The sequence below is a fragment of the Corvus hawaiiensis genome, chromosome 10 (assembly GCF_020740725.1).
Source record: "Corvus hawaiiensis isolate bCorHaw1 chromosome 10, bCorHaw1.pri.cur, whole genome shotgun sequence".
NCBI lineage: Eukaryota > Metazoa > Chordata > Aves > Passeriformes > Corvidae > Corvus > Corvus hawaiiensis.
Window position 1 is genome coordinate 21,177,529 of NC_063222.1, and position 72,089 is coordinate 21,249,617.

The 72,089-nt window shown below is 39.8% G+C and overlaps 2 protein-coding genes across 3 annotated transcripts; one reads left to right on the forward strand and one right to left on the reverse strand.

Moving 5' to 3' along the window:
* Nucleotides 1–548: 548 nt before the first annotated feature.
* DNAJC19 (DnaJ heat shock protein family (Hsp40) member C19) lies at nucleotides 549–4,754 on the forward strand. The gene is made up of 6 exons (XM_048313886.1): nucleotides 549–619; nucleotides 999–1,050; nucleotides 1,341–1,414; nucleotides 1,767–1,843; nucleotides 2,721–2,791; nucleotides 4,042–4,754. Exons 1-6 carry the CDS (start codon nucleotides 617–619, stop codon nucleotides 4,110–4,112), a joined length of 348 nt encoding a protein of 115 aa, XP_048169843.1. The 5' UTR covers nucleotides 549–616; the 3' UTR covers nucleotides 4,113–4,754.
* A 1,912-nt stretch (nucleotides 4,755–6,666) lies between these two features.
* FXR1 (FMR1 autosomal homolog 1) lies at nucleotides 6,667–39,766 on the reverse strand. Of its 2 annotated transcripts, XM_048313884.1 has the most exons (17): nucleotides 39,660–39,766; nucleotides 30,091–30,143; nucleotides 25,951–26,044; nucleotides 25,284–25,355; nucleotides 22,887–23,035; nucleotides 22,347–22,440; nucleotides 21,401–21,517; nucleotides 21,130–21,300; nucleotides 17,871–17,949; nucleotides 15,567–15,676; nucleotides 14,832–14,918; nucleotides 13,900–14,107; nucleotides 12,150–12,353; nucleotides 11,261–11,461; nucleotides 10,430–10,510; nucleotides 7,965–8,056; nucleotides 6,667–7,093 (listed from the first exon to the last, which is right to left on the reverse strand). In XM_048313884.1, exons 1-17 carry the CDS (start codon nucleotides 39,708–39,710, stop codon nucleotides 6,923–6,925), a joined length of 2,034 nt encoding a protein of 677 aa, XP_048169841.1. In that variant the 5' UTR covers nucleotides 39,711–39,766; the 3' UTR covers nucleotides 6,667–6,922. The 2 variants fall into 2 exon arrangements, with proteins under 2 accessions (XP_048169841.1, XP_048169842.1); XM_048313885.1 differs by lacking the exon at nucleotides 10,430–10,510.
* Nucleotides 39,767–72,089: the final 32,323 nt, after the last annotated feature.

The following is a 72,089-nucleotide window of genomic DNA, read 5'->3' on the forward strand; positions in this document are numbered from 1 at the left end:
CCTCAGTGTGTATAAGCTTTCCCTCCTGTTGAGGTGAAACTTTTTCTGTTTTAGTTTATGGTCATTGCTCCTCATCCTGTTGCTGGGAAACATCGAAAAGAGTCTGGCACCATCCTCTTTGCCCCCACGTTGGAGATATTTATATGAATTAATGAGATCCTGTCAGTCTTCTCCAGACTAACCAGGCCCAGCTCCCGCAGTATCTCCATCACAAGAGATGCTCCGGACCCCAAATCCCGTTTGTGCCTCCGCTGGACCTTCTCCGGTAGCTCCTTGTCTTTCTTGTACCGAGGAGCCCACAACTGGACCTCAGGAGGAACTGAAAAACTACTTTTATTTTAAAAAAGCGAATCTGGCGTGCGAGAAAGCTCTAGATCGGGGCGAAATCGCTTGATTACATTAAGAGTAATGTCTGTACTACGTTTTACAACGCCGTAACCCGGCGCACGCCGCGTCCCCGCTCCCTGTCCCGTCTCCGCCGGGCCCTGTCCCCGCGCCGCCCCCTCATGCCCCGCCCGCTCCCGGGCGCTCCCCGGCGCCGTCCCCGCCCCGCGCTTTACGGCAGCGGCCGCGGCGCGTTTGCGGCGGTGCGGGCCGGGTGGCGCTCGGGGCGGACATGGTGAGTGCGGGGGCCGCTTGTGCCTGGCCCGGCGGCTCCCGCGCTCCTCCCGAGGGGCCGCGGGCTCGGCTCGTCCTTGACGAGCCCTTTCTGAGGGCCCGCAGAGGCCGCTGGCTCCGCTCTCGGCCCCGCAGCCCCCGCGGTGAACGCGGCGCCGCCGGACCGGGTTCCCCTCGTCGGGCACAGCTCGGGGGTCCCCGCCCCGCTGCTCTCGCCGTGTCCCCGCGGTCCCCGAGAGCGCTGTGCCCGCAGTTCAGCGTGTCAAGCGCGCTGTGCCGTGTCGGGCTGGGGGCGGTGTGTCCGACCCGCTGTGCGCGCTGCCGGCGGGGCTGCTTCCCTTTCCCTTCAGTAAACAAACTCTGTGTTCGTTCCCATGCAGGCCAGCACGATGGTGGCGGTCGGCCTGGCCATAGCGGCAGCCGGATTCGCAGGTGTGTAGGGGACGGGCGGGCTCTGAACCCAGCTGTACTCACACGGCCCGGTGTACTTAGCCGTGCTTCAGGGCTGATTTCAAGGTAGTTTAATAGCTGATACAGGACACTCTTTTGGGAGAGCCAAAAGAGTAATTAATGGCTGTAATTAAACAAAAGATCAACGTTCTTACTGTTTTATGTCCCAAAAGAGTTTATTCCACATTCTAATCCACAAGTTACCAGTTGCACTGGATTGCTAAATGTTCATGGAACTATGCTTAACGTCAGTCAACGCTGGTCTCTTCAAGGTCGCTATGCAGTAAAAACTTTGAAGCAAATGGAGCCACAGGTAAAACAAGCCCTTCAAAACCTACCAAAACCTGTAAGTTTTTATTTATCAGTAGCGTCTTTTTGTTTAAAATTTTACTTGGTGAAATAACTATGGACTGTTGTCTCTTTATAGCACTGCTGTATCTTCTCCTGTATTTTGTCTGTAACAACAATTGATTGCCGTAATTCTGGTGGTGATTGGCTAATAGAGAACTTGTATGGGCAAATTTAAGTAGTCATTTAAATAATGATACTCTACTTAAACTGAATTTCCTATTTCAAGTGTAGAAGAAGTTTTGCTATTTTTACAGACAAAAGCTCAGCAGTTACTAAAGCAATAATGAGTGGGTTTAACTGATACTTGGAAATTAGTGGTTTTTAAACTAACACATTTTCTCTTTCAGGCCTTCAATGGTTATTACAGAGGTGGATTTGAACCCAAAATGACTAAACGAGAAGCAGCTTTAATACTAGGAGTGAGGTAAAGGAAATGTATCAGAAATGAAATGTGAACAGGAGGCAGTGGTGTCTCCTCACTGCTGGCTTTGTTTGGAAAGGTTGTCATCCAATGCCCAGCATCCATTGGGAGTGTCACTGCCAAGTCAGGAAATAAGAAGTGACCTTTCAGGACTTTCTGTGCTTTTTGGGGTTTCTTTGCTGCACTTTAGCTTGGTTGAAGCTAATTCTGTGTGGACTTCCAGGCATCTGCATTTCCCTCGCACATTCCAAAGCCACGTGTGATCCAAATAAGCCATTTCAGGAAGCCTTGGGGTTCACTGTGTGTGGGGGACACGAGACTGCTGTTTTCTCATGGTTCCTGTCAGTGTTGGGGAATTTCGGGTGGATGCAGTGTGAAGGTGCTGCAAACCCACTTCTTGTGTCTGGAATAAACTCATCACTTCTGGAACATGGTAGATCTGACTATGGTGGCAATCTCTGCCAAAGCACTTAAGGCCAAATACATAAATCTATCAAATAAGAACTTTGAACTGTGGCATTTTTTGGGTTTTTGTAGTTTTTTACCTTAATAAACCAAGCAAATGTTTTTTGACTTACAGCCTTTGGGAAGTTTTCCCAGTAAAAATGTTACAACATAGTTCTGTTTGTTTTTAACTGTGTGGATGACCCCCACCCTATTAGACATGCTGTAGCATGTCTTTTTCAGCATACAGTGTTTTGGAAAAACCCTAGGAAACCTCTCCAGGACTTACACACTACATATCAGTAGTAGGAAAAGAGAAACATACATATTAGCTAGAGAATTTATGGGTAAGACAGTGCTCACTTGTTCTCAGACACCTTTTGACAATCTGGGGAATTTCATGAGTCAAAAGTCAGTTTTTCTCTGTCTTTCAAAGCCCGACAGCCAACAGAAATAAAATTAGAGAAGCTCATAGACGGATCATGCTTCTGAATCATCCAGATAAAGGTAAGGAAATTAAGTCATGTTGATTAGTTAATACATGTTTTTAACACAGATGAATAGAATTGTGTAGGGAAGTGAGTGATACATAACCACCTCAGCTACTAAAAAACCCACAGAAAACTGTGTAAAAACAAATTTTAAAGTGCCTTAATCCATGTGGGTGTAGCGCATATTTTTGTGTGTGAATGTTTTAAAAGCAACCAGACAGATTCAGCAGATCAGTTTGTTACCTGCTTTATCTTCTGTGAATATCAGATTAGAATATGAATTGTTAAAATGCGACTTAAAACCTCCTTAATTTTAGATGAAAACCCAGAGTACCCTTGTGTGTTTTATGTACCACTTGTGAGTTTGAGTTCATCATAAATGGAAAGTGTTGAGCCTTCTACAGCTGCTGAAGACATTAAACTATGAAATATTCCTGTTTGTGGTACTCTGAAGGCTCAGAATCTAGTTATGCTCAGAGTAACTCAAGGCATCTATACCTGTTCTAAATTCTGTTGGGTGAGTCAGAATCATGTGTTGGTGTTCGACATTCGACTTCTCAATCGTCGCTTAAAAGGTAAAATGGCTTCCTTTGAAGTGACTGTTGAATTCCTTGCTTCTGTGCACCAAAATCTAAAATAATCCATGGGGATATGCTTTTTGTAGATAATATTGAGTGAAAGTTACCTTCAAAATTAACCGTACTGAATATATGCAGAACCTAAAAATAGCATTTTGTGTTGTATATGACCTAAAGCTTCAGGTAAATAATTAGAGTGCAATTAATGGTATATATGCCAGCAGCACAGTTGTTGTGCCTCATGGCTTTACAATTTTGGTGCATTTGCAGTGTGGATTCTGTCTCAGTCTCCCTAAGTAATTTTTTGACCTGTTTAAAAACTGAACTGGTCCCTTGGTACAGCAGCACTTTGTGCTTTGCACGGTTATCTGCAGACCTGTTACTTCAGTGCTTCTGTATTCACCACAGACTGCTAAGTCAGGAGTGACCAATTCATTTATGACTGATAAAACTGGAGCAAAAGCCACTGCAGTAAACTAAAAGCAGCCTAACAGGAACGAGTGGTCTGACACTGAGCTCCTGCAGTGTCTGTGAGTGAACTTAAATGCCTTCAGTCACAACCAGTTTGTTCTTTAACTGGCAGAACCTCAGACCATGCCATTTTTTCCCCATGTCCTGTGGCATTATTATCAGCACAGAAGAGAAATGTTGGGTTTTTTCACCTGATTTGAGGTTCTCCTTCTTCTAGGTGGGTCTCCATATGTAGCAGCCAAAATCAATGAAGCTAAGGATCTACTGGAAGACCAAGCTAAAAAATGAACGAGAAAGAAAATCACTTATTCAGAGGGTTTGTCCCTGCAAATGATTATTTTTGATAAATGGCTTAAGAGAAGTTCTAATGTAAGTCGTTGACTTAATATAAATGAAGCTGAAAATACAAACCCAGGGAGGTTCTTCCCTCACGACTTAGTCACTTTTTTTTGGAAATGCGTGAGGGAGTGAGGCTTAAAGATTTTTTCATAGCTGTTCTTTATTAAACAGCCAAATCTGCCACTCAGAAATATTTTCAGTGCTTGAGAGCAGTAACTTGGTGTGGCCAGTGTGTGTTACCAGACACAGGTAGATTCACATGCTGTTACCTAATTTCTGTTGAACTGGCCCTGTTTAAAGTTCACACTGCTGCTCTTCTATCTGCTAAAATTAGCACGGTGAACCTGTTTGGGGAGGGGGGTGGAAAAACCAAGAGGATTTATTGGACAGGAGGAGCTGGGAGAGATGTGTGGTTGTCTCTGCCTGCAGAAATAAACCACAGGAAACAATGTATTCCCTTGTCCTTGCCTTGTGAAAAACAGGGTTAGTTAAGTGTTACTGATGGATCTGGAATGTTCCATATTTTTTTAGTAACTTTTAGTTTTTGACAGATTTTAATAGCATTTAATAAATTCCATATTTGTAATAGAAGTCCTGTAGTTTTATACATTATTGTACACTACAAAGCCAGAGCTCACAGACTGAGGTTTGCACTTAGAGTGATTAGGAAACAGGAACTCTACATTGATCAGAGGATACCTGAGCTGGATTTGTGCCCTGTTAAGCCTCTCACACCCAGCAGCTTGTAAGGATCTCAGCTGGGGCCAGAGAGCTGTGTCATACTCCAAGGATCTTCCCAGTGTTTCTGCCACTATGGTAAAACACTGCACAGCACCTGTGAGAGTTAATGTCCACCTGGTCATAAACACAGTGGGGTTGAGGGCTTTCACTCCCAGAATCTGGACTTGGAAGTGCTGCTGGAAGCATCTCATCTCGTGAGTGCTGCCTGCTGTGCCCCAGCAGTGCTGTGGATGAGTTCTGGGCTGTTGAGGAAACATTACAGCAGTAGGGATGAGCTTGTTCTGTGCCTTCAGGAGGATCAAATAGGGAGCATTTACAACCTCCCCCGAAGGGCAGTAATTTTGCTCAGCTACAGAATGTAAAGCAGGGTGAAGGACAGCTGGAACACCACCATGCACAGTTCTGTAGTCTGCACATTCCAAGCCAGATGCAGAATGTTTCTGTACTTAAGTATTTCCCAGCCAAATACTACTGACTTATTAAACATAGCTGGTTTTTTCCTTCCCTGTTTTTTTAATTTTCTCCACTCCTGTGCCTGCCCCATCAGCTGAGATACTTGTGCACACTTCAGCTACAACGTTTAACTCTGTGTGTTCTGCAGGAGGGAACGTTGTTGCTGAGCGTCCAACACTGAAGTCCTACGACAAAGTGCACCCACAGGTCCCTGCCTGGGACATCTCTGCTGTAGCTCTAGCAGCTAGAGCAGCTGGTTTAGAACTCTTGGTTTTGTCCTTACTTCTGACAAAATCAGGCAAGACAAATTCAAGTCAGTACAACATCAACGCTACCTTCTGCTGTGATTTCTTACACCTTCTTGCTACCCAGATGTTTTTCCACACCTGTTCTGTGCTTCCTTGCTCTGGCTCGTGGCCTGGAAAGATGGGTGTGTGTGTTGTACTTCAACTTATCAAAAACTACATCAAAAACTACATTCCTATATATGTTAGTCAGGTTATGCAATTCTCCAAGATAAGGAGTCTGGTTTTAGACTCATTAACTGATGTTTGACATCATCACCTTAACAAAAGGAAGATCAGCACATTAGAAACTCTTACGAAAAAGAGTTAAGAGGTTCAAGCTGCCTAACAAGTAAGTTTCCTTTGTTAGTTAACAGCTTGAAAACCTTGCAGTCAATAGTAATTTGAATTTCTGATAGAAACAGCCAACAGATGGAAGATCAAAGTTTATTTTCTTTTACTACCAGCATACAAAAAAAACATATTGCACATCAAACAACCAAAACAAAAATAAAAATACTCTACTAAGGACTAACATATGTAGTTTATACAGAATAAACTTTCTGGAAATTGATCTTTTCAGTAGTTCAGGTTATGTCTTAATGGACATGACTAATTCAGCTTAGTGTTAACTAAAGCTATGTTTGATTTTTAAATACTGTACAGTTTAATAAATAAACCAAACAAAGCCTCAATGTAGAACAGTCACTGCCAATGTCACCCAGTATCCCTGCAGATTATGAGAATTTAACAAATGTATTCCAGTGGTCTGCAGATTTTTCCTCTACATACAGCATTTAAAAAACATGTATTAAAACAGACCAGTTTCCAGACTAAACTAATGGAGAAATTACATTTCAGTGCAAAATATTTTAGACTGCATTTCTTTCTAGTATTCCTCAGGTGAAGAAGTGGTTGCATATTATTAAAAATGTAACAAAAGCAGCTAATGCTTTCATAAAGAGTATTATGTTAGGGATCCCCCTCACATCTTTGCCGTATTTTGAAAACAAAATAACATTTCCTATAGCCAGCAATTTTGTTTATTTAAATGTTACATATACTATCTCAAGGCACATCTGATGATATATTTATAACACAGTAGGTGTCAAAGTATGTTTAACATATGATTTCTCCAGGATCCCTCCCCTTTCTGTATTCCAAAATGGAGGAACTGAAAGTGCGGTGTCACGACTGGCGATCCATATTCTATCTTTGGCAAGCTTATACAAGCACTATTTTAAATGTAATGTAAAAGAACTGTAAACTAGGAACTTCAGTTTATGAAACACCATTCAGCACTGCTTCTTCCTGATTATTTGCATCCTCCTGAACAGTGACTTTCTTTTCATCAGGGCTGTGCTGTAGTTTAGAAGGCTCATCCCCAGAGGTGGTGGCAGGACCATTCACTGCCTTTTCAGAAGGGCTGTTTTCATCAATCGCATCTTTTGCCTTGCAAAAACAAGAACAGGAGAATATTAAAAATTCCATAACAAGACAGAGTGTAATCTCAATTTCCCTCTGGATCACACAGCAGCTTTTCAAGAGGAAACACCCCTTGTCTGTCTGTACCTGTATCCTGACATTTAGAGCATCTGATCACTTACCTTGTCGTTTATGGGGTACTTCTTTATCAGCCACTTTAAGGAAATCATGCCAGCGTAACCCCCAGGAGTGCACACCCCCAGCACACCCAGATGCTTATTTATTTCTATTTGTCTAAGCCCATGAAGAAGTTCACTGAAAAACAGCTTTACAGCCTTTCTGAAGTCTATAGCAAGATGACATTTTGTTAATGTATCTTTCTTGCTTTGCTGAACTCAGAGACAACTTGTGGCAATATATTGCCTCTACAGAAGAAATTCTGCTTTATTCAGTCCTGATTATTTTTCAGGATAATGTAATGCCACTCTGATCCTTTAAGAAGAAAGGATCAAAAACATACAATCTCTGTACAATTACTTCCTTCTAAAATAGTTTGTACAAGTCACTAAAAATACCACATAGTATCCTCTGTCTGTAACATGTTTTAAGGGTTAAGACTTAACCATGAGCAATTTTCCCATTTTATTACATAACGCAACATTACTAAGTTTAGTATTTTAAAATGTGTACAGACTTAAATTTGATTCCTAAAATCTGCAACAACAGTCACTGTCAGTTCTGTTTACTCTGGGCCCTTTTTGCTTTTAATGATTTATTCTTAAACTCAAATGCACTTGTAGTCAAATGAGGCGAGCTAATTGAAGCCTTCCCTTCATTCCTTTACTGTTCTGCTGCAAGGGAGGAGGAAAAAAGGAAATGCACATTAAAAAAATCTTACCGTTTCTTTCTTGGTTTTGGCTACTGTCTCCTTTGGAGGATTTCTCTGTCTACTTTGAGATTCAGCTCGTGATATATAATCAGCTACTGTTACTGTTCAAGGAAAAAAATCACAGTGATGCTCACATCAGCAGTCAATTCAGCATGAACCTTCATGTCTTTTCTGTACAAGTTACGCTCTAACTGGGAGACATCTCACAAAAGGCCTTCACACTTACAGGTTATCAACCGCACAGCAAGGATCAATTTGTTACTGTTGTTAAAAATAATTTTCACTAAAATCGGTGGTAACAATGATCTGAAAGTGGACTCTTAATAAAACAAATTTTGGTCCAATTGCAAATTTTATTGGAGAAGAGCTTTCTGTACTAGGTTTGAAGAGCTTTGGCTGCAGGCTCTTTGAACTATAGGCTGTGTGTGTCACTGGGGGTTTTATTAGCTTGAGTAGTGCAGAATTTCATACTAATGAAATGAAATGAAGTGAAATGAAGGCAGTGCCCAGAACTGGGGCAGGTCAGAGCCCAGTATCACTTAGGATGATGTAGCATCAAATCTTTGTTACGTCATGAAGCGACTGGCAAGGGAACTTGTCCTCCTTGAGGTACTGTGAGTGCCACCAGCACTGTGCCACCAGCACTGTGCCCTGCCTCGGGTGTGGCTGCTGTGGGGTGTGTGGACACAGCAGGGCTGCTGGAGCCAGCCCAGCTCAGGGGCAGCACGGCCGTGTCTGTGCCAGTACAGCGGCACTCACGGGGGCTGGCCAGGGCTTCTCTGACCTCTCCTTGCCACCTCAGCACATTTCTGTAGCCTGGTTTTGTGTGATCCTGCCCTCCTGTAACCACACCAAGACTCAGTTCTATCTTTAGAATACGGAGTACTGCAACTTTAAATATACACTTGTATCTCTGACAAGCAACAGCACATTAGGGTTGGCAAGCATTACCTATTGAACTGTACAGTCATTTATATTTAGTGTATCAGGTATTTAGGTGAGCTCTTTGTCTGGATTTAGCAATGACTGTGCATGAAATCCAAATCAGACTGGCAACTACAACAGATGAATTGCTCTGTTACAGTAATTGGATTTCTTACAACTGGGCCCTTCCAGAACTATGAAGGGCAAGGGAGTTTCTGTGCAAGTACTTTATCTTTAAAATGAGGTTCTGTACCCAACTCCTCTAATATTGGCAAACAGGAAGCACGTTTCATGCACACAGTGCATTCTTAGTATTCCTCTGTGTATAAGGAACCCTAATATACAGCAATGTAAATCAAATGATACAACTAAATGACTGAAGTACAGTGGTTGGCACTGGGGAGAAAGAAGGGGAGAGTTCCTTCTGTCTTAATTTCACTCACACTTAATAGGTATTGATGAAGACTTTAAATTATTACAGCATTTTAACAAAGATGCCAGAGAAATCTTGTTTGGGAAGTCTTGTTACGTTCTTAGAATACTTCAGATTTAAAAGAATTCACATGATTTTCTAAGAATTACTAACATTTCTTTATGCTGCTGACTGAAATTAGTTTCTTAGAAGCTGAAATTCTGACCCTTTACAAATCTGTATCACTGCTACAAAACTGGAATGTTGAGAAGAAACATGGGTGTTTGAGGTTTTTTAGGAGGGTGGGGTGTTTGATTTTTTCCTTCCCCCAAGTTTTAGTTAGCATAATAAAACAACTTTTTTCTTCTTAACCAAATGTTGTATGAGCACCACAGATACAAGGAAGACAAATACGGGTGAAATTTTGAACCTGTCAATCCAGAAGACCTTCTGTTACTACCCTGTGCCGTGTATGTACAAGCATTTTCTAAACAGGGCATTGTATTGATAATTAGCCAGTTCACCTTTAACATTTCAAGTGTTAGTACACACAAAAGAAATGCAACAAGCCACAACAACAAAAAATTGGAAACATGCAATTTCACTTAAATTCCTCCTTCCCACCCTCAATTTGCAGGTGACTTAAACTATTCCCAACAGCCAAGGACTGAGAGCAGCAGTGTGATGCAGGTGTGGGGCTGGCAAACCCCACGCGAGTTCCCTCACTGAGCTCTGCCAGGACCCACATCCTGCTGCTCCAACACTGCTGCTCAGCCAGTGCTGAAAAGGTTGTGTCCCAGTCAGTGCAAGCGCACAGATGCAGTGAGTGCAGACCATGAACCTTCATGTTTGTTGTGATCCTGGACCACAGAACTCAACAGCACTTTGGCCATTGACTTCAGTGAGAACTGGATCAGAAGCGTAACTCGTATGTCCAAGCAAAAAGTTAGACATCAATTAGTTTCATTAGACAGATTTTAGAAGTTTTCCTAGTAGAAGAAATATCTTTCATCTTTATCTAGTAGTCTTATTAGTTATTGAGTAACCTTTTGATATTATGCAGCTCTATGTAAAACAGCAGACACAACATTCTCTCATGCTTTTGACCTGAGATTACCCACAGCTCCACTCGAATTACCTGGCTGTCTATCTTCTGCCTGACCCCTGAAGCGACGCCTGCGGCTACGATTGCGTCGCTGGGGTTTTTTGTCACTATCATCTGCAATTGCAAAGTTTATAATGAACTATTTCTGATCATAAAATAAATAAATTCTTCAGCAGTTTCAGCATGGGGCATTTAAAATTGCTTCTGTTAAAGACAGAGACTAAAAGTAAGACAGAAAAGCTAAAAGAAAATTTTATACTGAAAGCATACACAGTAACACAAAAGCTAGATTTTACTTTTTGTTCTTGGTTCATTAAAACATTTAGGCACGTGCTTAATGACCTCAGATTTCATTTATTAAGTAACCATACGTCAAATTTTAGCAACATAACCCAGATTTTGTTTTTCTACATTAAGCAACAGAGTGTATTCTTGTCCCTGTGAGTATCGAGAGAATTTACTGAGGGAAAGTTCTTAAGTAGAAGCTCGGTAGAGACAAATTAACAGCTACTTAAGGAGCTTTCCCATACCGAGACTGAGGTTACCAAGGACAAAACAGAATGTGTATCTGACAGTACTGTTTCTATCAAAGCAGCAGTACCAATGGGAAACAACAAGTCAAGTCTTTGGTGTCTCCATCAGACAGTTTTTACAAAAAAGGCACATGAAAAGGCTAGTGGAGCTCAGTAAACAGAAGATTCCATGGCACAGCCATGGAGGGAGTCTTTCTTTAATCAGACAGCAACCTTGAACAGAACAACGATTCATCACTTACAAAAACAAACAAGGGCTTCACTACACTTACAGGGACAACACATTCTTTTCTTAGCTTGCTCTGGGACTACCATCCAACCATTTACATACCTAAACCATTCTCATTAACAGAAGCTGTATCAGACTCTGTCATTCCATCCATAAGAACAGCATCTTCATCAGTCCTTCGCCGGCGTGACCTCCTGCGGCGGTTGCTGCTGTGGTGGGACTCGCTGGCGTCGGTGTCCACGGTCTGGTCTGACTCCGTGTTATCCAGCAAGCTGTAAGGGTTGCTGTCCGGGTCTTTAAGCACTAAACAAACACAAAGTGTCCATCTAAGGTACTGTAGTGATGTGTAACTTCATTTCCAGGCTGACTTACAGCCGTGTCCCAAAGTTTCAAACTACAAAGCAACCTTAAGCCAAGGCGTAACACACAGACCTGCAGTATTTCATCTCAGACTGGATCCTCCGACCCTTAACCTAACAGTAACAATCCTGGGGCACCACAACAGGCACTTGTACTGTTTCACCACAAACATTTCCAAGATGACACTTAAGAGACCTTTTACTCAAAACTGCTAAATACATAAAACACACCTTTCACTCTGTGGTTGTGTGGTACTTCTGACACTGTTACAGTGTTAATGTTAGCACAGATTCTGATAAAACCCAACTTCCAATCAGTGATTTCTTCTTTCATTCTGGATCTAAACGTAAGCTTAACTCAGAAGGCAGCCATAGGCAACATGCCAAAGATTTATCAACTTTGCTAATAACATTGTGTGTGAGCCATAGAGGAAGGAAATTAAGATCACTGTGAACAGAAAATAAACAAAATGCTAAAACACGCTGTATGACACAACTATCACACAACTGCACTGAAATCCCAGGGTATTAAGATCCAAATGTAAGAATGGAGTATTTTAAAAAAGTAAGAGGTTATACAGAAAATTGCCAGGAAGACAATTTCAATTCAAAATCCATTTGGAACACAGTACCAGAGCTAATGGATGACTTTCCACCACGAGGTCCCCCACGCCCACGACCTCCAGACACGCTACGTCCTCGTCCCCCGGGACGTCGTCTGTTGTCTCGTTGGTGCCTGCTCTCCCTGTCATCTTCTCCTGCCAAGGACCAGTCACTAAGTTCATCTTTTCTCTCAGATTCTGTTTCAGAGGGATTAGAGAGCTCAGAGTTTGTACCTTGTATGAGAAGGAAAAGAAAATTGGAAATTAGTATCAATTTGGGGATTATATTCTGGTTTCATATCCTCACCGAAGTATTCCAGCCAGCATTGCTGGTTATGGATGTATGTTATTTAAAAAAAAAAAAGCATTAAATATATATATAAATATTAATACACATACAAGTATATAATCATAGATGTATTTTAATATTTATATATACACTCATATATAAGAATATATACATACATAAAATATAGAGCAGAAGTTACCTAAATAAGATTCTCAATCTAAGTTTGTTTGTACTAACATGTGAAATAAAGGCTGAAAGATTACCAAATCTGTAATTTCTGTACACAGATAAACCAAGGATTAAGCAGTGTTTCCTCTCTTTGTCTACACACTGCAGGCATTTGGTGCAGTTTCTAGGCAACTTCCCTAAAATTCCCAAGGACAACTTTGCCACCTTATAGCCGATGGCTGTTGCTAAGCAACCCCTTCTGGATGCTGTAATGCTGCTTGAACAATTTCACTGTTTATATTAAACAGCATCTGTAATACCCGGCCATCTCTGAGTACCCAAACCCACACAGCTTTTTATTACCTGAAAAACCAACACCTATTATTCATTTTAGGTATCCAGGAACTCCCCCTACTAAACCAGTCTGAAGTTTTAGACACATATGGCTCCATTTTGGGAGGAAAAAAAAAAAAAAAGTTTTCCAAATCAGAGTGTGGATATATATAAGCAAAGTGAACAAGTTTTCTTACAGTTAGTCAGTTCATTGGGAAATACTAAGAAGTGAAGTTATAAACATCATCATCAGAGTCAACACAACTAACACATGGCATGATCCAGGAAGCTATAGCCAGGGACAGACTGTAAAGCCCAAAAAGGGTCTGATTTTTTAACAGAAATGAGCTACAGGTAGATATCCAGAGTAATTTACTGTACTAAAAAAAACCATTGTCCTTCTTTGTGAAGGATGTTTATATTGAAATGCAGTGTCTCCATTTGGACGAGCTGGGGATGTGCACACCTGTTAGGAAATGAACTGTGCTTTTTAATTGAGAAATGCATCACAGTACCTCACTACACCTTAAAACAAATCCAATTAGTTCCTGACCAAATTAAAAAACTCATGGGACTTTGTGCTGTCTCCATGTTAAATCATTTTGGTTTACTTTTCAGAAATACGCTGCTAAGATGGCCATGATCACAGACAAGCAATTTTTCTCCTTCTCAAACAAAATAGATAATGCTAATTTCAGATTTTTTTTTTTGTGTCTCCTGAAAAGCATCTCTATTTCCCTTCCCAGCTTTTATGATGTTATCTAACAACACTGAAGGACAAGATGTTCCCAAGTTTGGTTTGTTAATTTTTTCAGTTTTAAACTTAACTTCAAGACTGCAAATCTAACGGGGTGTTTTGAGCTATGTACAAAATCAAATGGCAATTCTGAATTTCCAACCCTATCTTCACTCAAGTACGATGAACACAAAGAAATCCAGAGACAGTTTTGGGTTCAAAGGTATCCCGAGGCCTCGCTCAAGGGCGCTCACCGTAACCAGATGTGTAATTGGGGCCCCTGCGGCCTCTGCCCCGCCCGCTGTAGGACCTGGAGCCTTGCACTGAGGAGAGGGTGCTCTCATCAGTGGTGTAACCCTTCTCCTTCTCAGGAACTCGAGTAGAGGAAGGCCTGAAGCCCATCCCAATCTGGCGCAGCTGTTCATCGATTTGGAGCCTTTCCAGTCTTAGTTGTTCTACCTCCTACATAAAATGAAACAAAAAACATTGAAAAAACTGCTGACAAACGTCCCTCAAAAAACACCATCACCCACCCACTCATCTTGAAAATAATCATTCCTGTAGGAGAGTTACCACCACCTGGAAGGTGACTACAAATAACAAAATTCAAGATGAGCTATCTCTGAGTTTTGGAAGAGATCTAAAAACTTTCTCTTTCACCATTACACAGATGACTTTTCTCTAAGGCTACTTAATTACAATTCATCGAATTTTTTCCAGTAAAATTTAGGGGGAAAAAAAAAGCAAACTGACAAGGGAACACAATTCAAACTCATTATCTTCGTTAACATCACAATGCAAAACCAACCTAAACAGGTAATTGTTCTAATACTACACTGTGTTGTGTTACTATTAGAAATTCCATCCTACCCCAACAGAGCATTAACCTGAGAACAGCAGAACATGAACACAGAGAAAAAATTGTGTTAGTTTCCAAATGCCCCTTAAACCACTGTTCTTTGCAGTCTGATTCTTTCTACCCCAACAGCACTAAGTAACCCTGACAAGGTATTTACAGGCTCACGATACCCATGGGCAAGGAGTGGGCTCAAGGCACAAAGGTTTAAATTGTGATATACTGAGGAACAGTTTAACAACTGCAAATCCCACCAAAGCATTTGCTCAAAAATTCCCTTACTTCAACCCAAGTTTCCTCTACAGATTGTCCCTCTCTAAATACACTCACCTTTAGATATGCGATGTGATATTCCAACAGAACTTGGACATTCCCAATGCTTTCTTTAGTACCAACAAATACAAACGGTACCATTCCCTACAGAAACAAAGCATCAAAGCTTTTTATCAGGAAGAACATTATCATCAAAACAATGCTTTCTTTTCAAATTATATAAAGAGATCTGTTTTAAATTACAAAAGTGAGCTGAACAAAGGCAGTAACTAAGCCTTGGACTGCAAAGACATTAGAAATAGCTCAGGCTGGTGTGACAGTGGGGGCTTCAGACTGTCCAGCTTTCCCAACAATCTATTCTGGAGATGAGGTAACCTGACATCCCATGTTCACATTCCCCCATGCAACACATACTCTGTGTGTTTATCACAGCAGGTGTGTAGAAGTATCCACAGTTTACCAGGAAGTGCCCAGTGGTTCATTAAACCAACTTTACAAGACTCAGCACCTTTACAAGATTTTAGTGTTTGTTCTTATCTATTTAAAATATGTGGATACTTTTAACACTATAAATCCCAAATTAATTACGTAGCCAAAGTACGTATAGGAGAAAGAGTAAAAAAAAAAAACCCTCTTACATCAGCAGCAAAAAACCTTCCTTTAATTACCTCATATAAAATCTACTGCAAGATGCCCACTTAAAACTAATGCTCTCTATATCCACAGATTGTGAAATAAAACTGGGTTTGAGAGTAAAAACCCAGTCACAGCAGGAAAGAATAAAATACTTACATCTTCACGGGGCAGCTTATTTTCATTGTCTCCTTCAATTCTCACCCTGACGACTCCAGACTTGTCTACAATCTCCTGAATCACTTTTCCATTTTTTCCAATAACTTTTCCTTCAGAGGGCAAGAATGGTTAATTTTGCACCAGTGTGCATAGTATTTTAACATGTTTATTGATATTTTATATATAAACCCCCCAGACGATGTCAGAGAAAACTTCCAAAATTAAATTCTCTCTCTATATGCAGAATGACAAGCAGTGACGAAGATCACCACTGCACACAAGCTTCTAACAGAACCAAACCAAGAGTAAAAAGGCACAAGAGTTTTGCAAATTTTTATTTTAAATTTATGTGTCAAAATTATTTGGACCCCCTGACTCCACATGTGCCTTCATTCAATCTTTCCTGACATTTTAATAGGCTTATACATTTTTGAAGCCTCTTAAAAAATTTGGCTTTACAACAGATTTGTGTACGACCAGTGATTTTCATATTACCTTTAAAATACCTATTTTGAGATCATGCATGGGATCTAAACCAAAAGTTCCTTCAGAACTTGTATGTTTAAACCTCAAAAAAAGAAGAAGAGGTCACTCCGTGGGTCCCTTACTACAAGACTTTAGCTCTCAGGCTAAAGTTCTGTGAAAACATTTCTTCATCCCAGCTAAATATATGGCACTTAAAAACATTTATGTTTAAATTAGGAGCAAAGGAAGGCAGAACAACTTTTAAAAAGGGTAAAAGCCAGAACTGTGTAACAGAATACTCCATAAGGAATGTTCTTTTCAGCAAGTATCAACATGACACAAAGTAACACGCAAAATATATTAAAATTGTTTTCCTTCCTCAAAAGCTCTAACAGCTCAGCAGGTTTGGGTTTTTATCTTTCTGTACTGGAGTCACTGATGAGCACTGAACTTCCTTTAAGCTGGATGTCTCCATTAAGTGTAGCTAAATATCTGTCTGCTTACCTGGGTGCTCACAGGTGATGTAGGCAGGACATTTGCCTTCATCAGAAACTGGCATTGTCATTGTTTAACAGCAGCATTTTCAGTTAAACACACTGCTGTGACTTGTGCCCTGATTCTTATGTGGGATATATTTGCACTAATGCATGCTCTCCAAAAGCTCTCCAAAACTCAACTTGTAGAACATAAGGTTTAGCAAAATTCCCTGGAATAATTAGATTTACTGAACAAGACTGCAGAAAAAAAACTGTTCACATATAAACTAGTGATTAACTTGTTGCATGTTAAAATGAGCTTTCACATTACATAGGTGAGAAAACCAGTAAGTTGCATCAGATACACAATTTGCACAAGTTCTATTGAAAAAAAAAAAAAAACCCAAATGAACAAATGAAACCTCCCTGTACCTTAATCTGGTCAAGTTCTAACACCATGGAAGCCTAAGTTTTAGGAGTTTGCACATTAATTATTTAAATTATGTTATTTACAATATGCAGGCTCCAAGCACCAAACCACAGGAGGTTAAAGCTCAGGTTTTAATTTCCCCTCTGTATAATCCAAGCTGTTCAATCAGGTACAACACCTGCAACTTACTGCCTCCATGCCCACACTGCCCACAGGCTGGGCATGGGGAGCAGGGAGCTGCCAGACTTGAGTAAAAAGCAGGATAAAGGAAGTAGAATGAGGGAAGAGGAAAAATGTCCCCTGGGAAGGCCAGAGTAGAAGACGTTTGTGTCTAAGTGGAACAAAATTAACCTCACAATACAGAGTGGCTTTCAATACAGAACCTAGCAGACTATGCTACACCTTCATAAACATGGAAACCTGCAACATGGAAAAATGCCTATTTTGAGACTGAGGCTGAGACCTATGAGCACTGTTGATTTATACAGGAGCTCACCAGCATCCAACCACCACCTCTGACAAACCTCAACCCAGGAGGGAGCAGTAACAGGAGAACTGTCTTGTGTCATTCTTGCAACTCAGCTGGAGTACTTCCAGATTAATCTTTGGAACTTAGTTTCTGCACTTTTAAGCAGTCAATTTAGTAAGGTGTATTTTTTCACTACAATCTGAACTTCAAATATTACCATTAAATTAGGTGGTAGAAGTCTGTAATCGAGTCAATTTAAGTGTTAAAATCCTGACAAAGTATTATGCAGCAACAATATAGCCAATTTCATAATAATTCTCTGATACATGTAGTTTTAAAAGATTAATCACTTTCTACTTAAATAGAGAAATCAAATGTTGTACTGGCATCTATATCCTCTTTGCAAAGTTATGTTGATTAGGCTCCATTTCCCCAACTTTTCATGTTTTAGCAGTATTACATACCAACAAGATTTCTGGGAACTTGAATAAAATCCTCCACAAATTCCAAGTAACTTCTGGCCTTTTTTACTGCCTCAGCAGTCTGGAAATGAATTTAAAAAAATGGAATTTATTTGTGAATATAGCATGTTAAAAACAAAACCTTGTAGCAACAGCTGCAAGTCTTCCAAACAATCTTATTTTCAGAAAGAGAAGAATAGAGACAAGATTAATCTAGTTTTAAACTAAATCATAAAGGAATAATTGAGTGAAATGCCCAGAGACAAAATTCAAAAAAGCATCAGTAATGAATAAACTATATTTTTATGTTATTTCAAGACATTTTGAGACATCAGAATGGATGCCCCATCCCTGGAAGTGTTCGAAGGCCAGGTTGGATGGGGCTTTGAGCAAACACTGCAACTGATATTACAGCCAGGGCACTCTCTTTCCAGAATGCTGGTTTCTGGCCACAGTTCATCTACAATGCTCTCCAAAACAGGACAGTGGCTCTGGTTACGGGGGAGAACTCCTGTGAATGCTCTCTTACAGCTTTATTATTAAATGATGGAAATCAACTGAGTTAACTGGGATGCCGAAACAAGAAACAAGGCTACAAATTAGCAACAGCATAAGTATAGAATTAAAGGAGGAGTATCAGCATCTAGTCAGTAAAAACAGCTTAAGAGCACAATTTCCATTTTACACTAATGCCTCAACCCTTTCATCTGTCATTTTTAGGTAACACATGAAGTAAGAGTACCACCAGCTCCTGCACCTTTTAATCAAATCAGGCAAATCCTACAAGAAGAAGAAAATGTATAAACCTCTACTTCTGGCAGAGGTCAAAATGATAGCAAAAGAAACATGGACAAATTGGATTTCAAGATAATGAAAGCAGTGATCAAGCACAAGAAACAGATGAACAGGAAGCCACTGTGAGGAGCAGAGGTTATGCTGCATTCTCAGGGCAACTGCTCAAATGATACAAACTTAACAGAGGTTAGCAATTTTTCATCCTCAATGAATTCTACAAATGGACACAATTAAGCAAAGAGTTCCTGCCTCAGGTATGTTTAGCAGTTCTTTCCCAAATAAAGGTGAAGGAACAGTGAATGCATTTACAGAAGCAGTCAGGACAAGAAAATACACAACTGCCAGAGCTGCAGCTCTCCAGTGCACCCTTATGCCTCTCTACACTTGTCATGAGTACTCAGGATTTTTACGTGAGTACAACCTGGGTAACTCCTTCACACCCCAACATGAGTGAGCGCATAAAGCTGCCTCAGACAAGGTATTTTCAATTCCTTGTAGTGAAACATGGATTAAAGACCTCAAAGGATTCCAGTCACTACCAAGTACCTTTATTAACTCTGAATTACAGCCTACACGTCCACTGATGCTCTTGTTACTTCACACAGTAGCCCAAACAACCAAGACACCTCCATGCTACTGATGATTCTTTAATAGAAAAATTAGTGTTTTCCTGAACTCAGCATTGCACCTACCAGTGTTAAGAACTGCACAAGAATTGACTGCAATTCCACTATGACAGTAATGAAGGCCTAAGAGGAACTCTTCTATTTCTGACACAGCTCTCCCTCTCTGGGAAGCACAATGTTTCCATACGCAGTCTGAAGTTCACAGGCCTGTGATCTGTACAGGCATCACAATGAGAAGTTCAAGCAACCAGAGAAGGGTCTTGAAACCAAAATGGTCTTGACCAGACAGGGATAAAAGCATAAGCAGCATGCCATACAGTTTAAATTCCTTCTATCCACAGAGATTTCCAATATTTTTTAAAATTTATCTTCATGTGTCTTCCCTCAAAGAGTCTAGCCCTGAGCAACAGTGAACCTTTATTTGTATGCAAAACATCAGCTATGGGAAACCCTCACACTGCGACTGCTATGTCAACAACACTGGTTCACTACTCCCACACATCTCAGCCTGAAATTGTCTGCCTGTGCATTCAGGCATTAGGGCCTGGCTGGTTGCCCACTGCAGCTGAAAAGAGGCAAAAAGAATAGGCAAGTGTAGCCAGATGCTGAAACCCTTATCATGTGGAATAGTTAAGCTGCCTGGCATTTTTAGAAGCACTTATCACTTCTAGGAAGGACAAGGCCGGATGTGTCTAAAGGCATTTTTATTTAGGGGGCATCTGGTATTTGTAATCATTGCTGTGCACCTCTGTAAGAGGCTGGTGACAGTCATAACCTTTCCACGAGTTCCAGCATCACACCATTCACACGAAAGAGATCAAAACTGGAATACACTGGACATTCCACTGCATTTCAACTTGTCTGATTCTTCCTCAGGAACTGAGATGCAATTTACTGGCAGTAGGAGATCAAAGAAGGATCTGTTGTCACCCTGATACCCTAGAAGCATTTCCAAAAAAAAAGGACACAGAATTTCAGGAATACTGTAACGTACAGAAGTTTGACCTCCTCTCCACAGGATCGACTTCATCTGAACATTTGATCACAACCAGGTTCTACTCCTGACACTGATGGAACAGAACTCAAGACCTCAGATCCCTGAAACAGGACACAACCACAGCTTTCCAGAAGTTTTAACATCAGATACTCAGTGGCACCTGTAGAGTTGGTAACATGGGATAAAACCCTCAAAATATGTTCTGACAGGGCCCTAGTGAGACTGCATTTTTGTCACTAGCCTTCTGCTTCTTCAATGGATCCTTGTTTTGCCCAAGGACCAGCTACATTTCAAGGTAGTTGTGAGATTCAGAAGAGTCACACAAATGGAATTAACTTGGAGCAAATCATTATTTTGCCAAAGCCAGCATTAAATTGCCAAAATATTAGTGTTAGAAGCAATAGATACAGGCTTTAACACACCTGGCTAGGTCAAAGGAGCAGACACCACACAGCAAAACACACATGAAAAAGAGGAGGGAAGAGGAGAACCAATAAGGTTCCGAGGGAGAGAAGAAACCCAAACAAACCCATGATCAAGTCAAATAGCAGGAAATGATACTTCTCTCAGGTTGACCCAGGATATACACAGTGCAGTTACAGCATTTGTGCATCAGCAAAACAGAATGATTAGGACAGAACACACCTCATGGAAGTCACCACTGCAACAAAGGCTTGTATTTCAAATATATGCAGTAGAAGCTGCCACAATGTCAACACGCACAAAGACACTCACACAAAAACTCAGGTGCTTTGTGTTCTTAATTCTGGGTACAGCTCTCACCACTCTAAAAGCAGGTACAGAGAGAAATGCTCCAAGGATTCATACGAAGTTCCCCCCTTACCTCTCCATAGATTCTGAAAGTACCGGTATCCTCTTCAAGTTCAATGGTTGTAACTCCTGGAACCTTTCTGGCTTGTTGTATATTACTGCCATGAGTTCCTATAGCAAGTCCCATTAAATCTTCTCTGACTACAAACTCCTCATGAAATGCTGCAGCAAGCTGCTTTGTGCACTGAAGGGAAAACAAAGGAAGACTCATCCACATGCACTCACTGTAATGCACTGCTCTGAGCTCAGTTTCAAGCAACAAGAGCCACAAGCTGTGGCTTTACCTCCAAGTGTTTTGTAGCTTCCTCATTTCTTGACATCAGCATGAGTTTGGTGCGAATGCTGCGCAGGTGCATGTCACTGAGGATGTTCACTCTCTTCACTGTTGCTTCACTGGCAGACTACAGGAGAGAGGGAACCTAAGTTTTGGCTTTGTAAGCAAATACACATTTAAAGGGTAAATCAGGAACCTACTGAAACTAAGTCATAAACATGATCTCAATTTCTAGAGATTACATGAACCTTGTTCTTCCTCAAAACAAAGCACAAGAAATTCAGCAGCACCAACTACTTGTTCTCACTCACAACGCATTTTATATTAAAGACTTCGCTGCCGAATTACACAATAACCCTTTCCCCTTCATGTTGCCCCAATAAATCTTTCTACCATATACATGCTTGTCACCACACGAGTAAGAGAGTTAAGGAAATAATCAAGGACAACACAATCCTGCAGAGTGAGGTTCAAGTGGACAATATTAAGTAAATGGAGTTATGAAGAAAAACTAAAGCTGAGACAAGCCTATGCAGTAAGAACAGCACCACAGAAGCATCTAAAGTGAATAATTCCTTAATGCCTACACTGAACTGGTGCAGCTCTCCACGTGGAAACCCAGCTGTGGGTCAAACTGCACAGCGTAACACAGCACAAAGGGAAAGCCATTGCTCCAGAGTGGAGCAAGATGATTTACCTCTGAGCCACCTGCTAAAATCAGTGAAATAGAACTCAGCTGAGAATGCCAAAAGTCATACAAACAATGAGACCCAAAGCTGCTCCTAAATTTAGGTTGTATGCAAAGATTAAAAAGATCTGCTTATATTAAATCTCTCACAATTTACATAGCTTGACAAGTTAAACCATTTTCCTTACACACACAGAGCTGGCTATATACTTCCTATAAAAAATATACTGGGAATTCATGCAACATTTACATAGAAGCAATTACTTACCAGTATTATTAGTTGAGCAGTTTCAACATGATAAAAAATTCGACATGCTCCCACAGCTTTCTTGAAATCTTTATGTGCATTTTCATTAGCACACCTAAGGAGACAAAATGACTGTTATTTCAATAAGCTGCATCAAAACTGAACATGCAATAGCATAACAGACCCAAGAACATTTCAGTAGTTTATGGCAAGGACTGTTCACAAAGAGGGAAGTTCCCATTCTCTCTAACATGGTTCCAGAGCTTGTTTCCCTGTGGATTCTACAGCACTATGGTTATCTGGCAAGTCTCAGTAACAGGCCCACTGCGAAGTGAATCAACTGTACAGGCATGAAGTTCCCACCTGAGAACTTGCCTTCTGTCCTTACCCTGAAAGCTCAGCAGGGGTCCCAGGCAGCAGTTTCTAAATGAGCTACTGCAGCCATAACCACCCTTAAAGTTCTTCACGGACCTGTAAATCAGCCTCTAAAATAGAAGCCAAGTGGGTTTTTCTCCCCTTCCAATAAGTAAAAGCCTTCTTGAAGTGTGCAGAGCTACTCACGCATCTCTCAGGTCTTCAGGAACATCCACTGTGCATTTGAAGAAGGTGTTCTTTTTGACAGTTTTGTTCTGATTCACAGGTCGGAGTCGTTCGTAAGTGACAATTTCATTGTAAGTGGCATCACAAGCAGCGTATTCAATAACATAAAACTGCGAAAGAGTTTTTTTAAAAAATAGTAACTTCAGCAAGGAACAACAAAGACATAGTAACATTACTGGCATCAGCAAGGAAGCACAAAATATGAATATATAAACAAAACCCTAAAACTAAGTTGATATAATGATACATTTCTACACAAAGGAGCCTGGACATATTTCGGCACCTTTGTGCTCCCTCACTGAAGCCAAAACACTGTTATCAGCACAGTCTCAGTCCCCCACAACAGCACAACAGCAATCAATCAATTGGATCGATTTTTCTGATGCCCATCTCTCTTTCAAATACTTTCATTAGTTTAGTTCAGTTCAAGTTCCAAAACCCAAAGTGTTTACTGGAGCTCTAATTCTAGAAAATATTGAACAAAGAATAATTCTTCACAGAAATATCACTCTGCACCACTTTAAAACAAACAAACAAACAAACAAACAGACAAGGCAAATCCACTGATTCAATGGGCAAACTACCTGGGAATCATGTAATATCAAAATCAATATAAAAACTCAATCTTTTTGACACACACTGCCAAATTTAGGAAGGCAAGAGAACTAAGACTATTTAAATTACCAATAATCTACTCCTACACTTCTACCCAACACATACAAGTTTAAAGAAGCTTGTGTGCACAGTATCCCTGAAGCCTGGCTCTGTGTTAGGGATGCAACCTTCTCCTTCCCTCCCTTCCACCTGTATCCAATTTAGGGGTGCCACATTCACCTCTCCCTCCCTCAAAATTGGTATCTGTTTGTCTCAACACAATTTGCTTAAGTATCCAGAAAACACAAACCACTCTGGTCATGACACACTGTTTTCTAATTTCAAGTTTTAAGTTTAGTTTAAGTATCATCCTAATTATATAAAGCTGCTTTGAAATGTATCAATGTATCATTATTACCCCAACTAATAATAATGAACAATAAACACTAAACTACAACTAAATTTAAGAGATCTAACACTGTGTGCTATAAAAACTTAACTTCTATAGTTAAAGATAATTCTGGATATCAGAACAATCCCAAAGCAACAAATCATTAGACAAATGAGTTGTTTGTGAATTTCATATTAACTCTGAGGAAAAAATCTAAATATGGAATCATGTTAAAGACAGTACAAAGAAGCCAATACAAACTGTGAGGTTCTTTGCAGGGACAATTCCTTAAAATAACTGATTTGACAAGCTTACACTGGCCACTGAGGGTAAAAAACCATTTTTTTCCTGTAAAAACTAGAAAATTAGGAATTGGATAAAACTGAAATTAAAATCAGAATTAAAAATTTTACTTTTATGACTTTTTCAAAAAATTAGTAGCACAGCAAGGTAATGGATAGCAAAATTTCAAATTTCTGTGACATTTAAGAAAAGCATATGAGCCACAAATGACAAACTACCATTTAAATCAGTCTGTCTCCTTTTATCTTCTTTTCATAACAAGCTGCTTATTCGCAAGGGTCAAAACACAGAATCTTCCTTTGGTAGGTGTTTACTACCACCTTGTCCTTACAGAGCTCAACAGAAGTTGGTATTTGTTGAGTTTTTACACAATATTAGAAACTGGATAATTATTTTTTCTCAGTACTGTTTCCTTTAGTTTTAGGAGTCTGATACAGCAGAAGCATCAAAACACAGGACTCCTCCCACAATGAGGTTCAAATCTTTTGCTGTCTTTTCACAAAGTAAAGCTTTAATGAGACCAGGTCAAACGCTGCCACAGCTCTATACACTCAAGTGTCTGAATCTGCAATTTACTTGGCAGCTGCAAACCATTTATTTATGTAAAATAAAAACTTAACATATGTGAAAGCAAAACAAGCAGTGCCCTTCTACTACACTCAGTAAGAACACATACACAAAAACCAACCCACAGCCACACAGAGCAATAGCTACAGCAGGCTTAATTTGCAGACTATAAGCACGTTTTAACTGCAGGTGCTTTACTTCATATTTAGCACCAAATTCAATCCACAAAGCAGGTTTGTTAGAAGTCCTGTCCTTGTGCATGCCTTCAGTCCTTCACGCAATTAAACTGCTGATAATGGAAGTCACTTGCTCAGCTCTAAGGGCACAACCCTCTGCTGTGCAAGGCAGCAAAGGTCATTCCAAAGTGGTCTCAACTCAAAATTCTCTTTTCTCATGTTTTTTGTATTGGTAGTACTTTATTCAGAGTTTTTTCATGACAAAGAACTTCTATTGACTGTATTCAACATGAAAGCATGAAATCATTAAGTTTTAAAATAATTTACCTCTCCTTTCATCATTCGAACTTTTGCCAGCCACCAGCCACAAGGTTCTTGGTCATTTGCCCTAGAATAAACCTGAAAATGAAAGAATTTCTTAGAATAGTTGCCCAAAACTATGAAGTATCCTCAGGAAAGGAAACTCATTACTTTGATTTTAGGGACAAGTACAGAAAAAAACTCAGAAGTTAAACTAAATCACTGATGATACTACAATGAGCAGGGAGCAGAACATGCATATTTTGATTTCTAGATTTAGTACATCACTCCTATTAACACTCTCTCTGTAGAACATTGTAATTCACACAATTTCCTACGAGACTGTACCAGACATTTCATCTGGGTTAAAACTTGTTATCAGAGCAGCTTTATTTACATCTTCATATCAAAGATTCCAACACTTTACATTCCAGGTCAAAAAAGAAAACTGCCTAGATTTTGTGTCAGAATTAAAACCTTCTCTGCTATTTTAAGTTTTAGATTTTGAAAAATTTCCACTGGTAGTTTTGTGGGAAAACTGAAATGTCACAGCTTCACTGAAATTCTAATAAACCCATGTGTAGACACATGCTCCATTTTAAACCTTCAGCTTGGTAATGCCCTTACAACCCTCACCACTGCCTTGAGTGGACAATCAGTTACAGACCAGGACAGGTCATGAGCATTCACTCACCTCCACCTCATCTCCTTCACCGATTTCCTTCTTGATATCAGGGGGTGGTGGTAACCTGACCTCATTGAAGGGCACCTGGCGCTCTGGTTGCCAACTGGAAGTTGAAAAAGCATTACACATTAATTCTCAAACTTTCCTATCGTTTTCTGCATTTTAGTTTTGGAATTCTGAGTTTCACTAAAATTCATTCTTTCCATATAACCAGGCCTGTTTCCTTATTGCTAGAAAGCAAACCTTATAACCAAAGGAACAAAATAATCATGTCAAGACAAAATTCTCTGGGAAGATATTTAATGACAAAATTTTGAAATTAACTGAAAAATTTAACTAATGGCTTTCACAAAACCCCAGTGAAAGATATTATATGATGTACTTAACGCTCCTACTGCTCAAGTCATAGAGCCCATATACAGATATGAGCTCAGCTTTGCAGTCCACTATGGGGTTCACCCATTTCTCCTCCTCATAGTTAACATTTCAATTGCTTACCACCAAAGTTTTATGTATTCCAGGAAAATCTGACTCCGACCTTTAACAAAACTTTCCACCTGCAAACTTGCTGATGTTCCCCAGTAACATATCTTTATATCTGCCTATCAATACCAATTACTTCTAGGCATACAAAATAAAGGTTGACTTTCTTGTACAGCAAGACTATTTATTTTACTTTAGTTGGCTCTACAGAAGTATTTTATTTGTAGAACTGTATGTTTTCAGCGCATTTTATGAAGACTACTGGAGCAATTAAATCCACTGTGCTCCCCTGAAATTCCTTTTCCTTCTACTCTGTGAATGTCACAGAATGCCATCAGCTGTTCCTCGCTCTTAGTCAGAAATCCAACTAAAGACTCTACACAGCTTGACATAAAATCAGGGGAAAAAAGACCCTTCACAAAACCCCTATTAATTTAGAGTATCTGAGGGACTTTTAACGGTATCTGTCAAAGTATTGCAATGTCCACCATTTCTGCCCATCTGATTCACATTAGACACCAACAGAATCAGAACCAACCAACTTGCAACAGTAAGGATTACTGCAAGTCATTTGCTTTGCTTACTTATAACAACCTGCAGACAGAGCAGCCTAAATTAGTGGAACGAGTCTGAGCATAAGGAGCAAAGGGCACTTCTGCAACTTTCTAGGTAAGAAGATGGATACATTTACATGTTTGGTCTGAAAAGACAGCTTACACTCAAGTATCTCACTTAATAAAGATGTTACGTATCATACAGTTTTAATCTAGACATTATAATAAAATTTTTCTTTCAATTATAGTTTGAAAAAGAACAAAAACGCATGAAGATTATTACTGAGGTGCTGGAACACATTCAGAGAAGGGCTAGGATGCTGGTGAATGGTCTGGGGCATAGATCTGATGAGGAGCAGCTGAGGGAGCTGGGGGGGCTCAGCCTGGAGAAAAGGAAGCCCAGAGGGACCTGAAAAGAAATGGTGTCAAGTTGTGCCAGGGAGATTTAGGTTGATACTAGGAGAAATTTCTTCACTACAAAGGTGGTCAGACACTGGAATGGGCTACCCAAGGAGGTGGTGGAATCTCCATTCCCAGAGGTGTTCAAAGGCACACAGATGTGGCACTTGGCCACATGGTTTAGTGGTGAACATTGTGGTGCAGGACTAATAGCTGGATTTCATCTCAGAGGATCAAGCATAAGCCTTTCCAACCTTAAGGATTCTCTGACACGGATAGCTTTTGTTGAGGCTGGAAGGTATTTTGGCTACAAAATGTTAATCAAATCACATTCTATTTCTGAGAAATGGTGAAGGAGGCTGGCAAAAAAATTCAGTTGCAATTAAACTGCCCTCGTTGCAAATATAACGGTTACTAATCTCATGGTTTGGGTTTTTCCTTCCTCTCCCTGCCAGTGAAGGAAGTGCACAGTGGAAAAGGGCACAGAAGGCTCAGTTCCCAGAATATGAGTCCAAGTTTTGGTAGCAAAACTTTTTAAGTCCAGAATTGGAGCATCTCACTGGTGAGATGCAAAACAAGATGTTTTAAGAAATTACTTGTGATGGGCTACAAACTACCTACTAAGACAATCTGACAGAACTAATGCTTGAACTACAGGGTACCAATCACAATAAAGGGAGGTTCTTGCTTCTTACAACACAGAAGCCTCTCCTTCAATACAGCTGCTTCAAACTCCAATGAGCCTCTATGAAACTGCACCTCAAGATCCAATTTTCTATCTAACAGTAATAAAAGTTTCCAGTTCCTGAAGCTTCCGCATTCATTCCTTTGCCTCCTTAACCTCAGAAAATGTCTCTTAAAAGAATTAAGGCTACCTGCTCAGAGACTGCGTGTTGCTATGGCCACAAAATCATCATTAGCAGTCTGTGCTGGTACACTTAACTTTGGGAACCTTACAACAGCTGTAGATTAAGATTGGCTAACAGCAGAATGTGCAAAGTAACAGTTTAGACTGCCTATTGTGGGGTAGACAAGTGTATTTGCTAGTGATAATCACTATCACAACACTGATGCTCTCAGCGCAGGTCACTCTTGCCAACTTCGGTTCCACTAAAGCCCTGACGAATTTAACTCCATAAAAAGCATAAGAATTGATCAGATTTACGTCATAGAATAAATGGCTGTGTACACCCATCCTGATCAGATCTATTTTTAGTCAACAGAACACTCCACATATGCTGCAGCCCATCCTTTTTGAAACATGGCTGCTGCTGCCAGACTTTCTGTAAAACACATGGATGATATGGATACTAAATACTAGAAATGCGTTTGCCAACAATTCCACTCCTGCTGCAAACCCCTGGCACTTCCTTTAGCTTACGTGGTTTCTGATATGAAAGTATATACTTTGAATGCAAAGAGAAGTAATTACTTTTCTTTATAAAGTAATATGGATGTTGAAGATGAAACTGAAGATTTGTCACATCTTCTCAGACCATGGGTAAGATGAAGGGTTTAATTTTTTTTCTGTTTGTTGGGTTTTGGGGTGAGGGTATGAAAACCTAGGAGACAGATACAGCTTCCATAACCACCTCAGTGTTAGTATAAATCATGGTTGCCACCTCATCTTCTAACTGTTTTCATAAAATAAGGACTAGAAAACACAGGCTAGAAAGAAACAAACGCTGGGCTTTGCAGAGTAAACCCCAGGATTACTTATGTCCCCCCCCCAAAGGATTTACTTTTACACACATGTATATATGTACACACACATACACACCTGGGATTATAAACGCTGTTTATAAGGACACACTTGCACACTCCCTAGTATTACCTTTATTACCCAGCAATCTTTCTTGAAGAAAGGCTCAAAACTGATCTACAGGCTAGAGGTGACAAAGGTTACTAACAATTTTCACATCAAAAGCAGACACATTTTATAGGATCTCCACCTAGTAACTGGAAGGGAAACAGGAAAGAGTGCGTAGCTCACAGAGTATTTGGAATTAGCACTGGAATCTCCCAGGTAATCCACAGAGCTATCAGTCAGAATGCTGAACAACAGGTACTCATTTGTACTTTACTATCCCATGGATTATCCTTGGCTTGCCACAACGAGTTCCTAGCAGCACTGCTGTGTTTATATATTAAATGAAATGGGCCTCATGGATAATTCTTCTTCAAGATTTGCTACCAGATCTGCACTCTTTTCCACTCAACAGGTCTTTTGACTGGATATACATGTATATTTATCTTCCTAATAGTTAAAAGAAAAAAATCACCATCAGGATATTTTTACTTTTCTCTGGTTGAGAATAGTGAACAGCATTCCAGAGAGTAGACAAAGAATGGCTGATTTAAGTACTTTGGTATTTTCCACCTTTTTCTACTTTTGTGTAAGAGTATCAAGCCTGTGCCACTGATTCCTATGTTAATTAAATTTGGCTGCCACATCTATGGGCATCACTAAAGATATCAAAGAATGTACAGACTGATGTACAGGACTGTGTAACTGATGAGCTGAATCCTATACAGATTCAAGAAGGCAGTTCATGGAAGCTGAACAGAATAGTGAGCCTGTACTTCTAGAACTGTATCTAATGAAATCTGCTTCCTCTTAAAGGCAAAACAATTAAACAAAAAACATCAGCAGAAGCACAAAACTGAAATAACCTAATATTCAAATGATTATTTTAAAAAATAAAATACTTACTTGTTTTCAAATACAACTGTGAGGGAGTCCTCATGAACATCTTTGATAAACCCCTAAAACAAAAACATTTTTGTTACAAGAATGCATGTGAAATCAAAAAGGCACCAATTTCAATACAGCCTGAAACTGAGCCAAAACCACCACTAACACTGAGGTTCCAATTTAGGAAAGCTCCAAGACACACTCCCACTCTTTGCACGAGGTTGATGATATTCTTAGCTGCCTATTCCAAGACGTGCAGAGCACAGGGATTGCTCCCAATGACTGCTCAAATCTGACCAGCACATTTACAACTGAACTCCCTATCCAGAGTTTCTTACTTTACCCACAGCTGTGCACAGGTGTTTTACAGGAACAAAATGAGAGAGGTCCAGGCAAGAGCAGTTATTCAAATGGCTGTGCACAGCACTATTTGCTTCATTGGTGTTCTTCCCAACACAAACTGAATCCTAAACAACTGTCCCTCTGAGCAGTACAGCGGCCAGTTTGAATCACACTTGGCAGTAGAGGCTGCCACACAGCTAGTTATGGTATCGTCTTTCAGGTACTAAATTGGGACTGGATGAGGCCAAATGCCTGTAGGACCTCCCAGGAAAACAAAGAGAATACAGTATTTCATGGATTTTTTGTGCTTATATGTAGGGGGCATTGATTGTGCCAAAAACCTAAAGACAAAGATCAACCTCACTGAGTTATACCCATGTATCCATGCAAAAATTAGGCTGCTACATTTCTCTATTATGAAAGGTAGGCATGCTGAAAAAAATAATAGTAAAAAAAAAAAGATAAAAGGAACATTACTCCTGCCTTTGTTCCAGCCTGGTATTTCCCAAGTAGAGGTGGTCAAGGAGAACCCTGCAGTTCTTAAAGGAGTAAGAAAGCTGCATAGCTAGGTTAAGACAAGTTCCAGGAATCTGCTGAATGGATTATATCCCCTTAAGAAACTGCCAGCTGAGGAGGACGAAGAATATTTCAGCTGTGCAAGGAGCAACTAGCCCACTGAGGTATTATGTGTCAGCTCAGGGAAAGATAAATTTTGACACAGTAGATCCCTCCATGTAATGACAGACAGTAAAGGAGCCCACACTGACAGCTGGCTGCAAAGGGCCTATAAAAACAAATCTCCTTTTACCTGAGCTCATACTCGGTCAGTGCTCTGAAAGCATTTGCTCAAAACCTGCTTTTCTGCTCCCTGGGCTTCCCTCAAACCCATCTGTCAGCAACACAAAAGACTGGTTCTAGCCGAAAGCACACTGGTAACCCTCAACAAAGCAGGTCACCAGAAATCATCTTGTTGAACCACCTAGTGTGCTCCTAATAAAATAAGCCCTCTCAAAGGCCATCCTGCCACTGCAAGGGAAGGCAGGCAAATCTTCTTCTTTGAAAGGTAAGCAAGTGAAAAAGTTGACAGTAAAATACACCCAGAATCAGGGACTTTCAGTTTCAAGGAAACTGGATGGGAGTATAAAGTTATGTCTGTTTAAACATGTAAAGAGCATAAAAAATTTTACTGCCTAAAGCACGTGTAAGCCAGCAACAGAGATAAAGCAGAACTTCTCCCAAATTTATGCTACCAAGAGTTCCCTTCAAACATGCCCCAGCATGGGGACAAATTAACATGGCATACAGTGCACAAAACAGGAATTAACTCTGCTACAATTCATCCAAACTCTATACAGGGACAAAACATTGAAGTCACAGCACTGAGAATCAACTTCATGCAGTCCAGCATTCTGCTACATGACAACTTATCAAGAGACAACAGCATTTACAGGGAGAGATTAACTCCCTACCAGAGACAGCCATTTATCTGCATTCCAAGAGTCTGTGATTCCATACTAGTCTCTGCCTCATTATGCTGCTTTACTTCACTTATTTCATAGCTGAATCTGGTCTTCTGTTACTGTTGTGTTCTCACAGTACTCAACGTGTTTCTAAGGTCAGCTTATAGTAGCTAAAATTTTATTCTGCAGAACTGAATTCAGTTCTTTCCTTTGCTAAAAAGCACAACTTCAGAATCAAAAGAGATTCCAATTCAGGTACCATAAAACATCTGATTAACATTCAGAACTTAATGCTTGGTAGAGTTTAGAAAGTCATTAATCCACTGACTGCAGATTTCATTAATAAAACAAAAGAAGTGAAGAAAAGGAATCCAACTGCATTGACTTTTGAGGATTTAAGACAATTAGCCCATTACCAGGTGAAGTGTGGGATTCTGTGTAAGTTACACACAGGTTTAACAGTTGCAACCAATTTTCAAGCTAGGGTCCCACTGAAGAATGCCAAAGCTGAAGTGGAACAGTAATGCAGAGATGCGGCTCTCAGCAGCCCAACAGCTGACACTGCACAAACATCAGCTGCATAAACAGAAACCTGGGACAATTTTTAATAAAATCTAAAGTACAAATTCCAATAAAGAGTGTGTACATTTTACAACACCATGTGGGTTTCAGGAACTCCTTCACAGAAGGAAGTCTTTCAGTTCAAAGTGTGTATGCACACTGCTCTTCCCTCCCACAGGAGAATGTAATGCAGACTCACTGCTGGCAGACACGTAGGCAGCAACTGCCTTGGAATTACCTGCACAGCTTTTTCACTTGGTATTCCCAAACTCTTTCACTCCCTAGTATAATCAAGCATAACACCTATCAAGTATGCACTTCAGGTCACAATTGCACATACGTAAAGTATTAAATTATGTAATTATTACTTAATTTTATTGTTGTGAGGTCTGAAAAGTCTGATCAAAGTCTAACTGTACAATTACTTCCTACTATTATCAATTTCTCTACAGCTGTGGGGATGAAATCACATTTACAGCAACTGAAACACAGCAGTCTATGAGGTATTATGGACTGTATGGTCCATTTGTAATAGAACTAGAAATAATGATAACTCAATGTGACTTTCAAATAGTTTTCTAAGAAATTATTTCATTATTGTCAAGAAGGATGTCAAAAGTATCATTAGAACATTTTCTGAAAGCAAAACTTCCTGCATATGACTTTCCTACCTTCAACCCTGACTATACACATGATCAGCTGTATATACAACTTCCAGATAAAACCAGAAAGAGATTTCATGAGTGTCAGGATGAGATTTAGTGTAGTTTTTAAAGAAGTCATCATAGAGTCTATGATTATTAAATTAAATTTTAAAAAAAAAAAAAAAAAAAGGTTTTACCAAAAAAGTGTGACATTAAAGTATTTACTAACACAAACCAGACTTTTTACATGAAAAGTTATAGTAAATCCTATAAATTCACAAGAATTTCTCCAGAAGAGGTGTGATGAACATAAAACAGAAAACTAAATAACCTGAGTTTCAATTAGGGAGTTTTGGAGTTCTTTATTTGTGAGGTAACCTATATAAATAGATTTGCACTAATCATACCTGACACTGTATCAAAAACATTCTCTACTAAATTAAGTAATGATGCATCACCTTAACTTTTCCTCTAATGAACAAGGTCCTCCATTACTGAAATTTAATTTAGTAGTGTTGCCTAAGACAGGTAATGCCAGTATCTGAGTTTGAAGAGTACTATGTTCCTACATATCATTCCATGTACCTCCAGTGATGAGGCAGAGCTAACAGGAGACCACCAAATACATCATCAATAAACACAGTGGCAACAAAAAGAGTGAGGATTTGTAGTATCAGCAAGTAAGCTTACACATAACCTTTGTGTGTCTTTTATATGACACACAAATCTGTGGAGGGCAAGAGGGGAAGAAAAACTGACATGACTTCATCTTGCCAGACCTCTGATTTGGCCTGTCCAGATATTAGTGTCAGTCACTCCGTTTGTGCTGTGAGCTGGATCTCTGGCAGTCCATGTATGCCCTGGCTGGAGCAGCCCAGCTCAGGAGGACAGGGGACTGTACTGTACTACAGGCTATTAATGTCCTGCTGGCTCCACAGGCTCCTGGGTTCAGACCTGTCTCTGCCACTCACTTGGCAGGAGCCGGGCTCCCAACACCAGCACCTGCAGAGGGAGGGGATGGGAGAACCAGCCAGTCTCGCCCAGGGCTGGACAGGGTATGCAGGGTGAACAACGGGGCAGGAAACTCTCAACCAATCATTTGCACCAAAATCACTGCAGCCGAGACTTCCTCATTTCATAACAGACACCCACACACACTCTTTCCCTTTTACCTGGGTTTTGCCCATGGATTTAGGATTAGGATCTGCTGATAACATAAACGGATCAAGACTTACTGAAGTGCCCTTAGAGTGAACTGTATGTCTGTGTGTGTATATGCACACACAACTTTTTTTATTTTTAAATCCAGTTCTAGGCAAAGTCACAAAATCTGTAAAACAGGTAGACACAATCCAAGTTCCCTCTCTATCCTACTTTCTGTAAGTTTATCTGACCCCCAAGTAGGGTGGATCTAATCTAAAAATGAGGTGCTGTTAGTTTAGCTGCAAACTTTCTTTCCAGGGACAGCCACTGTGCTGGCTTTTGAGTCCTGCATACCTGCACACTAAAACTGTATTAAAATCACCTTACCCACTACTGGACCAATTTCAAACAGCAAACACTTCAGCATCTGGTACCATGGACTGTTTCTGAACCAGTGACATAAAGGCCAAGCAGCCTATATCCAATTACCAAGCCTTTCACTCCTTTTCAGATGCAAGAACCCTTAGTGTTTCTAACACTGAAACACAACTGTTTCATGTAACAAACACGTGAAATAATTATTACTAAATGATGATCATACTGAGCCCCCAAAGGAAAAAAAAAGGAAACTAAAGCAAACAAAGGAAACTTGTAAATAATCAAACCACTGGACAAGAAAGACTGAACTTGATATTATTTTCATTACAAGTGATTAGCTGCACTAATAATAGCAAGCAGCTGTGGCTTACTGCAAAACACAAACATTACAGGCAGGTATCAGGAAAGAAAAATATCCTGAACTATCACATCAGTTTTAGAAACCACAGTTTTATTTATGACATCACTGCTTATTTCCATCCACAATCACAATTACCACATGTAAATTCAAGGATACTTCTGACAGTTGTGCAAGAGCTTCAGCACTGAATCCCCTGGTTTGGGCTTACTCATGGAAGTCTCCATGACTCATTACTTACACTGCTTCATACGCATCCTCCAAAAGGGCTAAACTTCTGGAAGACACCTTCCACTGATCACGTGCCTCAGCAATCAGTAACTATTCCCTCTGGCATCTCCTTTCTATCAGCCTAAAAGGCTCAAGAAGCAGCTCATCAAGAGCAACAAAGACTACAGCTACTTCTTGCAAGACTCCACACAACTTTCAACTAACTGATCAGGAACAACTCTAAAATGTCTAAAATTTCCCACCCATATAGATGTAAGGCTAGATGTAATAAAAAAATGCTGAGAATTATAACAGTCGAGATCTTTAAAGAAAAAACAAAGGTCATTCCAGTTACAGTTTCCTGGTGTAGTAATTGGGTATGAAAAGTGCGTAAACTACACTACTAATGACAATTTCCTATTTTAATAGCCATCAAGCTAAAAACCACTCAGAGCAACTCAAGTTGTTTGCAAAGCCACCAATTAAAAATTGTAAGAAAAATTTTAAAAAATAATTATATTTTTATTGATGCATAAACTTTCTCTCCCAGAGTTGCTCATCAAGCTTTGGCTCTACATGTGGAGAAATGGTGTATGCTATTCACTCATAATTTTCTCCCCTTAGTAATATTTTGGCTTGTGTCTGCCTTGAGGCCGATGGCAACTCCTGCTACCAGCACTTTGCTTAGTCCTGTTACCAGAACAACTGCACCTCTTGAAAGAGGAACAGGCCAACAAGGAAGCACTTCAGAACCTGTAAATTAAGGCTGAGTTCCGTTTTAATTCATGGGGTTTTTTTCCTCTTGCATAATCTGAACAGCTACTACTGTAGAACTTAAAGAACACAAGGGCCTGCAGCACACCAGAGCCCATTTTCCAGCACGAAGTCCCTACAAGGAAGAACACAATGGATCTTCCAGTCGTTCAGATGCCACTGAAAGACTCAGAGGAATTGATTTCATGTTCAACTTATGTACCTTGGTCTTACTGTAAGGTCCAACTTATTTCAGGGAAGCTGACATGGGAAATCATGAATAATGTGAATCACCAGGCTCTTAATTTGCATATAAGTGTGCACATAAAGGCTGATGGAGACACTGAGTAAAACAGAAGTTTTTGTCTTGTTCTTCCAAGACCCTCCACAACTGGCAGGTCCAGAGGCAATGGCACAAATGGGAACATGGGAATATCTATATGAATGTCAGGAAACACTTTTTTTTTTTTTTCCCCACTGTGAGAGTGACTGAGCAGAAGCACAGGTTGGTTGGGAGGTTGTAGAGTCTGCATTCGCAGAGATATTCAAAAGCCATCTGGACATGGGCAACGGGCTTTAAGTGGCCCCACCTGAGCAGAGGTGTGGACCAGGTGAACTCCCACAGTCTCTGCCAGCCTCAGCCATCTGTGATACTGTGAATTACTTCATCATCTTAACGACACAGTGAAGCATCATCCTGAAAACACTGCAGGCAGGCCAAGACAAGGCTGGGAGTATTCAGCTTTCACTCTCTTCAACACATTCAGAAGCCAAAGAAATCCAGGTATTTTTGATCATTCCATACATTAAAAAAAGTCTGCTCTAATGTCCCAAAGACAAAAACTTTTCTGCCATCTAGTCCTCACCTAGAAAGCATCAACTTTTCTACTGTCAGGAAGCTCTCACAGCACCTTTAATATATGCAAACCCTTAACCAGTGGTTTTCAGCAACCCTGTCTGTTCTCCCCTGTTCCACAGCACAAACCTCCCCATTTTTCAGAAGCCCACAACCATTTTGAGCCCCCCCCACTGCCATCTGCTCTCCAAAGAGAACGGGTACTCAATATTGTGATATATACAAAGTCTTCTGAGCTGCAGGAAGTGGCTAAACACTGGCTCTGCTGTGTAATGGTTGAGAATATGGAATAAAATATACGGTAAATGCTGTCCTGCTCTCCAGATTACATTGCATCTTTAAAGCAAATGAAAAAACGAGAAATCACAAATTAGTTTGGTGATTTAGAAATACAAGTTTAAAATTAAAGAGATCATAAAATTTAAAAAGATCATAACATGCTTTCTCTTATAATTTTTTTTAAATTATCTTAGGATCTACCATAACTGTCCACTGATACATGAAAACTCAAAATGCTTTTCATGATGCATGAATTTTAATAAAGAACATTAATTTTCCATACTAATTAATTGCAACCATAGTGTATACATATCATGTATGTTCTACCTACTCTTATGAAGAATTCCCTGTAAAAACTGAAGAGCAATTATTAGAGGAACTAAAGAAACTACAGAGTACTATCCACCATGGTCATACCTCTAGTAAATAGTGAAAACCCACTGCAATGCTCCAATAGATTTAACCACTACATTTGTTCTACTGCAGGAAAGTTGCAGATCGCAGTAACAACTCATTAAAAGAAAATCTCTCACGTAATTGTTTACATAGCTTTTTTTATCTCTATTGGCATAGCAGGTTCTTTCTGATCTCATTTTCATGGGGTTATGTCGTGCTAATTAATCAGACTGGTCTAAGGGAAAACATCAAATCTCATCCCATCTTACAAATTCTGCTTTTTCTCTTCAGAAAACTTTTGCCACCTTCCATAGAACAGCTTAGAAAAGATGGGCATCTTGTCATTATGTTGCAATGATCAATGCTACTGGTGCCTAAAATAGGACACTTCCTAGAAGAGACTGACACACCTCTTTGCTTTAGGTCACTTTAAACAGCAAGTGACCTAGGAGTGTTACCTAGCTCCAAAACAAATGCAAAACCTCTGCCTTCCTCAAGAGTAAGACTCACAAAATGGAGTCACTGACACACACACTTCACTGCATTTAACTCACAAGAATAATCTTTTAAAATTGTGTTTGTTTAAATGATTTGGTTTGGGAAGTTTTTTTTTATGGGGGTTGTGTGTTTTTTCCCCCTCCACATTAAGAGTGGATTACTCTGAGTTGGGGCTTTGATTACTGTGCATCCAATCATTCTAACCTGCCTTCATCCACCATGAAGATGCCATCCCTGGACTTAATCCCCACTTCATTAATCTCAAAGCCATTATGTCATTTTTAATTAAAACTTCTGCTTTTTTAAATCACTGTTCACAGGGCTAAAACACATAATGGTGCTAATCCAAGTCTGATAATTCCCACTGACTTAGGAGAGATGTCATCCTTGCAGATTTTAGATCAAGTTTATTGTAGCAAATTCTGTGTACACGGGTCCCTTCAGTCCAAAAATTCAGCACACCTCATACCCCCATGTGTGTGAAATTCCTCTTACGCACAAGAACAACTGATCCATCATTTGGAAAGTTGTCCAAGACCACAAGGTATAAAATGGAAAGCTAAGAAAAGTGTTTCTAAATTCTGGGCTTCTTCATGGTCAGGGGGGAAAATCCATTCTATTTAGGAGTATCCTGTTCTAGATGAAAATGACTCTGATGTCCGTTTCTGCATGATACTTCAAGTTCAACCAAAAATTTACCTAATGTATAAAATATATTATCTACTGATTTTGGTAAAATTTTCAGAGGGTTTCTCACCAAGGGGATGCAGCTTCTCCCACTGCATTCTTTCCTCATAAGGATATCTCCCATTTGTCTTGGCCAGTCGAAAGAACTAACTCCTGAAGTCAGCTGGTTACAATCCCTTACACCCAACTGCCTCTACATACTGTACAATCACCACATGATTCCCAAGCCAAATCCACAGCTGCACACAGGAAATTCAGAAGGGAGGGAGAGGGAATTAAAAGGGACACCCTCACACCAAGTGCAGTATTGCCTGTACAATACCACACTGTGCATGTGGTTAGGCACAATAGCTAAAGAGAGTCCCGAGATTAAATCCTCCCAGAACACAGCCACGCTGCGTGCTCACAATACTGGCTGGAATCAGCCCTTCTGGAGAGGAAGACAGGAGCCTACTGCCATAAAAAGAGCTGGGATTCTTAAACATCTGAAGCCAGGCTTAGGGGAAAATGACTGACAGGCAACAGCTGAGAGTATTCTGCATTGATCCTGTACCATCCTGGCATTCCAGGGAGGGTGATGGTGAAAGAAGATTTCTGAAGGCATAAATAAACCCGAAATCTTAAAAAAAAAAAATATTTAAAATATTTAAAAATCATTATTATCGCCCCGGTTCACCCCATACCACCCAAAAGCCCCTGCATCTTCCAACACCAACCCCCCCACACACCCACCCACCCTTCCCAACAAGAAGGCTCAGGGAATCCCCGCGCAGCGCATCTGCTCCCCCCGGCCCCGCCGGGGCTCTGCCTTCCCCACACACGAACCTCCCCTGCGCGCAGCCCTCACCAGCCTCGTCACCGCCGCCCCCCCCGCCGCCGCCGCCCCGCTCCATCCCCGCCGCCCCCGGCCCCAAACCCCCCGCACCCCGGCACCTTCCCCGCTCACCGTCCCCTCCCCCGCCGCCCTTCGGCCCCGGCCCCGCCGGGCGCGGAGCCGCCCGCGCCGCCCCCGCCGCCGGTACCTTGTAGAAGGCCCCGTTGGAGCCGCGCACTTCCACCGTCAGCTCCTCCATGTTGGGGCCGCAAAGGACGCCGGGACGAGCTTCTAGAAACTGTCACCGCGGGGGGAGCGCGCGGCGCCCGCCCCCTCCGCCCCCCGCCCGCCGGGGCCGCGCCTCCGGCCCCTCCTGCTCCTCCGGGCGGGCCGGCAGCCGCCGGAGCGGAGCGGGGCGGGGCGGGGCGGGGCGGGCGCTGCGGGGAGGGCTCTCCGCTGCTGGCGGAGCGGGGCGTTTCCTGCGGGAAAGGCTCCCGGAAAGGGCTCGCCACCGTTACCTCTCCGCCCGCCGGCACGGGGCTGAGGGGGGAGCGCGGGGCGCGGGTGCGGGCACGGTGCGGGGCGGGCACGGTGCGGGGCGGGCCGTGCTTTGCAGTGAACGCCGCTCAAAAGGCCGCGCCTGAGGGGGCACCTTCGGCTCCTTAGCCGCCGCCCGGGGCGGCCAAGATGGTGCTCGACATCCAGCGGCCAGCTCGGCTTTGTCCTTCACGCCGCCCTGCCCCGCCCTGCTCACACCCCGGCCGGGCTGCCCTGCGTGCCTGCCTGCCTGCTTTCCTCGTGTGCTGCTGCCGAGAGAAACAATAAAAAATTTAAAATGCCTCTGCTGTGCTGGGCCTCACAACGCACTGGGACGCGAATTGTGCTGTGAGCTGGATGCTCACATCAGCTTAGTCATGCAGAGCCTGATGAACGGCCTGTACCTGTGCCAAATGCGTGTGTTCTTGCAATAGTTTTAAATATAGAACCGTAGAATCATCGGGGTTGGAAGAGACCTTTAAGATAATGAAGTTCAACCATCAACCCAGCACTACGACTGTAACCCCTAAACCACATCACCCAGCGCCAGATGCAAATGCCTCTTAAGCACCTCCAGGGATGGTGACCACCACCTCCTTGGGCCACCTGTTCCAATGTCTGACCGCCCTAACCGTGACATTTTTTTCCCGATATGTAATCTGAATCTGCCATGTCAGCCTAAGGCCATTACAATAGCAATGCTTTCAAATGCCCTTTCCCGTTGGGCATCAGCCCCAAATGACCAGGAGGACATGATGATATTTTATCCATCAGATGTTTTTATTTTTAGTTTCTTCATGTTAATCTTGCTTTTGTGCCAGTTGTAACCATGTCTGTCAGAGGGGTGAGGATTTTGGATAATAAAGGCCAAAAAGTGTTGAGAAATCTGGCTACTGGGTAAGGAGGTGCAAATGGTCAAAGAATGTGTGGCACTGGCACTTGGGGACGTGGTTTAGTGGTCAACAGGGCAGTGCTGAGTTGTTGGTTGGACCTGATGATCTTGGAGGTCTTTTTCAACCTCAGCATTTCTATGACTCTGTGATTCTGATGTGCCATAACTAAAGGAAACATACGGGTTCAACAACATGAACATTTTTTTCCATGCTGCAAGCATGAATATTCTTATTCTTGCATAATATGTATTCCACATAAATTTTGAAGGGTACCTTTTATTCTAAATTTTGTTTTAATCTTTATAAACTACCCACAATTTATTCTGTCCGTGGTGCCTAGGCCACACATGGACAAGAGAGACCTTCTTGAAATAAGGTGCCTCTTTTCCTGTTGGCAGAGGCCACTCAGGATTTTCCAGGATAAAGTAAGGAACCAGGTAATGTGAAGCAAACAGCTGTGCTACAAAAATTCTATGCCAAAAGTTTTCATTACTCCAAGATTGAATAGACAGGTCTGTTTATTTGGCTACCAAGACACAGAGTCTTAATGTCAACTGCTAAAAAATGGTGTCTGGGGTTAAAAAAAAACAAAAACAAAAAACCCACCCAGAAACAAACTATGCATGAGCTTCTGTCCTTAGGAGTAAAAACAGGACACGGACAAAAGAAAAATTACCCCAGAACTATGTGAGGTGCCTGGGTGTTCACATTTGCAAAAGTGAGGGACAGTTCTGGGCATCAATGATAACGAGAACTGGCTTGAGCCAATGCAGTCTGCATCTGAATTTGCCTGATAAAGTTTGTTTTTCTGGAAGCGTGAGGATGATAGTGGTTAAAGGGACAGGGTTGTTTACATGTTAGTATTGAGAGAGATTGCTGTATCTGGGTTAAATGGGGTAGAAGAGGGCTCTAGCAGGTTGTGGGCCATATAGTTTGCAGCACATCAGCCAGAATGTAGATGATGAATCTGTTCTGAACTTAGTTTCCACTTAAGTGTAAATTATGAGTAACTACTAAATTAAATTGCTTTAAACAGTGAAATAAGAAAAGGGGGGATCTTTACTCAGATTCAAGAACTCAAGAATTCCTCTGATAGTAGCTATTTACAACTTTTTAAATGAGACTTCGTACGGTTTCATTTTCATTTCCATTTCTTTTTTTTTTGTTTCGTTTTGCAACACCCACATTGAAAGTGCTGCTTTCATTTCCTAGAGCTTATGTGGTCCAGGAGATGCTTTGGGTAAGCCTCCTTGAACCATTCTCTGTCCTCTTTGAAAATTCCACTCAGGAGGCAGAGCAAGCTGCATCATGCCTGAAGTCAGAAGCTGCAGGATTCTGTATCCTTGGGACCCTTGGTTGGAAAGAGCAGAAAAAGAGTTCCCTTATTTGAGTGAGCAAAATGAAGGGTGAAGCATTAAACACTGAAGGATTAGGATGTTGTCTTCAAGGCACACAGAGGGGATAATGATCCATGAGAGACTGAAGTATAAAAGACAGAAAACATGAGTAGCAAAAAGACTCCCCAAAAGATATAGACTGACCATTAATCAACTTAGTCTGGAAATAAGTTTACAGTGGGAGGTTTCTGGAACAGCCTTTCAAAATGAATTAATGAAAGTTAATAAAGCCTGCTTACTTTATTTAGGATGGAAAAAGCATTTATGATGGTGATATAGTATGAGCAATATAAACCACATTTTCAAGAGAGAAAACTTTGCAAGCATTGATTCCAGCAAATAAACAACCAACCCACACCCCCATCTTTCCAAATGCCATTTTCTAAAATTCAGGAAGTATGTGGACATACTAGAGAGGGTTCAGGAAAAAGCCATAAAACCATTGAAGATGTAACTCATAGTCAAATAGTATCATTGCAGAGTTTTAATATTTTGAAAAAGTGATTTTTGTCCACAATCTGCAAGTATCCAGGTAGGAAAAATATACAGGCATTTTTAGATTCCTATCACTATCAATTTTTAAATCAATATCGAGTATGCTCTAGCTCATACATGAATTAATGGAATCATCTGTGTAACTGAAGGTGACAATGGAATTGTCATTCTGGGACCTTCTGACATCAGACTTTGTTAAATGTTTATCTTACCCAAAAGCAGAACAATTTAACTGTTTTCAGACTTGGGCAAGACTGAGGCAACAATAAAATCAACAACATAACTGTTCAGAATAGTGATCTCATAAAGTAAGATTTTATTTAGCTATGAAAAGATGCATACATTGATATCCCTCTTATGCTACTAGTAGGCTGAAAATTTGTTTGAAAAAAATGTTGTCATTTTAAACTATCAGTTATTTTACTGCCAATTAATTTTGATTGCCTTTTCTGGTACCAGAACAAGGGTCATTTATCTGTTTTTCTGAGCATATTTCCTAGCTTTCTGTAACATAAAAACCCAGAAGCATCCTTTCTTAGCAAATTTTGTTAAAAAAATAGGCAAAACCCAAGGTCAACTAAGTTTGGACTCATGCTCTTACAATGTAACAACCTGGGCCTTATATTCCATCCAGTGAAAGGAAGTGTTGACACTTAGCAACTCATGCCATAAAAACCAAAATAATGATAAAAAATTAATCTAGGTTCACATTTATGTGGGTAAAAACCTTTTTGGTTCCATTGCTCATTCTGAAATTTTGGCAGAAGGCTTATGAGAGACATCCATCCACAGACTTCCAACCTTAGCAGAAACTGAGGAAACAGGGAACACTGAGATGCTCTGTAAATTACTATGCAACCTTAATTCTTAGTGGAGACAAACAACACAGAGGGATATTTGAAAGATATTATGAGATAAGATTATATTGGTCTCATGTCTTACCAAATGACAAAACCACATTATAACTCAGCAAAAGTCTTGGAGAAGTTTTTTTGAAAAATTATCTGCTTCCAAGTTTGCTCGTTTACATGTATGTTTTCTTTGTTCTACAAATTGTACTTGGGTAGCAGAAGGAAGTCTATGAAACTTGTAAACTTACTTCCAGTAAACCTGTGCAAGTAGAGCAGAGGATCTGATATCCAGTAGTACAACACTGGTCTTTATAGACATATGGCCTCAATACAGATCATCCTGTTGGGCTGTATAAAGGGCCTGTAGTTTTAGAAAACTCCCTTAGTAAAACTTGTGTTTTGATTTGTTTTGTTTTGTACTTCACCGCGATTTTTGCATTATTTGAATATTGAGCTGAAGAAGGATCTCTACCATTTTTCATCAGCCTTTCACAACTGAATTCTTGACCTTTTCCAGTAAATGAATATTTGTCTGGAGGTTTGCTGAACCCCACATCTGTGCCCAGCCACATCTTCAAGTACTGTAAGCAGACACTGCTTCTGAAGATAGGACCCACAAAAGGTGGTGCTAAGTGAGTGTATGTAAAAACATTGTTGTGAGGTGCAGTTTTAAACCCTCTGTCTGGTATGGAAGTCAGAGAAAGAATAAATCGTAAGTGTTCCTATTATTGTAAATGAACTTTTGCAGTTATTTACACCTATCTTTAAAGGGAAAAACCTATGGACTGAATTTAATTTTTGTGTATTACAGCTGATAGCACTCATATTTATCTTTCTAGACAAAATGAACTTAAAGTGATTTGCAGGTATTGGGTTAAAAATGTCCTATGTTTAGAAGGACAAAAAGTGTTAAGACTCCACAGAATGCAGTAGGTATTCACTATTGTATTCTACTTCCTGTTACTGCAATCTAAAAAAGAAAAAAGTCACTGAGCTAATCAAATTATATATGGAAGACATCAAGAACCAATATTAAAAATGGTTTTGATTACAGTCTGTGTTTATGCTGAAGTAATCATGAGCAATATCATTCAGGTTTCATTTGTTCAGAGTCCACAAGATAATGTGCATATTCAGCAAAAGAAAAAATATACATCCAGGCAACAGACTACTATGTGAAAGTAATTTCACGCTGAATGACAACATATGAACCTTGTTTTTTCACACTGGATGAACTTCTGCCTTACCATTGCTTGACTGGTCTTCCCCTTTCTGTCAGGAGCAGCACAGGAAAGTAAGGAAAATAAAATGAAAAGTTTGATGTCATTCTAAAAGCAACGAGAAGCACTAGAAAATGCCTTCTGTAAACTCAGTGTTCATCCTGGCACCGTGCAAAGAAACTGCAGAATCATTTCACTGAAATTTTAATGAACTCCAATGAGAACATTGCTGCTTAATGGACTTTATGCAATGGGTGGAAACTCATCCACTCATAATCCAACTTTTCGTGGGGTTGGCTTGGTTTGCTAATTTTCATTATCACTTTGTATCTGCCTCTTTTGAATGCTGGTGGGGATGCAGATGGTCCAAACTAACCTTGTTCTTGACTTTGTTCCAAGCCAGGAAGCAAATGCAGTAAGCTCCAGAGGGACCTTCCTGCTCATCTGCAGTCATGGTGATGTAATGGTGTGGGAAAACATGCCATTGAATTAACTTCAGGTGTCCAAGCACAGAAGTTCTCAACTACAAGTGTTGGGAGTTATATCCTTCCTATCACTGTTGCCAGCCACATAAATCCAAATAATTTCTGTCTTCTGAATACTTTCAGTGGAAACCAGGAGAGGAAAGTAGTGTTTTTCCTTATAACTGATCAAATTTTGGTCCTTGTTTGGTTCTCAGGCAAGTCCAGACTATCTTTGTTTTGACTTTGCACCTGGGCCAACTTTTAGTGTCAGTGTCATATAAAGAGATATCTGCATTTCTAACGTGGGACTGGACCAGAGCGGGGTTTCACTTAATATAGATTTATGTGATATGAATTACTGGCTACCTCCTACAATCATCAAAATGTTCAGGTTTAATCCCTGATTCTGGATATTAGTATTAATTTCTTAAAGTCAGGGCCTGTTCTAAAAGAGAGGCAATAAAGCCCTGAGCAAAATTTGTGAGAGAGGGTGGACAGTGGGCACGTTGCTACCATAAATACATGATCTGAGGTATAGACATTTAGAGCCACAAGACATGACAACACGAAACATTACAACATGACAACACTTAAACGAAGGTGTACCTGGAGTAGCAGAGGGATGCACATCAATCCCAATGAAGAAATGCAGTATGGAAGAGAGAGGAGGGAACTTACAGGTAGGAAGAAGTTAGCAATGCATCTGTGTGAAACCCAGCAAACAAACTGAAAAGCTTATATATGTTCCTAGAGGATTACCTGATACAATCTAAAGCACAACAAGATTCATTTCAAAAGGAGATCAGTTGTCAGCTCGAGGCACTTTGCTGTTGAGAGTTCTGAAAGCAGGTTTCTGTCTCACCCCATTCTACTTTTTGAAGGCTCTGATACAGCAAGGTACATAGACAGGTGTTTTATTTAGCATCCGAATGGAAAGGATATAAGAATGACTTAATAGTTGGCTTAATCTGTGCTCTTCAGGAAAGGAAGGAGTTGAGAAGAAAGTTTACTTCAAATCTGTTGGCATAACAACAGTGTACAGCATTCTGTGTAGATGTATTTTCTGGTGTCTGAAAAGTCCCACCTGTAGAGCAACAGATATATATTATATGTATATATAAATTACATATATATGTGCTTGTTGTATGTTTGTCATTTTGTGTATATGTAAAGAAACTGCAGATAAATACAGAGCCTGAGTGCCCTAGGAGCAAAGATAAGCATTTTACAAAGGAAGTACTAGAATGCTGATCTGTCAGTATCAGCATCTCATCATCAGTTGTTCTCCCCAAATGGATTGCATTCAACTCCCAAAAAAAAATCAGGGGAACATTTTCTATTACTTTAGTCATAGGCACTGATTAAAAAAATTAAATACTAATACTCAGATTAAGAGATAAAACATGCACATTTTGATGATTGCAAGTAATTATTGCAAGACTGTAAGTAAAGATTGCAAGTAATTATAGCAAGATTGAAGTAGCTAGTAACTCATGTCATGCAACTCTACATTCCCTCAAACCCATCTGTGCTGGTAGATAGGGTGAGGCAATATGGAACAGAGAATATTTCAATGAAGGGAGTTATCAAGAAGTTCAAATGTTTCCTGTGGCTTCTGTAATTGCTCTTTCAACTGAGATGACCTTCCTCTGGTACGTGTGTTCCAGTTGTATCACAGATGCCATTGAAGAGGGTGGGATAAAATCTGGACTTGTGCCTTTTTCTTTTTTCCATCTTTCTAAAAATACCATTCTATTAATAGCATAGTGTTTTCCCAGACTGCCTGTCTGTTGAGATGAAAAAGGGAACTCATTAAGCTACTTTGTTGATAAAATAGACCGTTCTGATAAATACAACAAAACTGACCATCAGTAAAATTATTGCATGAGTGCTCAGGATGTCATGCCTTTGGCATGCTTCCACTTCCTTTTTTTTCAGTTATTTGATCCCCTGATGCCAAATGCTGTTGGCTGTCTGGCCATGTTAGACACTGCAGCACGTGATTTCACCAGTGATTTGTTGCCATAAGGCTCATCAGCTGAGCCTGAAGAGCTGAGGTTGCTTTGACCTGCTCTTACCACAGCTGTATGCTCCTGCTTGTTTTGTTTTGTCTCAGTGGAGTCATATGTCTAGCCCTGGACTTTTCCTGCTGGATTTTGGAAGGGAGTTCCTCTGTTCAATGTTTGAAGTGCTGCTTTAGACAGTGGAAAAGAAGTGGCTGACTGCAACTACATTAGAGCTGTCAAAAGAAGGGGCTGAGGAGGATTAGTGCAAATGGATGAAATATGCTCAAAAAGAAACAAGAAGGAGACAAATGATAGAAAGAGAAAATCAAGAATAGTGAAAAAAAAACAACAGAAGGAAGAAAAGTTCCAATGACTGTGGAAGAAAAATTCAAAACTCTTCCATGAAAAAAGGTTCAATGAATGAAAAAGATGAGGTAAGAAAGGAGGATAGATAAAATGAATGATAGATGAGGGAAACCAAGAGAGAAAGAACAGTTCTGGGGAATACATGAAAATACATGATGGTCACCTGTGATATTCACATGCTTTTTCTCACTAAAAAAGAATGGGAGAAGAGATGGTTGCAAACATGAACAATATAGACCCATGAGATTAATTCATATCTAACATAAGGTTAACTGGTATTTTGAGCATCCAAGTTAAAATCTACTTTTTGCTGTCCTGGGGCAGGAGTTCAGTTGCAGTTCTTTTACTCTCTGAACTGTGTGCCTGTGTCTGTAGCACCCAGTCAATGCCACATCCCATCAAGACACTGGAATAAGCTGGAATGAAGTAGTATTTGCACAGGAAGCAGCCCAGCCCTGTAATGTGGTCTTGCACCCAAGGTAAGATTCTCCACCTCTCAGATGGGTCTTTCACCTCTGAGGGACTCCAAAGCACATACACAGGGTTTGTATGTAGCCTCTTCTGACATCCTTGTGTGCTAGTGTGAAGTGTAATTCCAGCTTTTGCTGTTGAAGCTGTTTCACTTCCCAGAAATACTTTAGTGCTCACAAAGGTACAGAGCATGTGAAACAACTATTTAGAAGTTGTTACATACTGATAACAATCACAAATACAACAGCTTTTTCTGTATAAACTAAAAGTATGGTTATCCAAATCAGTTTACAGGACTGGGGGCTTCAAAAAAATTCACAATTTCCACTTTATGGAACCATTTTGAGCAACTTCTAATTCACGTGACAAGGGTTTTAAGAATTTAACATCTTCATCATTAAATGACATTTTATCTTAAATTAAAATAACATATGTTTTCTAAGCACGTGACAATAAAACCTGATGTCTTAGCTACCCATACTTGTTCCTCTGAGAAAAGAAAGTCTCAAATACCCTAAATTCCACACTCCGGAGCAATTTAGATCTCCTTAGAGATCACAGTTTGAACTACAAATGCAATAAGGGCTGCATCCTGCTGTAACTGAAATCTTTCCTAAGTCTACTTCTGCTTTTCAATCTCTCTAATTTTTCATTAGATCAAGAGTCACACATTTTTGTTGGCAGTAAAGCAATTCCAATTTGAACTGCCTTCTGTCTTCAATAGGAATTTTCCCAAAGTACAGAAATAAAAATGTAAAACTTTGCTGTGTTTCATTACTTTCATTCTTTTGAACATTGCTGCTCTGAAAGCTCTGTGTGAAATTATTAGAAGACGGGTTTTGAAATGCTTGTGAAAGTAGATGCATATATGGGACTCAAAGGGCCTTATTTAAAAAAGAAATTTGCCAGTTACCCAGATCTCTGGTTGGTTATGCCCATTCAAGGATACAGAATCCATCATTCCTATGATTATTTTTACATCTGAACTTTTTTTTTTATACTAGATAGACTTGAAACTTTCAGGGTCATTTGCCCAGCATGTAGTTGAATGTCCTGTGCTATAGATTCCAATTAGCAAGACCATGTTCAATGGTCCTACACCACCAATGCTGTCTAACTGCTTTCCACTTGGCTTTATATGTTTCTTCTTTGTTGCAGCTGCAACCAGGTCTATCTACCCTTTGATAGAAAAATTTCAATTACCCCAGGGAGAAGCTTTTAGCTTTATTAAGCATTGAAGTCTACACATTTGTTCTTCTGTTGAAGAGCAGTTCAAAAGGAGACTTTCTGAGGAAGTAATCTGATAAATTAGGATAAATCTTGTGGACTTTCACTGCTAATGTTTTTTCCTGTAGTCTGAGCCTAAGATTCTGCCAACTCAATGTACAGTTAAGCATTTCTTTAACACTTTTAGCCCCTGACAGATGTTTCTTATACTTCACAAGTAAATGGCTCTTCAGTGTTTTTTGAGACTGCTGTGCTCTCAGCATAAAATTGATGTCACAGAAGGCTGGAGAGCTGTGCTTCAGCCTTGATAGGCAGTGACAGAAAACTGTTCCCATCTGGTAGCTTTGTGTTGGCCTCTGAGTAAACGAATGGTTTCCTTTCTGAGATGATGGGTGTCAACCTGTCACCTCCTCGTTGCCAGGAGTAACCTCAGTTATCTCAGGAAGAGCGAGGCCTGCACATACCAGGTCTCTCATCTGCCCCCGCTCTGTTGTCATTGGCCTCTCAGGGGACTGGGGTAGCCAAGTGACGTGGAGGAAAGCTGGCAATAACACTGATGTAAGTCACATCTCTTTGGAGATGAAAAAAGGAGCTTCTCTTCCTAATGCTGTCAATCTTGTATTTTACCTCCTTGGTGGGTTCATTTACGCAAGTAAATAAGGCTGTCATTTATGCTTTTTAATGTTTGAGAATTCCACAAAAGTTTCACGTCTCTGGTTTGAAATAGAATCTCTCATTATTGTCTCTATCTTGCAAATTAATTTATTATTGCATTTGAAGTCCTAAATGCCTCTTGAGAGAGCTGAACATACAGTCTAACAATCTGCCCATAAAGAGCAAACATGAGTTACACATTTAAAGAAGATAATCTTGTAGTTGTACGGAAATCCTGTCACTCTTGCTTTTCTGTTTAAGCTTTATAGAATAAAGCCTTTCTTTCTGGTTTTAGAAAAATTTTGGTTCTCGCTCACTCATCCCTGTTCTATATGGCAGAAGAAAATGACACATTAAATTGAGACTGCATAAAGGGGCACACAACTAAATGAAATTATTATCACCAAATTAGAAGACTAGAGTTCTTGGATTAAATATATTTTTCTAAAAATCCTCAGGAGAGAATGCAGAGGAAATAAATAAACACTGAGAGAGTTCTCCAAACACAAAATCCCATCTAAATCTGAAAATCAAAATGTGCTTTTTGGAGCACCATTAAGTAACAGCCACTATCAGTTTCAAACACAGGTAGTAGAATTTACATAAGCAAATCTCATCTGGCTAAACACTACTCCATAAATATACATATTATAATCTGTTATTAATACAAAAGATTATATTGTCATAATGCATCAAAATATTACAAGTGGGGATTTTGGATGAATTATCACTCTTCAATTCTGTGCATCCATCATAAGGCCCATATGCCAACTACATCTACATTCCAAGACACACACATCCTCTCCTGTCCCTCAGGACTTGTCAGCAACTCAACCAAGAACAAATACTCCCACTGAAACCAAAACAAAATTGAATAAGAAAGAAAAGAAAATCCCCAAACTGTTTGCTGTCTCTTAGGAAAACACCATTTCATGGTGCAATAAAGATATTAAGACAGGGGCAAAATAATTAAGATTACAGAAATTAATTCTATATCAAACTCCACAGAAGGACTCCTGTTGACATCAAAGCTTTGTCTTCTCTTTGATAATGAGATTACACTTCATACTTGATTTTCTACATATTCTTCTCTACAGAGTAGTTATATTGCCACTGTCTGTCAATGATTCTGCACAAAATTTCATCTGTTTAAAAGCAAAGGGCATATATTTTGTGCCACTGGGCTTGGAAAACCTGCAACCTAAGACTTGACTCCATAAACTTGGAGCTGAAACTGTAGTTAGAGCTTGTGTTTCCAGTGTTCCATCATGTGCATGCATATTTTATGCATCTACTTCCAGTTAGTCAAGACTTTTCTCCTTCAAATTTCAGCTTGTAGCATCTACCCAGCTTCATTCAATACATTTGTATACATGTAATTGCATCAAATGTAGTAAATAATTCTGTTGACAAGACAAAAAAAGTGAAAAAAATGGTCTCGCACCTATTTGAGTCTGGAAAAATTAGCTGAAGTAAAATCCCATTAAAAGGCAGCAGATAAGACTGAACATAAAGGGTTAACTTTTTAACGAAAAAACATATCTGCCCACCCCCTTATCAGAGTAGAAATATCATAAACCCAAAACCAAATCTTGCTTTGGTGCTGGCCATTTTCTGAAGACTCTGGTCATACAGTCTGGTGACATTTTGACATGTAACCTTTGAGAGAAGCCTTGGTAAGCTCCAAGGGAGTACTGTCCTTTGGAAGCTGCGTTGGGCTCAGGTGCCAAGTCACTCTTCCAAAGTTCAAGGTATTTGCTGCTGAATCAGTCATTGGTATTACTGATTTTTGCAGCATGAAGAGAGAGAACGTACTGGAGGAAAGTCTTGCACGTGCCAGACAGACACATGCCTATATTAAGACTTATGTTGAATTGTTAATTTTTAGTTATCAGCAGAACCAAACTAAGAATCTGCGTGTTCAGCTGAGAGTGTTATTGGTGCAGCTTGTTCATGCTTCAAAGAAAACAGTTGCTTTCAGTCTGAAATGCTGAGCGATTTCTTTCTTCTCCTGCGTTTGAGCTCTTCAGTTCAAAACATGAAATTTTTGATGTTTACATGGACTGAAGAAGATCATCATCTCAGCCAGGTTACATCTGACCTGTAGCTGGAGAAGGCCAACTTCATTCTCCATAGATGAAAACCCTACAGTCCATTGTGGTCTGGCACACAGCTCTTATGCTGATATCAGTCCATAACTTATTCCCACCATAGCATCTGCCATTCACCTTCCCTGCCCAGACTGTTTGCCTACTTCTTCCTCTCTTCTGCAGCAGCTATCTGCAGAAAATGAGGTCTGTAGCACGGCTTTTCAGGGAAAATGGAGCTGCCTGGTCAGCCATGAGGAGAGTCTGGCCCCTCACACATGGAGGGGATGGAAAGCTGTTCAGGAGATGAGCAAGGAGCTGCTGCAGAAGTTGAAGGTTGCTTGGGCAGGGTAGACAGGGCAGAAGAGCTGTGCCAGGTGAAGTTTGAGCACTGTGTGAAAGAGGATGGAGCTTCTTGCTGGGAGAGGGGACAGCTTGCAGCTGGACAGGAGGAGGGGGATGTGTTACAGGGCTTTGTAAAGCAGATCCAGCTCACAGCTCCTGAGGCTGCACAGCTCGGCTCTGCATTATCCCACAACAGCAAAAAGCAGGTGAAGATGATTTCAGATGAGCGGAACAGTTCTGTCAGAAACATTATGCTGATCAATATGACAGATTATTTGTTTCAGCATAGTGCTTTCACCCAAATGGTGCTTTATCTTCCTTATATAATTTTATCTGAGTTATTTTTGTTTCATGCCCTTCTAATGAAAGATCTTGCCATGATCATTTATACTAAGGATCAGTTTATACTACCTGCAGAAAAGTGCTCCTCACTACATAACCTTCACATGCTATTAAGCAAAGATTTCTTTTTAAATTCAAATATTAGCTGGAGAATTTCCCTGCTCTTAGTGATATTTCCAAGGCACTAATTTTAGAGAAAGTCTTCCAGAGGCAGTCCGAGGAGATGGTGAATACTTTCTTTAGGATTTATGGTGTAGCCTACAGCGTGAGACTATGAGTTAGTGGGGGGGCTGTGTGCTAGAAACTACAGGAATGATCTACAAAGAACAGGAAAAATATGACTTAAGTGATGGAGAATATTTCAAAGAACCCAGGTTCTGCTGCAAGGGTCCTGTGACAATCTCAGCCAGTGCTTTTCAGCATCTTCAGCCATTGTCTCATTTCAGTAAATTAAGACACCTCTACACTTGATCATTGCAGGAGTTCACAAAGCAAGAAGTAATTTAGGTCTGTGGCTAACGCTGGTACCTCCCAGGCTGAGAGAGCACTTCAGTGAAGTGGCTTTGTGTCAGCAAGATGGGCACTCGTGCACATGCAGCAAATGTTTGTGTCTTCATGCATTTTCCTCTCCAGAGAAAACATACATTCTATAGCCTTCTTGTATCATTCCTCCTCCTGCATTACTCCACTTCAAGGTATTGTTTCTAGAATATGTCTTCAGCCCTTTCTCTGTGCAACTGAACTATGGGTCAGACATTATAGCCTCAGGAACAGGAACTTCCCTCTAAAGAAATATTCAAAGTCATTGCAATAATGAAGAAATAAAACAATGGACGCTACAGATTGGGCTCTTGCAGTACCTAGCTGCTATTCACCTGACAAATTAATGGTGGGCAGAAAATAACACTACTACTGTTACTACATGTATTAATAATACTAAGGAGAAGGCAGCAGCTGTCTTTGCCCTCATCCCACCAACAAATTAGCTGGCACCATCTAATGGGACCTCTGCTATCAAGAGTTGTCCAAGCCTTGAAGGAATCTGTTCAAAGCAGAGAAGGAACAGAGAGTTGTTGCCCAGGTGAAGGATACAGCCCTTACTTTCACTGTGCCTTCTCATCCCACCAGTGGAACATCTTTGTCTGGGAATCTGGCTACAGAAAATGTGCAAATATGCATCTGGCAAAATAAATGCCACAGTTTTAAGTTCAACAGGACTCTCACTTTAGCAGGAAAAATCTACTATTTCCATGGAATCACTGTCTTCCTGGAACAGCTCCCCAGCAGTACTTGTACCTACAGGACAGGGGCTAAGCTGTGCCTAAGCCTCAGAAAACGGATCTCAAACACATCACTGGCTTGTGACCATGAAGTTCTACAGGGCTGCCAAGGACAGCAAGCTTGTAGCACACCTCAGAGTGCAGGGGGCACCTGGTATTCACCAGAAAATAGAAACCTCAGCAGGTTTATTGGCAGAGCTCCAGAGCAGCCTGAGCACCCCATTGCATGGGCTCCTTTTTGGGCTGTGGAGAAAGCCTCAAGTGAGAGGCACAGTACCAGCACCACCACTTGGCTCTGGGATTGCCTCACCTCTTCTTCCAAGAGACTAAAAGAACAGAGAAGAGTTGAAAATTTTTTTGCAGTCTTCAATATCTGATTTTACCTGTACTTGCTTTTATCCTTGCTTTCCTTGGTGAGAGACATCCATGTTATTTTAAATTTAATTTTAGGATTTGAAAATGCAGTCAGGCCTGTTTATTAACAGCAACTGGAGTTCAGCTGGGAAAAGTGCCAGAAAACTTTGCAATAGTCTTAAGCAGCCTGAAACAACAGTTGGATAGGCTTACATTTGAGAAAAGAAAAGTATTAGCCACTGCAGAGGAACTGAAAAGAGAACTTCATATCTTTCTCAGAGTTTAGTTCAGGTGCTAAAGGTTTTTTTCCTTTTCCTTTCAAAATATTAATGTAACTTCTGGGTTACAGATTCACAGGATTGAATTCTTTAGGGTTTATAATCAAAGAATTAATAATAAATTATTTAAAGTTTATAGTCAGTCTTTGGAACTGATGATCTGATAATTCAATTCAGACCTGATTTACCAATAGCTTACAAACGTATTTATATAAAAAAATTCTTCCGTTTTTATTCACTCAGTAAGTGGACAGCCTTAACTTTTTGCTTTAGCTTAATACTGGTGATACCACCTCAATTTTAGTTTCCCACTTTCATCTTTTTTTTCCTAGATAGACATAACAATTTTTAAAACAAAATCATCATTTAATTAAAAATCATTTTTTAAATTAAGCACCACAGAACAAGAACCTTTCAATATTGAGTGAATGTAAAATGATCAAAGAACAAAGGAAAAACCCAATGGGCCCCCAATTAGTGTCTGGGTCTCCTCACATAGTCCTGCTCTTGGATCACAGTAACAGATCTCCGTGAGACATCTCAGCACTGATTTGTACCTTTTAACAAGGCACATTCCCCAAATATGGCAAAGGAACCACCACCATAGTGCGACCCTGCCATGGCACTGGGCAACAATCTGTTCCTGACAAAATGTGCTCCTAACACCAGGAAGCTGGACCAGGAGATAACCTTCTCCACCCTCCAGAAGCCTCTGAGTCTGAGGATAATGCACCAGCCAGCTGGACAAAGCGAGTTCCCCAAAAGAATCTCTTCATACATTGGATTTCCTTTAATATCCCATGTTTAGACTTGGTGGTGCATTACATTGCTGATCACAGTCTCTGGTGGGTACCTGCTCTTTTGGCCACAGCTCAGCATAATTACACAGGGGAAGTACCCACCACAATCTGAACAACAGACTTGGATACTTAAATAATGCTCTGTAGAATTCTGTGTAACCTCCCCTGGCAGGAAGTGGTTTGGATATGAAGGTACTACTGGACTGCTGGAGCTTTTTATCCAGTTGGGACCTTGTTTGATCAGGAGAGGAAAAAGCAGGAGAGCTGAGGTTATGTGGTTCCATCTCCAGCCCCTCCTGCTGCTGGCCCCAGATCAGCCTTCTGCTGAGCTGGCACCTCTGATGCTTTCTAGTCAAACAATATTCAAAATGGGTTTTACCAAAACTTTGCATCTTCTAAAGCAAATGCCTTCTTTTCACCTCAAAGTCCTTTGACCCAGCCTTATGCAGATGTCTCTGCCAACTGGTGTGTGCAAAAACTTAGACTTGAAAGCCTGAATACATGATATGGTTGCTGTTACTGCTTTCTCTGGCAAAAGCTGTAATTCTCCTAACACACAAAAGCATGACAGGTATGCACATGCAGATTTTTGGGATCACTATACTACACTCACCTGCAGAGGTGCTGTCATTTATGTTTTCTGCACATCACTTCTCCATTAGAAAAACCCAGAATGGCAAAACCTTGCCTTGCTTCGGGAGTGATTTACCTCTAATTGTACATGATATTTAACAATCACTGTTAAGGCTTTTTTCTTCTTTTGTGGTGGGAAATGCCTACAGGAAATCTGCATTTTGACCTCTCCAACTTTAATCTCCAAAAACTTGAAGGGGCTGCATTCTCAGACACAGCATGAATACAATTAGTCTTATTTTTCTGTATTTTGTGATGCTGCTGCCATCTAGAGTGTAAAAGTAACACTGTGTCATGAAACAGCATCAGCAGTATTTAATTAACGGATTTTGTATTAACAGGGGGCAAGTATAATCATAGTCATACATTTTTCTCTATTTTGTTCCACTGCTGCCACCTAGAGTTATAAAACAGTAGATTATTTTTCTAATTGTATCTGTTTAATTAGTGGCTATTTATATCTGTGGGTGATATCTTACTTTTCCACAATTTTCTCATTGCTTTGGTTTGTCTTTTTGTCCTGAATGCCAACATAACCCGAGTATGGCATGTCATCATGTTTTCTTTTTTAAAAAAATCAACAGAGTGGTTAAGCCAAATAATTAATTTGTTGCAACTTTATGGTTTTAAAGGTCATCTTTAAATAAGAAATTATCTTAGGGCAACCTGTCTTTTTTTTTCTGGTTACAAGACATCATTCATTATAAAAATTTGACTTAACATTCATGTGAGATCCCCTAATTAGAATTAATAGGGAAAAAAATAGGCTGCTATTGTCATTAACAAGGAGAGACAGCTGCTGATACTCCCATAAAAAATCTCAAGATTTTACAGATTTTTTTTTTTTTTTTTTTTGTGCCACAAAAAGCAAGACACAAGCCTTGGGGCCTGTAAAACAATCAATAAAAGAAAATAATGAATAATAGGTTACCAAATCTGCAGTCACTAATGCATGCGACCTCCTTGTATATTTGAAGGTTCAAAAGAAGTCTCCTTTGATGCCTAGTAGGTAACTACAGAAATTCCTGGAAGAAATCCTAGGCATTCTTGTTCTTTTAGCCTATTTAATTTTTAGATGGCTTTGGATGACTGCACTGGAGGTAACAGCAACCCTCCAAGATCAAACATCCACCAACTCTTTACCTGGATTGTTCCTTCCTCTTTGCTGATGTAATCACTTTCATTATCCCTCTTCAGGTGGCCTTACTTTGTTGGGAATCCTTAGCTTGTCCTGTCTCGTGGAAACAGTAGCACTTTCTATATCTTTGTTTGACAGCTCTATTACAGTACCTCAAAACTCAGGAATTTAATACATAGGCCTCCTCAATATCTCTAATGGCAAATTTCATGAAAAAAAAAACCCTTTTCTTGGACTTTGATCACAGAACTTTCTCTGGCTGGCTGTTCTTGGTTCCTAGTTCCTCTGGCTGTGCCCCTTGCCTTCTTTCACCCACCTATGAAGCAGATCCAGTGTCCTGGTTTTGTCTTTTCAAACTATCTTTCTGAAAACTCGTCACAGCTCGTGGCATAATGGCCTCACCTTAATAGCAACATGAAAGTCATACATGCTTCTGTACATCCTCCAAATAGCTCACCCTAGGAAAGCTACTGCAGATAACAGGGAGCCAAACGGAGCAGGGTTTTATTCTCAGGTTGGTGTCATTTGTCTTTTAGGCTGTAACATGGAAACTTTTGAATAATACATCAAATCAGCTCCACCATTTCTCAAAGAATGTCCTAGGCACAAATTCCTAGGTATTTACAGATTTAAGCAGAATCAAATGAGAAAAAAAAGCTAAACAGGGAATATATGAAGCTCAGATATTGAACTGGCAGACCCAGAGGCTACAATAGGATCTGTATTGTCCACAGATCAAAGCTATTAACAGCATGCAATGTGACAACAAAATATCTCATCTCTGCCTGTCTTCCCATTGTAGAAATAGGAGAATTAGTAACAGTGTGAAAGGAGTCTGGAGAGAAGAGTCATAAAGGTCCAACATGTATAAAGTATGAAGAGTGCGCTGTGTGGGCATGGAAAGAGTCCCCGTGGGGCTGGAAGGAAGGACTCAGATGTGGCCATGTGCAGGCATTGGGAGGACATCCATAGCATCTGACACAATAAAGGAAAGGGGAGCCTCGGGACAATCCCAAAAATTTAACAGAACGGGAAAGTGGTGGATGGGAGCTTTGCAAGCTGGATAGGCAAATGTAAAAATTGCCTAGTGTAAGAAAAGGCCTCAAAAGCAGTTTCCTGAAGTCTTCATCATCCTGAATAGTGATTGCCATGGGACATTATGCAAGAAAAACATTCCCATGCAAGCTTAGAAATGGCCTTCATGTTAAAAGGTATAAAAAAAGCATTGGCAACGGGTTGATATCTTCCAACCTTAGCTACATCTGAAAAACCATATAAAAAAAGGTGTGTAAATGACATAATCAGTGCATCCAGTAGTTGTTACAACCTCTTGCTCATCCTGTCTATGCCCTTGTAGACTGTCACGAGTTTTGTCTGAGGAACTTCGATCCTTCCTGTAAAACTGACCCAGGAGTGAATGATGATACCTGGCTTTTATAAGAACAGACTGTTATCTGCCTTGGGCTAGCAAACACTGTCTGAAGCTTATCTTGGGGGTTTTCTTTTCTGGTTAGAAATAGGGGTCATTTTTATCACTTTTTTTTGGTTTGTGGTGACAACGTTTGGGGACCTCTTGTTTTTGTTAGGCATTGGCATCTTCATTTCCTTCATCCACAGGTCTCAGGTCTGGTAACTCTAGTAAGTGATACTCTCTTTAAGAAAAAGGTGTTATGGTGTTGATGCTTCTTTTTTAAACCAATTTCTCTGGTTTTTGTGCTGTATTTTCTTCTAGTACTTGTGACCATAAAAGACAGGGTTTGTTATACTTCCATTGATATAATACAGAATTACAAAATTACAAAACTGAGGCAGTTGCAACTTGTAATCCACTATCTATGAACTTGCATGGAATCCCATCTTGGCCAAATTATGATGAGCCTTTGTTATTCAGCAGATTTTATTCTAACTCAGTATTTAAGATGAGAATTTATTAGAAGATTGCACCACTGGTAGAAGCTTCTTGAGGTTTGGTTTTTTTTTTCCTTTTTTAGATTTAAAAATAATCAATAATTTGTTTTGGTAACTGCCAGAAGGTTTTTTCCCATGCCAGTTGTACTGTCCTTAAGCTTCAGCCTGACAGGAATGTGAAACCAGCAGCTGCCCAGGCACCTCAGCATGGAATGTTTCTTTTTAAAGGCTCACCTTTTGTGCAACTTCCTTTTGGTGCTCTGATAAATTTTCCAGTGAAGACAACTTTTATGTAGTTTGTTAATCCTTTCCTAACATTTGGTACCTGCTATGTGTAGTACAGGCTGTCTCTCAGACTATGAGACGAATAAGTTTTACTTCATGGAAGCACTCCAGAGATAATCACTTCTTTAAAATATTCAGACCAGGGCATTTTGATGGCTTTTAACAGCTGGGCTCAGTTAAGGCCAAAGAGAAAAATGGGGAAAAATTCTACTAAGAATGGATGTAACGCTTCTGGATCTCATTTACTAAGTTGGTTCTACTCAGAGTAATGCATTTTTTAATTAGTTAAATAACAACACTTCTGCATTTCAAAATGCACTCAGGGTATCTGCCCCTATCTTTGTGTTTTCATCTTGTTTTATCAACAGTGAGTTATTTTTACCTTAGGAGATGTCTGAACTTATTCAGCAAGTATGATTTTGACAACTTAAATTTCTCTTATTTTTAACAGTTCAGCACAATGGAATTTATGTCAATGTGTTATCTTTTGCTAAAACACACAAAGAACTTTACGAAGTGTGGAAGAGATTTAAGAAAAGCATTCAAATCCTGATCAGCAGAGAAAGTCTACCCAATGCACAGAGTTGATAGTCTGATTCTGCATCAAAGATTCCACCCAGATTCACACTGGGTCCCTGTTGCATCATTTCAAGTGCTATTTTCATCTTCCTGTGATGTGATTCAAAGTATTTCAAACATAAGGGTTCCCATTCTGTTTACATTATTAAACAAGCATAGCCTTTGCTTTTGACACTGTTTTCAGACTCATAATGCCTCTAGTAATTATCTTTCACTGAATATCGATATTTATTTGGAAATTTAAATACAGCAACTAATCAGGTACAAAATCCTGCTTTGAAAATGTATTTAGAGCCTCAGCGAGAACTGCTCCCATGTGATCACAGCTTTGCCCTCAAGCTGTTTGTTCAGATGTGGCTTTGCTCTTATACCTCAACAATTTTTCCTGAGTGGTGCATGTTAGCATTGTATAAGTAAATCATATACAGTGAAGAAAGGTGGTGCAATTTATTAGAAGAAAATGCTATAAATGGGAAAGATCAGATTTACAGTGTTTTTGAGCTCAAAATACACACAGCAAAATTGAAGCTGAGTTTTAATACAATAATGCCAATTTAGCTAGACACACTATTGCACCCCTTTTCATGAAGCAGTTTTGAAATATTTTAGAGTTGTCCCATATTTTTGAAAACCTATTTGTTGCTCTTTTTACAATTTTGTTTTCTGCAGTTGTGCCAAGGTGTACATTTCTAATGACTGCAGTTCAAGTGTGTACCTGTTTGCTAACACCATCTTTTGGAAAGAAGACTTTTTCAGTAGCTCTCAAAACATTCAGTCAATTTACTGCAATAACTGCTTTGGCCTCTTTATTCCTTCTACCATAAATATTTGGTCTGATCAACCTCACATTACACAGATTCATTAGCCAGGTTTGAGTCATAAGAATCAATGCTCTTATTCAACAGTTTATTATAGACAAAAATTATTTTTGCCAAGCAATAATGCTAATCAAAGGTGCCTTGAAATACATTTCCCTTAAAAACCACTGTACAGCAAACAGAAAGGGTGCCACTCCCACTCCAGTATTATTTTAGTACTTTATCCTATGACTGATGGTTGAAGGCATTGTTGGCTGCAATGAGTGGAAATGAAACCACTGAACAAAAAAATCACAATCCTGTTCTTTCTCTGACTCCATAGAGGTCTAAACTGCAACAGCCTGCAGAGAAGGAATCAGCCCATGTGCTCTCCTGGTCTTACCTGTGAGGCAGCACAATGCATAAGCTGATTTTCAGGCAGGACTTCAGGAACTTGGAGAACTTGAAAGTGTGCACAGCTATGGCACATCCACATCTCCAACATTACACTGCAACTGCACAAAACACCTGAGGACATCTGAGGAAATTTGGGTAAGTCCCACTTTAAAAACAAGCCCCCTTGTACATCAAATTCTGTAATAAATAGATTATAAATTCCACCTCAGATTTTTCATCAAAGTAACAAGTCAGAGCCTGTAGCCCAAAGTTTACCAAACTTGCACATCTTTGGTTTAACCACGTGGGGAGGGGGAAGTAGGGGAGGGCATTCAGCATTCTCAGTACTGTTGGTCTCCCAGAGAGGGCCTTTCATGGCTTATTGCAGAGTTCAAAACTTTGGATTTTCAAATAAATACCTCAATTTTACTATAAAGGGTCTCATTGTGTGTGTGTAGGAAAAAGGCTTAGAGTTCCAGTAGTTTGTCAAAATTATTTCAAAAGCAAGACTGCAAGACTCAGGGAATTAAGTTTTGTCTATCCAGAAAAAAAAAAAACAAAAACAAAAAAATAAACCAACAAAAAAACCCCCAAAAAACAACAACAACAACAACAAAACCCCCAAAAAAACCAAAGCAAAAAAAACCAGTCAAATCCATCTCCAGACAGAGGTAAACTCTTTAACTGATGCGCAAGTCCAGTTGAAAACATTAGGTGCAGGACTATGTCATCATTTTGACCTTCCTAAATGGTTCTGCAAAGATGAAACAGAAATGTGTACAACACTCCCAGAAAGTCCATAATTTACCCTGATATTTCAGAATTGAGCTATGGAGACCATGGATTGTCTGTATTTCTCAAATATCATCTATGTCAATTTTTATTCATTGGTAATTGTGTTACTTCTAAAGCAGGCCATTAACAGGGTCATGGTTTTCCAAGCAGGGCTGTGCATTCCAGGAATAACTAGGAATTCAAAATCACACTTTGGAAAAAATGATTGGTAGATGTAGTACAAGCCCCAAATTTCTTCCTCTGTTAAATTAAATAAAGCAACAATGCTACTGCAAAAAAAAAAAAAAAAAAAAAAAAGCTTCACACACTTGTTTAAAAAGTCCAGATTCTGAATTTTGGGTAAACAGGGCATCTACCAGACATTTATCATTTAGGTATTCCAGTATATTTTCAGTATATTTTCTGTCATAGGGAATTATAGTCTAAAATAGTAATAATTTTATTTTAGAAACATGATTGTTATCCAAACCAGAGAAATTATTTCAGAATAAAGTAATTTGTATTTGGAAAGATGGGGGAGTTCCTCCAGACTAGGAAAAGTGAAGTGCTATTACCTGTGTTTACAATATCATTATCATAATTTTGTCTTTGCTTACTTGCACTGTGAGTCCAGAGACTCGAGTCAGGCCACTGTGCCAGGCAGTGCTCAAGCAGACTGGATGTGGAATTCCCTTCCCAAAGCAACCAGGGAAACCTTGTAAGTAACAGCAGAAAAGAAGTAACTTCAAAAGGTGCTTGATGTGGAGTTACCCCACAGACAAAAGGTTCAGGCCTGAATTTAGAACCAAATTGGCCTTGTCCTTAAACAAGGGCTTTTCCCATATTGCCCATTTCTTTTGTTCTGCCTGATTTCATGAAGACACAAAGCTGAATTTGCAAAATCACAGCCATTCCCATGGCGACAGATGGGATGTTATGATGTCCTTTCCGGGAGCAAACAAAACAAGCAACAGTGCTGGATCAAGGAAGGAGTAGGAGCACTTTATAACCCTAAAGATGCACTTCTAAAATCATTGCTGGCTGATATCATACCCATTTCATAGACATCTACTACCACTTTCCCCATAGGTCATGATTCTTTACAGAAGATGAGGAGTTAAAGAGCTGATCTAATAAAGTCAGTGGAAAGTCTCCTGCTGTGTTTTGGGGAACAGGATTGGACAGGAGACCATGTCCTATGAATGTCATGTAGGTAAGTATTGCTATTCTTGTTTAAATGGGATAAAAATTAACTCAATGTCATGTGATTGATCTAGAATCATGTACTAGAACTAAGAAAGATCTATCATGGAATTGATAAATGACAGGATAAAATAAAATATATTAGGATTTATTTTTTTAATAAGCGACAATCTAACATTAACATTCTACCGACCCTTCAGGTTTGCATCAGAAAAAGGAATTAATTCTACTTAGAAAAAGTGAGTTTCTATTTTCTTTAGGAGAGACAATCCTTTTCTGTATTATGGGGTTAAATTTCAAATTTGATTTTAAGTTCAAGGTTAAACTCACAGTGAAGTTCCAAAAAATTGTAAGGGGGGGGGGGGGGGGAATAAAAAGAGGGGAAAATGAATTGTGCTTCATTATATTAGCAACTTGCTTGACTATAACATTATTTATAGAAATATGAATATTATATTTAAAGCTATGGAACTCAGTTCTGCTGCCATTGAAGCCAATGGAGATTTTGTTTTAATCATCCCCACGGTCAGGTTTATATTTTAAAAAACATTTTATTATAAAGAGCTATATATTTTAAAAGTGCCCCTTTGATAAATGGCAGCAGCAGAATGGAATCTTTGAATAAGCTCTTTGAAGCCTGCAGTTTTATGAGTTCAGTGCCTTCAGAAGCTTCTAAAGTAGTTATAGACAAATGGAGACAGCCAAGGCTTTGCACGCCTACTTCAAACATGAGAGAGTGACTAACATAAAATTGTAGTGGCCATTAAAACTTCAAAGGAGAAGTGTGACCTGAATATTACTCGTCATCGTACAGGGTTTGTTACTGGAAGATCTGATCAAGTTTTTATAATTACAGTATCTCCACCAAATGCCAAGATCATGACTTAGATAAATGATTCTGCCTCAAATAAAATTTTATTCTTGAGGTTTCTTTTGCAATCCCAGTGGCAGCAGACACTGACTGGAGAGTCATGTGGTGCTGGCTCCCCCTCCTTGCTTCCAGCTAAATCTTGTCTCTGTCTTGCTAAAGCTGCTGTCCTCATGATCTATTCTACCTCTTCTTACCTCTCCTGGTGTCTTTGCCCAGAGAGCCTTTCCTTCTGCTGCAGGCCATAAAACTGCTTTTCTTACAGATTCCTCTTCTCAACTCACAGTATTTCTTCTCACCAAACTTCTCACCATCCTACAGACACAATCATACAAATACTTAATGAATGAGATAATGAAGAAGTCACTGTTACCAATTCCTCTGTTGGCTCTCTCCTTTCCAACTGAGTATATTCTATGATTCTATTATTCCTCCCATCAGAAATGTGGTAACTTTGTGTGAATTGATAATCTTTTGAATAAATCTAGTGATCTACTAAGCTTGCATATATTTACCCTCCCTTAGACTATAAGGTCTTCACATGCAATGATTTCTGTAATTATATGTGTATACCTACAGTGATATGTAGTGGTGTTAACATCTCAACAGTCATGCTTCTTTCTCTGGAAAACAATCAGAAACAACTGGAGACTTTGAATGATTGACCTTTATATATAAGGAGATGGAAGATAATCTGGCCTTTTACTATTACTTTAATTGTAACTTTTTATGGGCCCTCTGTTTACAGATAAAAAAATTTTACTTGCATTTTATCCTCTTTTCAGCTTCTGTAGTGGTTATTTGGACAATTATTTGCATGCATAGAGTTAGATGATTGATAAGCAAAACTTACAGTTAGTATGGGGCTGTGTTTGGGGTTTGTGCTGGAATGAGTGTTGGTAATGCAGGGATGTTTTAGCTCTGGCTGGGCAGGGCTTGCACAGAGCCACGGCCCTTCCTGCTCCTCACCCCATCCCGGCAGCCAGGGGGTTGGGGGGACACAAGAGGTTGGGAGGGGACAAAGCTGGGCCAGCTGATCCCAACTGACCCAAGGGATATCCCAGCCCATATGGCATCATGCTCATCACATAAAACTGGGGGAAGAAGGAGGAATGGGGGATGTTCAGAGTGGTGGTGTTTGCCTCCCCAAGGCACTGTTAGGAATGATGGAGCCCTGCTCTCCTGGGCATGGCTGAACACGTGGCCATGGGAAATGAGGAATGAATTCCTTGTTCTGCTTTGCTTTAGAATGCAGCTTTTGCTTTACCTTTTAAATTGTCTTTATCTCAACCCATGGGTTTATGTCACCTTTACCCTCTGATGCTCTCCCCCATCACATGGTGGGGGAGTGAATGAGCACCTGTGTGGGGCTGAGTTGCTGGCTGGGGTTAAACCACAACAGCTGCATGTACTGTTTTAAAGGAATATGTTAGGAAGCCAAAAGTACAGGAGATGTAAGTGATTTTGAAGCAGTATGTAAGGCTTGTTACTGCAGACTTCGGTTCCATTATTGCAGGAAGTGTTCCAGGTCAGCAGAGGGCTCAGAAAAGTTTTGAAATCTGCAATCCCCAATTTAGAAAATACAAGTTGTCTTTAGAGCAAAATTGAACCCTTCTGTCTTCAAATGAATCTTAGTCACTCCTATTAGCTGTAAGAAGCCTTTTAGCTTGCCAGAATACCTGCAGAAATGTCAGCCATAGTTCTTCTGGGTACAAGCAATGATAAATGGATACATTTCTCTCATTGTTTTAGCAAGCAAGGTTCCCTATAATTAGGAGAATTCAAATGCAGGTGCTATGGCATTGGTCCCTAAAACTTATAAAGAATTGAGAAAAGTATTTTAGATGAAACACTCAAAATACAAAGCTTTCCATCTCTGTTATTGATCTATGTGGATTGCAGCAAAAAGATGTAATGTGGATATTATGTTATACATGTAATAAAATAGTACTATAACTTTAAAATGCTGTTTAAAATTGTGCCAAGTACAACTCCTTATTATTGCATTGATATGAAATAATCTTTAAAACTAAACTATGAGTTTCATGTTCATTAGTCAAGAACACGGAACCAATCTCTAGGGAAACAGAAATAATACATAGTGGAGACGTGAGTCACTGAAATCTCATTCTTATCAGACTAAAATTAAACAAAAAATAAAAAAAAGAAAAAAAAAAGAAAATAACCCAAATTCATGTTGGAAATCTCATGAGACAAAAGCAACAACTAGCAGACTGGGGAAGCAACCACAAGTAATCTCTGAAAAGAATTGTCATGGGGCAAAACACAATGCTGCCAGTCCCTGTGGATAAGCTGTTGGAAAGTTCCTAACTGAGAAGAAGGAAAGGACACTATGGTCGAGGGGAACTTGACTTCTCTGTAACTGTATTTTCAATTTGCAGTCAAGAAGCTCACCTTCTCCTTTGCTGGAACTTCTGCATTACTTTCACAATTTGTTTTGCATAATGTCCATAGTAAATTCAGATGAAACTGGCAATCTTGGAATTCATTTTTTCTTCTCTATAAGAAACCCCAGATCTCTAAAAACTAATCAGAAGTGAGCTTAATGGCCTCTGTGGTATTCTGCCAGGAGGAAGTTTCATGGCTCTTATTTACAAATATCTTCTTTAATGGAAATCTGATATAGTGAATATAAATCAATGATCCAGTGAAAATAATGCAGCAAAAAAGTGGACCACAATTGACTCTTCTAATTTTCACAGGAGACAATAAAGCAGGGAAAGGAAAATTAGGAAAAAATGCCTTAATAAATTACTGAGAATGAAAAGAATTTTGAAGGTAGCGGGAACCTTTTGATATTTCTCAAGTGAATAGTTTATCAAAGTACAGCTCTACATTACGAATTAGTTTATAGCCTTTACACAAGTCTGCCATGATGGTATATTTGGAACATCCTGCAGTGACTAATCCACCAGAGAGTGCCAAGAACATCAGAATTGACTTCCTGGACTCAAGTAAAGGTCTCTTTTGTAGTTCTGTCTCTTGACTGTGGCCAGCAGCAAAGGTTCAGGGAATAGTAAGGATAGACAAAGGCAAATTCCCTTTAGGATGGCATTGGTGATCTCTAAAAAAAATGAATTTGGGAACTGGAAGAAAAAGGAAATATGCACTCCACATATTCATCAAAAATATGCTCAAAAGAGGGTGCTTAAGTCCCTGCAATTGACTGATTATACACTTGCACTAAAGGTATTAACATACCCGTAATTAGCTCACAAAAATAAACCGACAGCCAGAAGACTTTGCAGAACAGGCCTAACTATTGAGTAGTCTCTGAACTTCTCCTCCCCCTCTGCCCTGCTCCAGATACCTCTCGACACCCCCAGCAGTGTGTTCACCGGGGGTCTATGAAAAGACACTTGGCCATGTGTTGGTTTTTCTAAGGAAGTAACTGCAGACCTTTTATGGAACAGGTAACTATTGTTAAAAAACCTGTTGTTAACAACCTATTGTTTTCTAGAGAATCCCCAAGGAGAAGAATCAAGGGACAATATCTGTACTCTGGGCCTCATATTCATCCAATCTTTGGCCCTTTACACCTCCTTCCTTCTCAATACAGGAACCCAAGAAGAGGAGAAATACCACCACATTTCATTGGCAGCATCTCTTTATGAGAAACAAGAAATGTTGATCTTAGGAACACAATATATCCCCAAGTCAATGAATTACTTGGCCATTTAAAATTAGCTACCCATTCCAATGGTCTACTGAGAGTTATTGCTGTAATAATGAGCAAAACCTCATTTTGTTTTAAATTTAGGAAATAACTATGTTATTTCAATCACCCACACTTGATGCCCCTATTTACCTCCTTCTTCCCATGCCTAAAGGAAAACTACCTCCACAAACCTCCATAATTAAAGGAATTTTATGTGGAGGTTTGTACTTTCCAGATACAGAAATGCCTACCTTCCTTTCTTCCATACTCATTCAAACATTTCTGTATTCATCTAACAAAAATACATGCACATACCATGGGAATTATATTTATATATATGTGTGCATATACAGACACACAAACTCATAGCTACGTAAATGTGCATGCATATAAATGTACAGAGATTGCTTGAGATACTGCCTGGGCCATGCACAGTAGCTTGTGTTGGTGTATAATGAAGCACCACTAGACAGAACAGTCACTTGTGGCAGGTAGCTAAGAAATTTCAATAAAGTAAACTCTCAGTATTATCAAAATTATACATTTGGGGCTGTTAGCATGGCCTAGAAAAAGATGAGGACAGGCTCATCTCATTAAATGAGAAGAAATAGTGGAATTAGCTTGAATCTAATTACAAGCCACACTATCTAATGTAAAAACATGACTGTTTTTTCACTCCCATTCATTTTGGCTAGTAATTAGTTTTGGCCTCTAAAATGCCACCCTTTAATCATCCAAACACAGATGTGATTTGCCGTGCAATTTAATCTTGCTCTAATGAAGAACTAATGGACGCATCGCAAATTACTTTCCCTGTTGGAGAAAAATTCTATTTCCTGCTTTTCAAAAGATCAAGAGTATCTTGTGATAATAGCCCAAGCGGCCCTGGCAGCCTCGTCGCACAGAGCAAACAAGCTCTTTTACTCAACTCCCAATTCAATGGAGAAAAAGAGGCTACAATTAGCAACAAAGCAGGGGAAACGCGGCATTACAGCCGAATCACTTTCTGCAGCTCAACCCCCAGCAACCACTGCCTTGTTAGAGCCAGGTCTAAAGTGTCAGGAGCGAACAATGTGCTGTGATAAATTACTCTCTTCAAACAGCTGCACTGCTAATTTTCAATTATACACACAAATGGCTCTCAGATTGGAAGAAAATGGAGTGCATGGGGAGAACAGTAGTAGATTTCTATGTTTGTTTGGTGGTGAGTGTGGAGGCGGGAGAGTGACATCCTGAAAAGAAAGCTGTAGCATGTGGAGTCAGTATTTCAGTACCGGATGATGAACCCTCCCAAATCTTACAGAACCTGGTGGCTTCCTTCTCACATCTCTGCTAGGCTGGTGGAGAAGAAGAAACAGGAGCAGTTAGATCAGATCTTACAGCAAAATCTTTGACCATTGGATGCATTAGTAGCCTTGGCAGGAAGTGCAAAGCAACTGAACAACTTGGAGACACAGGTTCAGACCCCAGAAGAGCTGATTCCCTTTCTCATCTGTTCAACAGACAAACAGTGGACTCCATGTGCCTCTTTAAACCGGAGATGTGCTGAAGTGTGTGAGCCCATGATTCTTGTGGACTCTGAACATACGACATGTTTGGTGGCTGCACCAATTTCCCCATGATGAAGGCAAAACTCATCACCACAGAGTCAGCTGCTGTTGGATTCAGACGAAAAATTCTACAGAATTTACTTGGAAAAGGTGCTAGTGAAAATGATTAGGAGTTTTGTTTAAATTACGATACCTCTTTTTAAGCATTTGGCATGAGAAAGGCAATATGGAAATACAATTAGGATTACTATAAACAAGATATGGCTCAGCTCCCATAAATTACAAAGAACTGATAGTGATTTTTTCATTGCCTTCACAAATTTCCCATTGACATCAAGAGCTATACCTGAATTTGACCCGATATAGTAAAGTTATCACTGATGTTTCCTAATGATTTGTTTTCCAATAGATAGGAAACAATTAACAGAATTCTACAAAATCAAATAGGTTGCACCAAGGTAGCACAATCAGTTCTATACAAGTTTCACAAAAAAAAGGGAGAAATGTAGCTGGTTTTCCTTGCCTTATTTTTACTTGACCTTAAATGTGATGAATGACAGCACTGGGGGGGTGGGAGGGAAGGCAGTGGGTGGTTGTAATATTTTTACTTGCCCAAACTGAGATAACTTAAACCCATCTTTCTTTAAGATTTGATACTCAGAAATCTTGATTTGATTGTTGCTATCAAATTTGATGTCCACAACATAAACATTTCAAATCCTTTCAAAACCTTGGGCAATTTTTACATTGTCATACAGCTAGAGAGAGAAAAATCAATTTTGGGTGATGGGAATGGGGAATCTGGAATTTGAAAATGGCAGTATGTTGTCTAAACCAGTGACAAGGTTTCTGAAGTTCTGTATTTGCAGTAGAGCATCAGCCCTTTGCCAGAAAAGGCTCATGAGCACAGCTCTCACAAAGGCACACAAGAGAGGAGCCCAGTGTGTGTGCCGAGAACAACCAAAGGGAGATTCCCAACAACTCCAAGTTAATGCAGTTCCCTTGGTTGGATTTTGGAGCAACAGCACTGTGATTTACATTCTTTAAAGTCCTGGTTCATAATGTTTTCTCTTTGCACACCTTCCTATTAACCCTATGTTCAGAGTGAGTTTTGAAACAGATTTATGATAATTGCACTCCACAGTATGCCTGAGACAGTCAAATATGACATGTTATTAAAATGTTTATGGAAAGGGTTGGCAAACTCATCAGATTTGTTTTATAAATAGCTATCATTTCAAATGAAATGGGCAAAAAAAATCTAGTTGATTTTAATACTTTTCAGCTGAGCTTTTTTTCTACTTCTAATAAATGCTAGCATTGTGTCTCCTAATTATAAAGCGCATTACCATACAAAAAGGATTATTTTTAAATTTAAAAATGCCAGTCACAATTTAAAATTACTTTTCTCAAATATGGCTCCTCAGAGAAGCTAAAGAGAGAAGAGAAAGTAAGGGGGGTTGGAATGAGAGAGGGAGAGAGAGAGGATGCAATATTGAATTGTAACAAGACACTTTTATTTTTTTGCTGAAGTGGGATTTCACTCCCTCTAGTTTATAATCGTTACAGAAATTTAAACCTCAAACCATTTCAGTCCAAGCTTATACTAAGCTTGTTAGTGCTTTCTGATGCTGCATATGATAGTGCTACAGCATTACCATAAATCAGCAGAATTAACTATGATCTTCAGAAGCATGCCTGAAAGTGGGTGACAGAAGTCTGCAATTTGGTGCTCTGAATATTATGATAACATTCTATATTAAATGTTTATAATCTACTTAGAGCTGAGCTTCAAGTATATTTTATATTTGTGCTTTACCCAATATTAGAAATCGTGGGCTATTACAGCTTTCCATGCCTATGTTGTTTGTAATATCCAAAATTAAAGAAAATATAAAAACACAAGGTGAGCAAGTTTGTTTTCCTACCAATGCAATATTATTAATATTAAGAAGTCAGTTTACCTACAGGTTTGAAAATTTAAATGCACCTTGCAATAAATATACTTCACCTTTTCCCATTCATATATAAAATAATCTACAGCACTGACCGGATTTCAGAAACTCCATCCTAATACAATTTACAAACTCTCTGCTGGTGTTGGAGATACAGACTCAATTTTCCTTCCTGTCTTCGTAAAAGTAACATATCTAAATTATTCATCTAAGAGTAAATAATGATGACGATTTGCACAGACTAAAATTACAAACTCAACAGTTTTGATAGCCAGTACAAAAATCAAGGTTGCCACATTACACAAAGAAATGTTCTGATCCTAAGCAAGCATGATCCAAAATTTAAAAAAAACCAGCACTGTCTGTGCTAGGTGCAGGATCCCTTTCTTCCCTATTCCAATTGCTATCACCTCCACTTAAAAAAAGATAAAAATTTGGATTAGCTAGTGTTTTCCTACTTATGTATATAAATACAACTGACTGCAGGAGAGCAGGAGTAGATGTGTTTTTATCAGAATTCCTACTGAGGAATACAATGGCCCTGCTGCATAAACGGTCCCGAGAGACAATGAACTACATCCTCACTAAGATAAATCAATAGATCTCTGTGCACACCAGCAAAAGGAGGTTCAATTTGCACCAGTCAATAATCTAACTTCATTAATTTTCAAGTAATTCTGAGCACGGGCTAGAAAAAAGATGTTGGGTTTAATGTTGAAAATTGTGGTTAAGAGCAGATTACTTCAGATTTTTATTTCCAGAAATATGAACTAATCAGGTGAATTTGCTTTTTTTTCTGAAAGAAC

Bases quoted from the DNA above. Each gene is read 5' to 3' on its own strand.
- DNAJC19 (XM_048313886.1), top strand. The intron at 1,051-1,340 runs GTGTGTAGGGGA...GGTCTCTTCAAG, and splicing joins AGCGGCAGCCGGATTCGCAG to GTCGCTATGCAGTAAAAACT. The intron at 1,844-2,720 runs GTAAAGGAAATG...TGTCTTTCAAAG, and splicing joins GCTTTAATACTAGGAGTGAG to CCCGACAGCCAACAGAAATA.
- FXR1 (XM_048313884.1), bottom strand. From the start codon at position 39,710: ATGGAGGAGCTGACGGTGGAAGTGCGCGGCTCCAACGGGGCCTTCTAC. The intron at 23,036-25,283 runs GTAAATTATTTT...ACTCTTTCGCAG, and splicing joins TTCGAATGATGAAAGGAGAG to TTTTATGTTATTGAATACGC. The intron at 14,108-14,831 runs GTGAGTGTATTT...CATTTTATGTAG, and splicing joins ATCACATCGCATATCTAAAG to GAGGTAGAACAACTAAGACT.